The sequence below is a fragment of the Choloepus didactylus genome, chromosome 7 (assembly GCF_015220235.1).
Source record: "Choloepus didactylus isolate mChoDid1 chromosome 7, mChoDid1.pri, whole genome shotgun sequence".
Taxonomy (NCBI): domain Eukaryota; kingdom Metazoa; phylum Chordata; class Mammalia; order Pilosa; family Megalonychidae; genus Choloepus; species Choloepus didactylus.
The window spans coordinates 26587125-26659213 of NC_051313.1; the positions used below are offsets into that span (position 1 = coordinate 26587125).

Below are 72089 nucleotides of genomic sequence, written 5' to 3' on the forward strand. Positions count from 1 at the left end.
TTTTTCTTTTGTTTGTGCTTTGGGTGTCAAGTCTAAGAAACCATTGCCTAACACAAGGTCCTGAAGATGCTTCCCTAGGTGTTTTCCTAGGAGTTTGATAGTTCTGGCTCTTATATATAGGTCTTTGATCCATTTTGAGTTGATGTTTGTATTAGGTGTGAGGTAGAGGTCCTTCTTGTTTTTGCAAATGCAATCTATTCAAGCTTACTTTTTTCCCAGATTGAAAATTTCGATATTGGCAACTTTGGCCCATGGGTCTCATCGGTTTTTCTTTTTCTTCTGTTCAATCAAATCCTTTGAATTTCCATTTTCCCTTTGAGTCTTGTACTTCTGGCACCCCAGAGCTTGATGAGTGTAGTCTCTGTCTAGGTACACAGGCCTCCAGCATCTTATGAACAGGTATTTTCAACCCTGTACCTGTTCACTCCTTTTTTGATATGTATTGCTAAAGCCCAGAAACCTGCTATGGAGAATACCTTTCAAATGCCTTCTACTACTGTTGTTTCCTTTTTAGTAGCTTAATTGTCCTTTGATGAACAGATATTCTTATTTGAATGTAGTCCAATTTGGAACTATTTCTTCATTATTCATGCTTTTGTGTCTTGATTAAGAAGTCTTTGCCTACCTTAAAGTCATAAAGATATTTTCCAACATATGCTAATATATTGCATAATTAATTGCTTAGTTGCTTTAGTCTGTCACTTACAAATCTGTAAACTTCTGGAGGCAGTCATTGTATTATAGTTATACTTAAATCTCTAATAATTAGAATTTTGCGTGGCACAGAGCAGTTATTCAATAAATGAGTAATCAAATGGTCCCAGTTCTGTTGTTTATATGATGGCCTTGAGCAAGTGACTTAATTTTGCCTTAGCTCTTCCCTTTCATTAAAAATTTGACCACTTGTTTTTCAGTTCTAAAAATCTATAAAAAGGATTTTAACTAAATACTTCTAGTGCCACATTTCAGTTTTAACTACATTAGTCAGATAGGGATGATATATAAAAGTAATTGCTCATTGATTTTACATAGTTGAAAATATAGGCGCTGTTTTGCCTACTAAGGACATGATACTCTCTTTTAATTTTTTTCTTTCTTTCTTTCTTCTTTCTTTCTTTCTTCTTTCTTTCTTTCTTTCTTTCTTTCTTCTTTTAAACTTATCTTCCCACATTTCTGGAGAAGTAGCATGGTACAGGGAAAAGTGTCTTTGGAATCTGTCAGGTGATGAACAATTATTTAATAAATAACCACCATATACATGGCACTATTTTAGGAGGTGAGGGTACATTAGTGAATCAAACTAAGTTCTACCTTCATGGAGATAATATTCAAGTGAATATTTAAATCATTTGATCTCTGTACTCCAGTTTCCTCATCTCTAAAATGGGGATCTCCTAAAATAGGTTTATGTGCAAATTAAGTAAGGTAATAAAACCACGTTCCTAGCATATAATATATACCAATTTTTATTACTATTTTATTTTTGGCCTATAATTAAGTTTTTCTACTTATGAAATTTACTAAGTTCCAGCTAGTTTGGATAGAAGTCTGAGGTTCCTTGGTGACACACAGTTGCAATGCTGCACATTAGTAGCTCTCTTGAGCTACCCAGGCAGGTAACTCAAAATTACCTCTTGAAAATTGGCAATTAGTCTTCTTTACAAGTTTTTTGAAGACTACACTTTTTTTCTAAATGTTTGAGAACCACCTTCATCTTTCTTTATCTCACAGTACACATGGACTTATTTTATTCAGTGTTACTGAGATATAGTCACAGAGATACAATCATCTGTGGTGTACGATCAGCTGCTCACAGCACCATCATATGGTAGTGTATTCATAACCCCAATATATTTTGAACATTTTTACTACATCATTTTGAACATATTCCCTACACCATAAGAAAGAACAAAAATAAGAATAAAATATAAGAGTAAAAAAGAACACCCAAATCATCCCCCTAATCCTACCCCAATTTTTCGTTCAGTTTTTTTTCCCATTTTTCTACTCATCCATCCATACACTGGATAAAGAGAGTGCAATCCACAAGGTTTTCACAATCATACTGTCACCCCTTGTAAGCTACATTGTTACACAATTGTCGTCAAGAGTCAAGGCTACTGGGTTGCAGTCTGATAGTTTCAGGTATTTATTTCTAGCTATTCTAATACATTAAAACCTAAAATGGGTTGTTTATATAATAGTGCATAAGAATGCCCAACAGAGTGACCTCTCCACTCCATTTGAAATCTCTCAGCCACTGAAACTGTATTCTGTTTCTTTTCGCTTCCCTCTTTTGGTCAAAAAGATGTTCTCAATCCCACGATGCCAGGTTCAGATACATCCTCGGGAGTCATATCCTGCATTGCCAGGGAGATTTACACCCCTGGGAGTCAGATCCCATGTTGGGGAGAGGGCAGTGAGTTCACCTGCCGAGTTGGCTTAGTTAGAGAGAGAGGGGCACATCTGAGCAACAAAGAGGTACTCAGGGGGAGACTCTTAGGCAAATTATAAGCAGGTTTAGCCTCTCCTTTGCAGTAATAAGCTTCATAACGGCAAGCCCCAAGATAGAGTGCTCAGCACACCAAATTGTCAGTCCTCAATGATTGTGAGAACATCAGCAACAAACCAGGTGAAGAAGTCCAACACTTTCCCCCAGCTCCTCAGGGGAGCCTTGCATATATATTTTTATTCTCTGCCCAAATTACTTTAGGATTTGTCACTATTACACCCTAACCTATGCAAACCTACTGGGTCTCACTTCCTATTCAAAGTTCCATGTAATTATGGTGTTTGAACAAACTGCCTGTACGAGTTAAATTGTCTAGAAAATATAGATCACATGGACTTTTTTGTCTCACTTGTCACACTGGTGACTTGGGCAATGTTTCTGGTGGCCATAGATAATTTTCTTGGTAGAGTAGCCAGACACCAGGTAGAAGCTAGAGAACTTCTTTTATAAACTATAAAATTTTATGCATAGTTTCTATCCCTGTTAAGTTTCAACCAAGGGCTGTTTGTGAACATGAGAAGAAGATACAGCGAAAGCCTAGCATGGAGCAGATTTTTATTAGCCTATTTTAATTCCATTTCACAATAGCAACATGAAAGCCAAGGAAAATGATTTCTAGCTGATTTATGCATTTCTTGTGAATCATTTTGCTTTTGGCCTGGAGCCTTACAATAGCCACCTGAGGTATGGTTTATGATAACCACTCAAATATGTGCTGCCTAGCAGGCTTCTGTGATTAAATAATCTAGTTTTGTTATTTCTCTCAGCAGTAATGTAGTTTTGAGGGAGATGAACCCAATGCCAAACACTCTTTTCTAAAGCAGAGCAAAGATGAGAGCTCTAAAGGAGTGGATATCTCATTTTAAGAAGCTTCTGATCGTTTAATGTTGTATAGGTGACTACATCTCAGTATGAGATAAAGGAATGAACAATATTTTCATTCTCTTACTACAAATAGAAAGTGGTTCTGAATTGAAGGTAGATTTGGAGGATTTTTCCAACATTTTTATGTTTCTAGCCTGAGGTTTTAGTAACTGAATATATAGCTATATTTGGAACTAATAATATAGCTAACTGGGGTTTTCAGAGGGGCCATCAAGAGTTCAAGGATCATTTGAGCCAGATGGTTGTTCACTTTGTGACAGATTGATTTCAGTGAGGCTGGCATGACTCAACTCATTCTGTGTACTAGTCAGTGTCATGCAAGCACAGGCTGCAGGCTGCATTCATGTCTCTGGTTAGCCATTCCTTATATACTTGTTGAAAATTGAATTTTGAGCAAACACATCTATTAATAGAAAATCAACTTCAGGTTGCATCTTGTAAGCTTGTGTAAAATTTCATCAGTGAAATCATCTTATGACTGACAGTTCCCATTTGCTAATGCTGCTGTTGTGAAAAATACCAGACATGGATTGGCTTTTAGAAAGGGGGTTTATTTGGTTACAAAGTTACAGTCTTAAGGCCATAAAGTGTCCAAGGTAAGGCATCAACAATAGGGTCCTTCACTGAACCATGGCTGATGGAATCCGGAAAACCTCTGTTAGCTGGGAAGGCATGTTGTGGCTGGTGTCTGTTTGCCCCCAGTTTGCATTTCAAAGTGGCATTCTCCAATGTGTCAGTGTCAGCTTTCAACAGCCATCTTCAAAATGTCTCTCTAAGCTGCAGCACTCTGAGCTCCTTCCGTCTGAGCTCTTACAGGGCTCCGGTAAACTAATCAAGGCCCATGCTGAATGGGCGGGGCCGCACCACCATGTAAATAGTCTAATCAAAGGCATTACCCACAGTAGGGTGGGTCACATCTCCATGGAAACAACCTAATCCAAAGATTCCAACCTGATCAACACTAATACATCTGCCCCCACAAGATTTCACTAAAGAACATGGCGTTTTGGGGACATAATACATCTAAACTGGCACATTGTCCCTTCTAAGAGGGAAATATGGGCATGGGGGTGGGGATGAACTAGTGATTAAATAAATATTCAGGAATATGAAAGACTGAAAAGTTTAGGAGCTTTTCTAAATTACTTAGAAGCATTTACTGGTTGTATGTGCATCCATGATATTTTAATTAAAAAATAATCACAGTGCTTTTATGGGATAACCTGTTAAAGTAATTATACAAATATTTCCTCTCTATTCAATTAAATGAGCTTATAAAGTCTTTTTTTAATAAATGCAATAATTCATTGTCTAATTCACATATTTGGTTGATTATCTGCAGTTTACTCAAGGCAGCATAGTGCTGTGGAGATAGAATGGGTTTTGGAGTCAGAAAACCTAGGTTTGAATTCTTGTTCTCACGTTTGCTCACTGTCTGATCCTTAGGAGCCTTCTTAGTAAAAGAAGGTCAATCATAAATACTTCCTAAGATTGCTGCAAATATTGTATTCAAAGAACTTAGTGTCAAAACAGGGACATAGTAGTTGTTCAATGAATTTTGTTCCTTTTCTCCCTGAGATTTTCAGAAGCATAGTAAGAGACATTAATGTTTTTTTTTTCCATTACCATAATATTTTAGAGAATAAAACAGCAGGAAAAAAGGCCATAAAGACCATTATTATTTACTCATGGTGAAAAATTTATGAGACACAGCAATTCCTAATGTTGGGCATAAATGTGAAATATCTTCTTCTCTTACTAGCTCAGAAGACTACACCAGTCTCCTCAAAGCAAAAAAGTCAATGAAGTTTCTGATTGAAGTTCATTTTCTTAATCTCCTAGAGGCATTTTATAAGAAAGCTTGCTATTTATATCCCTATTAATTTTATTTAAAGATGCATGCACAAAAGGGTTTTAAGCAAAAAGGTTACCACTCAATTGAGAAACCAAACAGGCCCCAGTTACCTTTTCTTTCTATTGTTGTACTTCTTTATTGATGACTTGGGAGGTCAGATTCAAATTTGTATTCTTCCACTTTCACTCCTTACTCTTATTCTCCCCTTTCTGGGACCTGCTATTGAACACAGGAAAGGGAGAGGGAAGGAATACACTGACCTGGACTCTGATTCCTCACTCTTTCATGCAGAAAATTTTTTCCACCATCTCTTGATTTATCACCATGTGAAGCATCCAACAAGTGCATTGCATAAAAACCATGCTAGCTTTGAAGCACTTAAATTAGTGTTTTGGTTTTCAGTGGGGAAGGACAAAATTCATGTGGGCTACTGCTGGAACAAGATGTACATTTAACACCCTGGAATTTTACTGTGATTTTTATCCTTTTTTTTCTACCTTTTTGTAGCAACTGACAGGATGAAATATTGCAGGGTGTTGTTTTTTGTTATTACTGTTTGTTTAATTTATCTTTCAGAAGAATTGAATTCTGTGGGGAAAATTGGTTTTCATCTTGTTAGGACATCAATGTTAGCGATTTAGAAGGTAGAATTATTATTATGAAATAGTACTGAATCTGTATACAATCTAATTAGTTTGCTGCTCTTGGGGAACCTTAAAGTTCTAACTTGTAAAAAACATTTGAAGCTTCTCCTTAATGGTACTAGTTCTCCAAGAACATTGCTAAGATGCAATGTATTCAACTTTTTTATTTTGGTAGCTACTCAGCATCATTTAGATTCTCCATATCCTTTCAAACTGGTAATATTAATCTGTTGCTTGAATTTATTGTTTTAATGACTTGCTTCAGTAGCTATTATATTTAGGAGTATCCCTGTTTTACAGGTGGTAATGAAATCGCTATATCTCAAAAATGAAACTTAGTAAGACAAAATCGCTCAGATGATGCATATGGTAATGGTAAAATTGCAGATATTGTTAATTTTAGTCTCAGCACTGGGACCATGATTAGGGAATAAAGAACCTCTGATGGTAAACATAGTCTTGAATCAGAAGATCTGACATTTGGCTTATAGTCTTAGATCCGCTATACATTTGCTGTGTGATTCTGACCAGTTAATATATATGGACTCAGTTCCTTCATCTATACAATTTTTGCATGCTTCACAATATTTTTTTCCTACTCCAACACTCTGATTTGGCTTGGATAGTAAGATCATCAAATTACCTGGTGCCCAGAAACATCCTTGAATACAAAGGTTTTGTTGGAAATAATATTAGAGACAAGGATGGAAAATAAGAGTCAGGGTGTATTTGAATATAGAAGTCAGGTACCCAGGTAGGATCCAAGAGGGAAGATAAGCTCAAACATGAGGTTGTCCAGAGGTTCAAAGTCTGGGAAGACAGTCTGGTCTTACAAGACTGACCAGAGCCATAAGTGTGGGGCAAGTGAAGAAAAGGATAAACTTAAGTCACAAGCAACTAGAAAACTTTAATAGTTTTAGTAAACCTGCCTTACCAAATCCATTATATACTTCCTGGGTAGGCAAGAACGAATTGGACAGGAGAATGCCATGCAAGTTGAGAATTAGTGGATTGGGATCAAACTAGCAGTTGGGAGAGGTGGTGACAGCAGAATTCTGAATCTTATCTGTATAGCTCTGGCAACTTGTTATAGTGGTCTACAGACCTGCAGCACTGGCCTCATTAAAAACGCAAACCCTCAGGCTCTGCTCCAGATCTGTTGATCCAGAATCTGAAGTTTTACAAGGTCCCTAGGAGATTTGTTTGAGAAGCATTGGCCCAGAACCTCTGCTTACCTTTGCATAAAGAGTTTTTGGTCTAGCTGGGCCTGTGCATGAGTGGATCTCTCTGAGTTAAATATTCAGGGATAACACTGAGGATATCCAGCACATTAACTGCAATAAAGATAGGTTGACTAAACATTGCTTTGTTGAATGCTATTGTCTGATGATGAGTTGAGCTTGCCCCTGAACCTGAATTAGAGAATACATGCTGTTATGTGGGGAGTGGCTGCCCTGGAAATAGCCTTAGGGCTTATGGGAGAATCTAGTTTCATTTCCCTGCAGTGCTCAAGAGAAAGTATAGGTCTTGTATAGACTTTCATAAAGGTGGGATGGAGGAGATTTGAGCTCAATTGTGTGTTAGAATAATAATATTTCTCAGATAACAAGCTTGATTTAATAAGGATTGGGTGGAGATTAACTGAACTAATCTAATTATGGATGAACCAGAGAGTATTAAAGTATCTCTTCATGTCACTAGGATCTATAAATTTTGACCTCAAATATACTCTTGCCAGTTTTCAGTGTTTCAGGACAGGAAAAACAGTTGGCCATCTGGTTTCACTAAACACTTTCTCACGTACAAGTACAAAATGTATTACTTGGAGCAGCTAGGAAGTGCACTGTTGGAAGAATTTGGGACACTTCACTATACAAACTATTCTCCTGTTCTCAAGCTGTTCTCAGGAAGTTTGAGCTGTATCAAAAATTGAAGAAATTCCTGTTGGAAGTACTCCTGTTTCTTTCTTCATAAATTCAGCTCACTGTAGATAGCGTACAATACACAATTTACTTAACTAGAGAAATTATCTTACAGTTAGAACTATACATAATAATACACCCACCTTCCCCTAATGGAATAGAAAGCTTTGCTATCCAAATATTTGTTCATTGAATCCTGTTTTGTTTTTGATGCTATTTGCATTATTAAATAAGATATGGCATTTTACTAGATAAAATTCGTTACCTGGCTATGAAACAATCAAGAAGAAAAAAATAAGTCGCACATTTTAAAAGACCAATAGTAAATTTATGATAAAACATTAACCTTATTGTTATGTAAAAACAACAAAAAAAGACAACTTAATAATAGAAAGTAAAACAAAGTCCAGTGTATTGTGCTAAACACATTGTTTTCACTATAGAGGCAACACACTCAGGAGCACCAGCATCTTTAAAGTTTACTAGCTCTGTGATTAATGTGTCTTCCCCCTCCCCATTCTTCTATCTAACTAGTCCCTGCAAACATTATTTTTCCTAATGACCCCTGTACAATTTATCATGGTATTCTTTGATCACATTTAACATCAGCACAACAAAATAAGGTCAAAACTACCAATTTTGTATCTAGAAGGATAGATTCAGCCAGATGTTAGCTGACATTTATATTTGTCCAGCCACAGGCCAGATTGCTCAGCAAATACTTAGTTGATTGTATTTCTTGATTTTTGTATTTAATCCAATTGTTTGTTTAAATAATTTGCTCTTGAAGCAACATCACAAATGCATTTGTCAAAATATTGACCATTGTAAGATAATGGCCAATTGCCAGATTTTAAATATAAGTAACTGGGATTGGAACAGGATGTTTAAACTGAAAATCAAGAGAGCTGGGGAAAGACGGTGGCATAATGAATGCCCTCATATTTGCTAAGATTGGAGTAGATGTCTTTATAGTGAATTTGTGACTTCAAGGGCTCCTTACACTTGTAACTCTCTTCAAATAATCTCATATTGCAAAGCAAAAAACTTACTTTGCCCATAGTGCAGCCCTATGGCCCTTCAACTAATGCAGAGGCAGGGTGGCAGGCATACTGGTGGCCTTCTTACACCCACTGCTGGCACCCAGGATGGCCACCCCACCCCATCTGCAGGCCCCATATCATGTGTCAGGCAGTCCTCAGGGATACTGAGCCCCCTGGTGTGCAACACTAGTGGGCCCTTCAAATGCTCCCCTGGATTGGTCTTAAGCCATGTGGGATAAGGGATACACATTCTCTGTGTACATGGGGCCATTCTTCCTGCTTTGCCATCTCAGTGTGTGGATAGTAGGAATGTGGTCACCAATGAGTGAATTCATGTCCTTAGAATGCAATGATGATGGCTTAAAGAGTTTAAAGGAAGACATGGTAAGAAGGTGTGTTTTATATTTATGTTGTAAAATTCTGAATGGTAAACTTAACATGGCCAGTAAATGAGTAATTGTTCACATTTTTCTGCTTACTCTGGGTAGGACTGCACTTATAGTCATCATCAATCTTTGAGAAGAAAACATTTGAGAGAGTCACTTGAAGCCAGTATTCATGGGCAACATGAGGGATAATTTAGCAACATGAGGGATAATTTAGCATCATGAGTAATGATCTAACCAGAATTAAATAAACAATAGTAGGGAACTGCAGAGTCAAGAAGATATGTGCTGTTTCAATATAAGCAAGTTCTAAAGAACTATGACATTGTGAGTATAACACACTCTCACAGTGGGAGATATGTAATATGCACATTTGACAATGAAGAACACAAAGAGATAGTTCCTAGACCTGAACAGGATGAGATGGTGCCTGGGCATTAAGAAGAAATCTTCACATGAACTGATTGGACAATGAACAAATACATTAATGTTTCTTTGAATCCATTATTCTACATCTTCATCAATAAATCACTATTCTTACATGGACCTATGAATATTGTAATGCATTTGAAAATCAAATTGTTTATAAGGATAGAGGTCTTGTTGCACAGCACTTTCAATTGCAATTTCAGATTTTGAGGCTGAAGTTTTGATGTAGCTTATTTTTTTTAATTCCATTTTATTGAGATATGTTCACATACCATGAAGTCATACAAAGCATACAATCAGTTGTTCACAGTACCATTATACAGTTGTGCATTCATCATCAGAATTAATTTTTGAACATTTTTATTACCACGCACACAAAAATAATAGGAATAAAAAGTGAAAAAGAACAATTGAAGTAAAAAAAACCACTGGGTGCCTTTTTTTTTTGCCCGCATTTTTCTACTCATACATCCATACACTGGACAAGGGTGTGTGTGGTCCATATGGCTTTCCCAATCATATTGTCACCCCTCATAAGCTACATATTTATATAATCATCTTCAAGATTCAAGGGTTCTGGGTTGTAGTTTGATAGTTTCAGGTATTTACTGCTAGCTATTCCAATTCATTTGAACCTAAAAAGGGTTATCTGTATTGTACATAAGAGTGCCCACTAGAATGATCTCTTGGCTCCTTTTGGAATCTCTCTGCCACTGAAACTTACTTCATTTCCTTTCACATCCCCTTTTTGATCAAGAAGATGTTCTCCATCCCACGATGCTGGGTCTACATTCCACATTTCCAGGGAGATTTATACCCCTGGGTGTCTGATCCCACACAGGGGGAAAGGCAGTGATTTCACCTGCCAAGTTGGCCTAGCTAGAGAGAGGGCCATGATGTAGCTTATTTTAACATGGAGGAAGAAAGTGTAAAAATAAAAAAGGGAAATTAAAAAAAAAAGTGGGAAGGTAGATTTTGTCATAGTAAAAGATGGACTCATACTTCATACCATATACAAAAATCAACTCAAAATAGATTATAGGCCTAAATATAGGAGACAGAACTTTCACATCCCTAGAAGATGTTGGGAAGCATCTTTAGGACCTTTTGTTAGGCAATGGTTTCTTAGACTTTACACCCAAAGCACAAGCAAAAAAAAAAAAAAAAAAAAGAAAAAGAAAAAAAGTAGGTAAATTGGACCTCATCAAAATTAAAAACTTTAAAAACTTTACCATGAAAGTAAAACAAAAACCTACACAATAGTAGAAAATATTTGGAAACCACATATTTGATAAGGGTTAGATTTCCATAATATATAAAGAAATCCTTCAACTCTACAACAAAAAGACAAAAAACCCAATTAAAAAATGAGCAAAAGACATGAATAGACATTTCACCAAAAAGGATATGCAAATGGCAATAAGCACATGAAACGATGCCCATCATTAGCCATTAGGGAAATGCAAATCAAAACCAAAATGAGTTACCATTTCACACCCACTAGAACAGCTACTACTGAAAAAGCAGAAAATTACAAGTGTTGGAGAGGATGTGGTGAAATAGGAATGCTCATTCATTGCTGACAATGTAAAATGGTGCAACTGCTGTGGGAGACAATTTGGCAGATCCTCAGAGAGTGAAGTATAGAATTACCATATGATCTTAAAATCCCACTTCTAGTATATATTCCAATGAATTGAAAGCAGGGACTTGAAAAGGTGTTTGCACACCAATGTTCGTAGTGACATTATTTACAATTGCCAAAAGATGGAAGCAACCTAAGTGCCCAGCAACTGAAGAATGGATAAACAAAATATGGTATCTACATACAATGGAATATTATACAGCCATAAAAAGGAATGAAATTCTGATACGTGCCACAATATGGCTGAACCTTGAAGATAACAAGTTGTGTCAAGTAAGCCCGACACAAAAGTACAAATATTGTATGATCTCACTTATTTGAAATAATTAGAATAAACAAACTCATAGAGTCAGAATTTAGGATATAGGTTACCAGGGGATAAGGTGGGGATAGGGAATAGGGAATTAATGCTTAAAATGTACAGTTTCTATTTGGGGTGATGGGAAAAGATGGGAAAGATATGCTTTGCTGAATTTCCTCTACAGCATTTTTAAATCAGATTCTTTGGAATTAGATAGTTGGAACTTGAACTGAAGATAAAATTGTGGTGGTTGTTTTTGTAACCCTAGGCAAGTTTCATTCTGCAGCAAGTCTCAGTTTCCTCATCTCTAAAATGGAATAATTGAAGGCTTTGCCTCATAAGGTTGCATATAAGGATAGAATAAAATAATTTTGTGAATAATTAGCACAGTGCTTGGCATATTGCAAGAGCTCAATTTTTGTTAGATATTTTTATTTATTAATAGAGAGTGCCAACACACCCAGATGAAGTGTTTAAGATAATGTTATAATTAATTAAAGTTTTTTTCATTCTTGCCAGAGAAATAAATATTTTATATAATTTTATTTCAGGCCCTTAAAATATTAAATGCACACAGTCAGTACTATTCTTCTGAGTCCACAGTTACTAATATGTTTTATTTGACCTTTTACCCAGAATCATCCCTGGGATATGACACACTGGTATAATTTCCTATGGTACCAACTGATGGTAGTCATTGAGAAAGTAGAAGGAAGTGTTCCTTCTACTGCTCAGAAAGATTTGAAGCTTATTTGAATGAAATCAACACTGAATTCAAATGCCTTTCATTAAATTCAGGTTGTTTTTTTAAAAAATAACTTTTTATTGTGGTAACATATATACAACTCAAAATTTTCCACTGTAACCACTTTCAAGTGTACAATTCAGTTGTATCAGTTGCATTCACGATATTGTGCTGCTATCACCATCATCCATTATCGAAATGTTTAATCACCCCAAACAGAAATGCTGGGCCTCTTTAGCAATAGCTCCCTATCCCCCACCCCCATCCCATCCCTGGTAATCTGTAATCTTCTCTCTGTCTGTATGAATTGGCATATTCTAGGTATTTCATGTTAAGTGGAATATTTAACAGCAAATGGATATTTGCCTACTAGAAGTGTTGGGGGAGTGGTGTACACACTGATCAGCACCTGAAGCTCCTTATTGTCCTGGAATTCCCCATCTAACTACATTGGTCAGACACAGGGCCAGTCTTACATAATAGATGCTTGCTTTCCTAGGATTTCTTTCACCTAGGATGTGGGCACGTGACCGAGGTTTCATCAAACACCCCCAACTTTGAGGAAGAAGCTATTGATGCAAAAGAGCAAGCACTGGAGAAAAGTACTTTGGAGATGGGTGGTGTTGGCAGCAGTGGCCGTGATACCAAGTTTCTAGGGGCAGTTGTGGTTTTCAATGTAAAGTGCTAGAAGTAGTGGCAAAGCAACAGGTGGTGTACAACATTCAGAAGTGTATGCGGCGTCATCTCTGAATTGGTTTTGTGGAATAGCCTGACCGTGGCTCTGTGCCACCTGTTCTCCAATCCAGAGAGTTGTGAGCAATTTTGTAATTTTTCAGTAAATTTTCTTTTTCCTAAAGCCAGGCTTCATTTCTGTTGCTTGCGATTATGATGGCTGAGTACCCCAAACATCTCTGTCTACTTAATTTTATTTCTATCCTAGAATCCTTCCCTGCTTTCTTTTCCATTTAAGCCCTCCCTAGATGCCTTCTTAGAAGCCCAGTCTTCCCTGTATTATTGTATTGGGAGACGGTAACAGATAGTGTTATTATGGGAACCATTACTGATGCCATCTAAAAGTGACACTTTCTCGCACACAGGTCATTGAATGACACACAGAGCAGAGCCACTATATCTGAATGGATAAAACTCACCCACATATTTTGGTTATTAAGATTCACTTACATTCCCTGGCACGTTGATTTCTTGATATGTGAAAACTTTGGTATGCAAATGGTGTGCATTTATTTTTAGGTTATTTCCTTTGTTGCACTGTTGTATGGTGCAGCTTCAATTGTTTAGAGATACGCAATCCTAAAATGCTTTAATTTTATTGTTATTTCCCCCCAAACTAATGGGAGATTAAAAATTCTTCATGTAAGATGCCTGATTTATTCCTGATGTTTTCCATTTCAGAATTTGTACTGGTTCCTTTCAACTGAAATTCTAATTAATTTAGAATTATGGAAACTTTATTATGCTGACATTTAAACTTTTTTGGTGGTAAAAATGGCAAAGCTTTCTTTAAATACTATGAGGAAGAAAGATACTAGCAAAATCATTTTATGGGTTTTCAATTTTTTTTTAAAGCTGTATTGGTGACACATTTTGAACACTAAAAAGAAAAACAAAATGCCACACTTAAATTCACCCTCTAGGCAATTAGTTTGAGTAGTAAATCTTGTTCTAAAACCAGCAACACACTTTTGGGTGTTTTTTTTTTTTTTTTTTTTTTTTAATCAGGCTTCTGAATTAGAGCAACAAAGTTTCAATGTACTGTCATATACATGAAGGACTGACTTCAATTTTATCGGCTTCAATTATCGGGCTAGCACTAAGTTTCCACTGAAGAAATTGTATGAGATCTGAAAGAAATTTGGAAACCACTGTTGTACAGGATGCAGAGTCATCCTATTCTTAGCTATTTCTGCTCTTACTGCAGACCCATGTGTTTATTGGGCATTTTTGAGCCCCTGCTTCCAAAAGAATTAGAATTTTATTTTTGGGGGAGGGAGAGCAGGGGATGAAAAGTGACAGAAAACTGCTGAGAGTCAATTATTAGTCTTTTCAAAAAAATGGAAAGAAGGGTCTTGTGAACACAAAAATAACTCAATCCCTGGCAAAATTATAAAATGGAATAGTAAAAGAAATTGTGGCACTTAAGGGAATTTTGGAGAATTGTGACATCACAAGGCTTTAGAATGAATTCACTGAGAGCAAGTCCTGATAAACCTTACATCTTTTTGTAGTAGAGTGGCTAATATGGCAAATCAGGAAAATAAGCACAGTGTATCTTAATTTCAGTAAAGCATTTGATATGCTTGGTGCAATTTTCAATTGTGAATCAACTGATAAAATATAAGATAAATGACAGAGAGAAGTGATAAAGTCTAACCTGGTTAAAAAAACTATAACAAGGTGTGTTGTGTGATGATTCACAGATAGCTTGCTACATGTCTGCCATTGGCTCTTTGCCACTCATTTTTATGAAGTGCTTTTAAGAAGATGAAAGAGGGATTCTTTTTCTAATCCACAGAGAAGTTTACAGACAAATAGAATATACAGTATGATGAACCAGAATTAAAAATTGCCACGCTTACAGGAGCGCTGTGATTAAAGGCCCAGCCCAAAGCCTAGCATTTAGTAGATACTTGGTAAATGTTTGCTGAATAAATAATTCTTGAACTACATAAAAGCTAGCATTATGTCTGGTTGCAGTAATAGAAATTTAGAGTCTATAGCATTAGATGGTTCACACCCAAAATTCTAAACCTGCTTCCTGGTACCATCTTTTAAGCATTACATTGACCAAAATGCTGTACAGGAGAAAAAGCTGAAAACTATGTTGGAGAAAAACTCAAAACTGTGTCCTATAGGGAATGTTTTAGTGGAACAAAGAAGAAAAAGGGGACGTATTTTAAATAATCATTATTTAAAAACCCTTATGTAAACATGGGAACAGCCTTGTTATTCTAGTAGGCTGATCTAGAACAAATGTTGAAAAGCTACAAAGAGGTAAATGATAATTTAACATTAGAATTTTCCAACCAACAGGGCCATCCGATGATGGAACAGGCCTCCCTTGGTAGTGATACATTCCTCTCACTGGAGGCTAAATGACTACTGGTCAGGGATGCTGGGGAAAGGAGTTTTTATGGCACGCAGGATTCCTTAGAGACCCTTCTGTTTCTCAAGCACATTATGGCTGTGGATTTTAGGAATAGAAAAATTATAAGATATATCCCTGTGGTAGTTTGAAGCTGTATGGACCTCAGAAAAACATGTGCTTAAGTTTAATCCATTCCTGTGAGTGTGAACCCATTGTAAGTAGGAACTTTTGATGAGGTTACTTCAGTTAAGGCATGGCCCAGAATGGGTCTTAATTCTACAACTGGAGTCCTTTTAAGAGAATGAAATTCAGACACAGAGATAGAAAGCCACAGGAAGCAAGAAGCTGAAATGGAACCCAGAGTAGAAGGAAGAGACCAGGAGAGGTCACCATGTGCATTGCCATGTGCCAGAGGAACCAAGGATCACTGGCAGCCAGCCCCAGAACACCACTGTCTTTGGGGAGAAAACATTACCTTGATGATGCCTTAATTTGGACATTTTCCCAGCCTCAAAACCATGAGCGAATAAATTCCCATTGTTTAAGCTGAACCATTGCATGCTGTTGGCTTGAGCAGCCTCAAAAACTAAAACAATCCCCAGGAACATGCAGTGACAAAAGCTTACACTTGTAATAGAAAAGTAGATGTTTTAAATTCATAGATATAAAGAACATTACCTTTAGAGATGTTGCACTAGTTTTCAAGGACAGTTTCTCTTTTGATGTGATGTGATAGTACAATCATTACCTCCCAAATACAAGGATTTATTAAGAGAGATGTATGGATTCAGAAAGAGAGCCTGGCAAGAATGGAGGTTACTGTGCTAGAACAAGGAGAGGGGAATAGTATGATAGCATAGCCACAAAATCTCTTTTGTAAGGAAAATGGAAATAAGACGTTCAAGATTTTCTAGGCACATTGCAGTTTCTGGTGACCTTTAAATTGAATCAAAGAGTAAAGGTTTTGTACTGCAATCATTGGAAACATAAAGCTGTGGAAACAAAATCACTGCAAAAATACAGAGAAAAAGTGAACAAAAACCCTTGAGTTGATGTTTCTCATAACTTCCCCCCACTCCCTCCCACTTGTCCCTGATAAATTTGAGGACAAAGCCAGTTTTTTGGTTACACAAAGAGATTATTCTGGGCATGACAATGTGAATTAAAAGATTTTCTGTCTGATTCTTCCCATATGTTGGATAAACTAAGTTTATTGTTCAGCGCACTTTGATGGAGCAAAAATGTTAATGAAGTAAAAACAAGTAATGAATCCAGTAAGTTCATTATACTTTGGAATCTCCCTATGTCTTTTGCTGTTATTAGCATTGACATTTCTCTATGGTAAGACCTATAGGTTGTGTTCTTATATATATCCAGATTTATTTTTTCTAAAACCAAAATTTACAGGCATCATTTTTTGAACAGTTTTTTCTTTATTATAATTTTACAAAGACATTGTTTGTTACATTACAAAAATATCTGTAACATATATGTAAATTCAAAACTGTAATTATATAATGTACACTAGGGAGCCTGCTATTCAATTTAAAAATGTTACCCATATTTTACATCTAACTGGGTGTTTCTTTCCACTCTTCTCCTCTTGACTCCCCCTAACACCCTCAGAATTAACACAGAGATTTATGTTTCTCTTGCTTTAACTTTTAAAAAATTGCATCTATATGTATACTTAAACAATATAGTATTATTTTTGCATGTTTTTGAAATATAAAAATTGTGTCATACTATATTTAGCCTTCTGAAACTTGCTTTTTTCACTTAATATTATGTTTGTAAGAGGCATTTATGCTATTGCAAGTTATAGTTTAGTCATTTATTCTGTTTTATAATATTCTGTTGTGTGAACACATCATGGTTTATCTATTCTATTGTGTGAACACATCATGATTTATCTATTCTATTGTGTGAACACATCATGGTTTATCATGGTTTAGATGAGGCAATGGGTTATTTATATTCTATTTATTATTATTAACGTTGTTGTGAGTCTTTTTGTGCACATGCGCAAAAGTTTCTCTGGTGTATACACAAGAATTTTTCTAGAAGTGGAAGGTCTTGGCTAGGTGATATACACATGTTCACTTTGCAAAGTAATGCCAAATTATTTCCAAAACGGTTGTTCCAATTTGCCTTTTTCCTCACAATATATAAGTGGTGCAGTTGATTCTTATCCTCTCCAATAAAGAGAGAATTTCTCACCTTTTGACATTTTAGTCATCATAAATAGAATATTTTGTTATTAATGTGAAAATTCATAAACATTTTTAAACAAAAGGAGGTATTAAAATAATGATCAAGGAAAATGTGGTGCTCATTGTGCTGGTTTGAAACTGTTGTGGACCTCAGAAAAGCCATGAGCTTTTAATCCAATCTTGTGGGGTGGAATCTATTCATTGAGTGTTTCCATGGAGATGTGACCCACCCAACTCTCCTGGGGGCAAACTCTGGGTTAGAACTTTGATTAAATTATTTCCACAGAGGTGTGAACCCACCCAGTCAGGGTGGGTCCTGATTAGTTTACTGGAGTCCTTTAAGAGAGCTCATGGAGAGAAGGCGCTCAGAGAAGCTGAGAAAGACATTTGGAGAGAAGCTAACATATGTAACCCAGAGTTTGCCCCAGGAGAAGCTAAGAGCCACTTGGAGATGCAGACAGAAAGACCCAGATGCTTGAAGATGCAGACAGAAAGACATTTGGAGATGCTAAGCTAAGAGATGAAGCACAGAGTTTGCCCTGGAGAAGCTAATAGAGGACCTTCAGACACTTACAACAAGCAAGGATGCACAGGAGCTGATAGAGAGAAGCCAAGAGAGACAGAAGCCCAGAGACATTTTGGAGAAAGCCGTTTTGAAACCAGAACCTAGTAGCAAAGGACCAGCAGATGCCAGCCACATGCCTTCCCAGCTGACAGAGGTGTTCAGATGCCATCAGCCTTTCTTCAGTGAAGGTACCCTTTTGTTGATGCCTTAGTTTGGACACCTTTATGGCCTTAGAACTTTAAATTTGTAACCTAATAAATCCCCTTTGTAAAAGCCAATACATTTCTGGTATTTTGCATAATGGCAGATTTAGCAAACCACAACACTCATTCATTCACTGTCTATCATGTCAATCACTATGAAAGACACATGATAAATAAAGAAAAAAAATATAAAAATGTTTCTGCTCTAAGATTACCATCTATATAAAATTATATATTACACAAATACTTTCAAATAATGGAGTAAGACAGTATTATCACCATTTTTCAGTTCTCCCTCTCCTCTCCCTTCATATTCTTTGCCACTCTGTATTAGGATGTCCCAACAAGGAAACCTAAGTAGTTTCTACCTCAAAGTGACCTTTGAGTCTGCCCGTTCTGCTCTTTTTCTGCCATTTATTCTGTCAGCTCCCACTGGGACTACATCATTTCTACTGAAGGATGACCAAGGTGTGAATGTGAGTAGGAAAAGGGTTTAATGAGCAAGACTCTTTTGCCTGAGTGAAAAGATATGTAGGGAAAGAGAAAAAAGGGAAAGTTTGATTTGGACCATCTAGTAGAGGGTCTTAAATGTCTCAGGTTGAAGAGTTTGGACTCTATCCTATGGCAACAGGGGGAGCTAAAGAATTTTATGAAAATATTTTCTTAGTTCGTGAATTACTCAGAAGGGATTAGACTAGGAAGGGATTTTCTGAAACTAAAGCACAAGGTAAAAAAGAGACATATATGTTAATCCCAGGAATATATATTTTTTAATGGAGAAAATAAAAGTAACTTAGCATGTGGTACCCAAAAATATTAAGACAATCTCTAAAGTAGTATTTTCAATAAATCTGGATAATTTATCAGACCACACTGTCCTCAAAAAAAAAAAAAAAAGAATAAAATTAACATTCTTTACCTCTTATCTGGCATAAATTACTGAAGATAAATTATTCTGGATAAATTGGATACCTACCCTAAAGCAGTATTGTGTTTCCAAATAGTTTATTGCTTTATTTTAAAACTTTTCTTTGGTATTGTTTTAATGTCAAACAAGATTAGCTCCTTTCCTATTTTGTATATAATACAAATTCCTACCAAACCCTCTAGTTCAATATTCACTGATTTGGACTTTAAGTTTACATAGTCAAACATGTTTTTGGAAATACCGTGGAGAACAGCATGAAGACCCAGGGTTCAAATGAAGTGTGGAATGAATGAGAATCAGATGATGGACTGAATGTCATGCAAAATGTCTGTTTCTCTTAGCACTTCTTTTTAGCATTGCTTTAAAAATACTAAAATAAATTTTTTAAACAGTTTTATTTGCACACCATATATAGCATGGTTTTTATGAGACTTTACTCATAAGAATCTTTTCTAGTGAGTTGTGATGGCTTGGGGAGAAAAAGTGTTATTAATAAAGGTAAAAGAGAATTGTAAGTCCTGGAACACACACACACACACATATGCACATACACACATACAGATATATATTTTAGTCAGATGAATTTTAAATGATTTCCAAGGGTGTTTAGTGATCAAACATTTAATCTACCATCAAATGTGTAACTCTAAATTTGTGATTGACAAACAAAAGTTTCCAAAAGGGCCTTTTGTTACTTACAAGATGGACATTATTGGTTCTTCTGCAAGTAGGGGCTATTTGTGAGGTACTTACACCTAGAAAGAGGAGGACAGAGAGATAACCGTTCCTCACAAAATGTAATGATGCTTACTTGTTCTTCATTATTGTTTATACTCTATCCATAAAGACCAAATTAATATTCTGAAATAATTCCCATTGATGGATACGTTCTTCACGTTTAACTGGAATGACCACGATATGCAAATTTCATGTTGAAAAAACTTAAAAATTCTGTGAGAAATCTATATGAAAATTAGTGACACAATATTTTAGACCAGGCCAGTATTTTAGACTTGGATGTTCTCTTAAGGTGCCTAGTAGACGGGGTTCCACAAGCAGATCCTTTGCTGTTCAAGGTTAACAATGGGAGCAAGGAAAGAAGAAAATATTGTAGCATAAACCAGTCTGGAAATTTGTGCTGTAATACTTGGCATTGTCTTTTGCTTCATTATGTAAAGTTTACAGGCTTAACTTTAAAAAGTGGATCTTAACCTCATAAAATATAAGCAATAAAACCCAAACACACACAGTTTTACAATTACAAATTAAAGTTGCCTGCAGCAAACTTGCGAATAATTGAAGGAAGCTGTTTTATGCCTTTATTAAAAGTTTATTTGTATGTTTAATTTATTCATTCATTTATTCCCTTTTATCTCCATTTCCCGCTCCCATCCCCACATAGTTAACAACTCTAATGCGTTTGATATTTATCTTTTACATTGTGTGTGAAATATTTTATACAGCTTTCATTATTAAAGCAAATTTCTAAAACCAGACTGTTATTTATCTTCTAAAAATAGCATATTTGCTTTATTTGGTGTGTGGTTATGTTTGAGCTTTTCAACTTTTTTTTTGCAGAAAAATGTAGAAAATGCTAATCAGCATAAAGAATCAGAAAAAATAAATCACACCTAATTCCATTGCCCAGAGGGAACCAGTTAACATATTGGCTTACTTTCTTTTAACCCTTAAAAATCGTTATTTAAAAATAGACTTAAGATATTATTTTACAAGTAATTCTGCAATTTTTCTTCAGGTAACGTAACATAAGCATTTCCCTTAAATTCCTTTATACATAATTATATTGGCTATTTAATATTCCATTATATAGATGTGCCGTAATTTATTCATTCCTCTTAATGTTAGATTTTTGAGTCATTTCCAGTTTTCATTCTTATAAAAAACATTTCATTGAGCTTTTTTTTGTACATAAATATTGGTCTTTTATATATTCTTTATTGTTCATAGAAGTGGAAATACTGGCTTTTGATATACAGTGCTTAAGTTATTGTCAGAAAGACTACTAATTGTCATTCTCACCAGCAGGGTATGAGGGTACCCATATTAATGAGCTCTTGCCAATATTGAGTATTATATTCCTTGCTTATTTGGTAGGTCAGAGTAAAGCAGTATCACGTTTAATTTTAATTTGCATTTTTCTTTATTAATAATTAAATTTTTTATATGTTCATTATTCATTTGTAATTCTTCTTTAAGCATTGTCTACTCATTACCATTGCTCATTATGGATGGGAGTTAGTGTTTTTTGAGCTGTTTGTTATATTTGCAAAGTTTAAAAAATTTTAGGCTCAAATTTTGCTAAATTTTTGCATTGTTATTTGCATTTCTAATGTTGCAAAGTTTTAAATTTTGTGTTTTCTAAATTTTAAGACTATCCTTTATGTTTTTTTTTCCTTTTTGCCACAGATGATTTTACCAGAAAATGACTGCTACATGGAAAGAACCAGATTAAATATATTCTACAATTTCATTTAATGAGATGAAAAAGATATTGGGTACTATACGACAATACTTACACTGTCATTTTTTCATCACATTATTTACTGTTTATAGATTTGATGCAAACATACATGTTTCAGAACTTAACCAAGATTTATTAAAAACAGAAATTTATGAAGAAATCAGTAGTATCCAACTCTAGCTCAAGGAAAATTAAGCATTGAGAGTCTAATTCTTGAAACAACATTTTTCTTCATTAAAACAATTGCATCGTGGTTAAAATGCAAATGTTTCTCAGTTTAAGGGACCTTAGGAATCCTCTAGGAAACTCCTCAATTTAACCCTTATCTATGACAATCTTATTTCATTCTTCTGAAAAAGCACATTCACCTCTCAATTTTTAAAAATATATTGTAACAACTGGCATAACAGGGGAAAACACAGAATCAGGAGAAACGAGTTCTAGTCAAAGTTATCACTGTTCTGTGTATATGTTATATTGCATAATAAAAAATGTGAAAAAAGAAATACACAGTGTGACTCTGCAGGTCACTTAATCTTGGGGGCTGAGTCTTCTGGTCTGCAAAAAGAGGTAATTTGCCTAGATTTTATTCAATGTGTCCTTCAGTTCTAATATACAAAGATTCTAGGTATTATGCTTCTAAAATTATTTTCTGAAAAAAGTTAAAAAAATAAAGCAGCAGAATGAAGCTAACTATTGAAAGAAAAAAATTGTTAAGGCAAACTTTACAAAGCAGCATTTAAAAAGAAATCATGTCAAAACTCAAAAGAATTTCTGGTAATGTTGTCCTGGCATTGGCCAGCAAATATTTTTTATGTCTGCCACATGCCAAGCACATATATACAGTTTTTCCTCTCCTTTCCTGTGAAGAAACCCTCAGCGCTTCTTCCAGGTAAACTTTCTGCAGGCTCCCTCTTGGCCTGTCTTCTGTTCTCTGATACGTGGATTAGTAGTAAGTAGTCCAGCTTGTCTCATCCACTTGAACTCTTCCTTGGTGACGAAACTGCATAAGGTTTTTACAGTCACCAAGCGAAGGGCTCCAGCCTGTACCGATCTCCTGCCCCTCAAGACTGAGCGACTTACATCATGTTTCCGAGCCCGTCAAGGAAGTGAAAAGGGAACATCAACTGTTCTCTGTCCTGTGTCACTGGAAAGTAAAGCAAATAATTCTATTTACTTTTATTTTTTCATTGCCACGTTCATCAACAACTACTTCTGCCTTTGCACTCTTTCCTCCACCTTCGCTTGTTTTGAAGGCTATTCCTTGCTCGTCAAACTGCAAAGGTTCAATCACATGTTTTTTTGATTGATTAGTTGCTCTTCTGTGAAACTTCTGCATGAATACTTCTTCAGCAACACCACATTGCAATGTCCATAACCTTTCCAGCAGCTGAATGAACTTCATATAATCTTGATCGGACAGTTTTTCCACTAACATTTCTTCTAGTTTCTCCTTAATCAGCCATCTGCTGCCAATCAGGTCTTTAGTTATATTTTTTTTCTGAAAATAGTCCTTTGGCTGCAAATGATTTCGGTTTTTCTATATTTAGGAGCTTTCCATATGCTTCATGCATTAATGAATATGATTGTTTGCCAGTATGAAAGAGAAAATGAAATGGACGGGCGTCTTCTCCCCGCTGGATTGCTTTGTTTTGGAGAAATGTGTTCAGGATGCTTCATTATTGTTCTGGCTCGCTTCTCAAACAAACCACTTGGAAAAAGGTAAGCAATAGCTCTATCAACATCCTCTTGGGTAAAAGTTTCTGGAATTTCTCCCACTATGTTGGCTAAATGTCTCTTTTCTATGTTGAACTCTTCAACCTGCTTTTAAATAAAATCCGCTGTGTAAGTTTCACGTCTTAAGGCTGCAACATTTTTCTTTATTGTTACAACCAAGGTGTATTTTAGCCTTAATATCTGGGATCCGGGAGCTATCTGCAATTCAGCAATCGCTGCTTTCCTTTGCAGGCAAGGCTAACGCTGCACCCCCATGCCCCCAACCCCGCCCCCACCCGCGCCCACACAAATTGCTGGTAAGAATCCGGCGGAGCTAGATGATGGACCCGGAGCCCTTATGTTGGCTGTTCATGATTTTTTTATGTTACTCTTGTTTTAGAACACTTTCTCGTCTAGAGATTAGTAAGTATTCAATTTTTTAAAAATACATGTAACTCTTTAATCCATGTGAAGTGTATTTTGGTACATACTGAGGTTCTAAACTGTATGTTTTCCAAAATTCAAGTATCTCAACCATATTTTTTAATCTATGATTTATGCTGCCTCCTCTACTGTAGCTGAATCTGTTTGGAGATTTTCCTGTTCTTTTGCCCACTGTATTCATTCATGTCCCAGCAGTACACCATTTTAACTGAATTTTTATAGCATGTATCAGCTAGATCACTTATGTCTGATTTGCCTTGCCTTGAAAACTTGCATTTGAGACAGACTTTGCCGAATGACAGGCCCTCAGTCTTGGAATTGTTTGCTTGGAGCACTTCTTCACCACTTCCCCCTCAGTGTGTAGATGCATCTTTATTCAGTTTCATCCAAGGGAATAAACTAATAACCCTCTGGACAAGTCACCTTAGTAGCTCTTAGTGACAGAGGATTATTGGCTATTAAAAATGAAAACAAGGAAAGGAATCAGCAGAGCAGCTGCCAGTGGCTATTGCACAGGAAAGGGAAACCATCACCTGCCCAGGGAAGTAGGAGAGAGAGATACCTGCAGACTTAGCCCTCTGTGAGGAAGTAATGGCAGAAAAGAGCTCACAGAACCATGTATGGCTCGTGACCCAGCTAGGAAGGGAGGGACAATGGGAAAAATCCATACAGATCTTGAGAGAGTTCTGTGCGTTTGAGACTATAATGAAAATTTAAGAGAATGTAACAGTCTTCACTGATTAAGAGGGTTTCAGATAGGCACCAAGATAAGCTAAACCTTTAGTGCAGTATAAACTCAGAGTAGTTTAGTAAGTTACACGATTATTGTAGTCAATCAGAGGTGAGATGAAAAGTAAGATGATTTCGATTCCAAGCAGAACTGAATTTTGGAATGAAACTGGTATAAATGATTATTGTATTGTACTCTCTTACACATTATGCTTGTGAAATAGAAGTAATGAGAAAGAGGGCTCAATGTTTTGCTGTTCCTGCATGCACAAGCAAGGAGGAGTGGAAGTTCAACTGGCAGGAAAACACCTAAAGGCTGAAATTCTTTTGTAGGGTGGGACCACTTAATGTAGGGTAGGGTCTTAACTTGAGGACCAGAAACTCCAAGTTGTTACCGAGTAATTCCTGTATATGCCCAGGCCGCTTCCTACCCAGAAGTCATCATCCTGAATATACAGCCTCCTTTATCTCTCTCTATTTCCTGCCTTTGTCCTGAACCTAGAGCAAGGCAGTAGAATGACTATATACGTTAATTTCCCATCCCTTGCAAAACCTAGCTGGCAAGATACTGAAGGTATAAACAAAGCTGAAATTTTGAGTGCTCATTAGGTTGGATTCTTCTAGCATTCCTAATTATTAAAAAGGATTTTTCCATTATCTTGGCAATTGCCTTAGTACTTCTATTTCCCATAAGACGAAAGGTTACAGAGAATCAGCTGCATAGCTCTCTTGGTGCCACAGAAATAAATTCCCTCATGTTCTTCCTCCCAATAAGAAAGAAGTATTATTTTAATTTTTCCTTTTATAGCCATCAGTTCCCCATTAGTTTAAGACAAAGGCTGTTGTGGCTAACTGTGATTTTATTTATGCACGTAATTGATTATGTCTCTAGTAGATGGTTGCTTCCAATAATGACTCACAGTAAACCTTCTTAACAATCATATTATTAGATTTCAGAAGAGGTGGTCACTACTTCCACAAGATGCTGGAAGTTAGTTTTAAGCAATCATTATTAACTAGAGCAGGAAAAGTTGGACAAGAGGTTTTATTAGAAAATCTACATTCTGAACTGAGGCTTACATCATTTTTTTAATCACAAACAGTCTCAAGACATTCCAATATTAACCTTCCAGACAACTACAAGTCTCTTCCAGTAACAGAGGCCATTGTGCAATGGCCTTAGGGTGGTTTGTGTCAAATGAGGGTGGCTCTGACCAAGTTGGCACAATGCCAGGCTTAGGAGTACCCCTCAATGTAAAATACCAGTGTCTCCTAGTATTTTTTTTTTTAATCTTCATTTTATTGAGATATATTCATATACCACGCAGTCATACAAAACAAATCGTACTTTCGATTGTTCACAGTACCATTACATAGTTGTACATTCAACACCCAAATCAATCCCTGACACCTTCATTAGCACACACACAAGAATAACAAGAATAATAATTAGAGTGAAAAAGAGCAATTGAAGTAAAAAAGAACACTGGGTACCTTTGTCTGTTTGTTTCCTTCCCCTATTTTTCTACTCATACATCCATAAACTAGACAAAGTGGAGTGTGGTCCTTATGGCTTTCCCAATCCCCTTGTCACCCCTCATAAGCTACATTATTATACAACTGTCTTCGAGATTCATGGGTTCTGGGTTGTAGTTTGATAGTTTCAGGTATCCACCACCAGCTACCCCAATTCTTTAGAACCTAAAAAGGGTTGTCTAAAGTGTGCGTAAGAGTACCCACCAGAGTGACCTCTCGGCTCCTTTTGGATTCTCTCTGCCACTGAAGCTTATTTAATTTCCTTTCACATCCCCATTTTGGTCAAGAAGATGTTCTCCGTCCCACGATGCCAGGTCTACATTCCTCCCCGGGAGTCATATTCCACGTTGCCTGGGAGATTCACTCCCCTGGGTGTCTGATCCCACGTAGTGGGGAGGGCAGTGATTTCACCTTTCAAGTTGGCTTAGCTAGAGAGACAGGGCCACATCTGAGCAACAAAGAGGCATTCGGGAGGAGGCTCTTAGGCACAACCATAGGGAGGCCTAGTCTCTCCTTTGCAGCAACCGTCTTCCCAAGGGTAAAACCTGTGGTAGAGGGCTCAACCCATCAAACCACCAGTCCCCTATGTCTGTGGTCATGTTAGCAGCCATGGAGGTGGGGTAGGCGAATACCCCTGCATTCTCCACAGGCTCCTCAAGGGGGCACTGCATCTTTTTTTTTCCTTGTTTTTTTTTTTTTTTTTTTTTAACTTTCCCTTCTTTTTTAAATCAACTGTATGAAAAAAAAGTTAAAAAGAAAACAAACATACAATAAAAGAACATTTTAAAGAGACCATAACAAGGGAGTAAGAAAAAGACAACTAACCTAAGATAACTGCTTAACTTCCAACATGTTCCTACTTTACCCCAAGAAAGTTACCTAATATAGCAACATTTCTGTGAACTTGCTCCTACTATATCCATCAGAAATTAACAGACCATAGTCATTCCTGGGCATCCCCAGAACGTTAAATGGCTTATCTGTTCTTCTTGGATTATTGTTCCCCCTTCCTTAATTGCTCTCTATTGCTAGTTCCCCTACATTCTACATTATAAGCCATTTGTTTTATATTTTTCAAAGTTCACATTAGTGGTAGCATATAATATTTCTCTTTTTGTGCCTGGCTTATTTTGCTTAGCATTATGTCTTCAAGGTTCATCCATGTTGTCATATGTTTCACGAGATCGTTCCTTCTTACTGCCGCGTAGTATTCCATCGTGTGTATATACCACATTTTATTTATCCACTCATCTGTTGAAGGACATTTGGGTTGTTTCCATCTTTTGGCAATTGTGAATAATGCTGCTATGAACATTGGCGTGCAGATATCTGTTCGTGTCATTGCTTTCCGATCTTCCGGGTATATACCGAGAAGTGCAATCGCTGGGTCGAATGGTAACTCTATATCTAGTTTTCTAAGGAACTGCCAGACTGACTTCCAGAGTGGCTGAACCATTATACAGTCCCACCAACAGTGAATAAGAGTTCCAATTTCTCCACATCCCCTCCAGCATTTGTAGTTTCCTGTTTGTTTAATGGCAGCCATTCTAACCGGTGTTAGATGGTATCTCATTGTGGTCTTAATTTGCATCTTTCTAATAGCTAGTGAAGCTGAACATTTTTTCATGTGTTTCTTGGCCATTTGTATTTCCTCTTCAGAGAACTGTCTTTTCATATCTTTTGCCCATTTTATAATTGGGCCAACTGTACCATTGTCATTGAGTTGTAGGATTTCTTTATATATGCAAGATATCAGTCTTTTGTCAGATACATGGTTTCCAAAAATTTTTTCCCATTGAGTTGGCTGCCTCTTTACCTTTTTGAGAAATTCCTTTGAGGTGCAGAAACTTCTAAGCTTGAGGAGTTCCCATTTATCTATTTTCTCTTTTGTTGCTTGTGCTTTGGGTGTAAAGTCTAGGAAGTGGCCGCCTAATACAAGGTCTTGAAGATGTTTTCCTACATTATCTTCTAGGAGTTTTATGGTACTTTCTTTTATATTGAGATCTTTGGTCCATTTTGAGTTAATTTTTGTGTAGGGGGTGAGGTAGGGGTCCTCTTTCATTCTTTTGGATATGGATTGCCGAGGTCCTGCCTCAGCAAACATGACAGGGTCCTAAAGTGGGGGTCGGCGTCGGCGCAGCAAGGAAGGAGACAGACACGCAAAGTGTCTGGGACGAAGCTCAGGGCTCCGACAATTTTAATGAAAAAGTGATTTTCTTTTATAGCTCAAAGTTACATAAGCTCTGCACCTGGATCACGCGGGTGAGAGCTGGCAAGCACAGCATATAAATCACAAAACCATTGTTACTCAATTCCAGGGGACATTGGGGTCCGAACAGGGCGGGGGGACCGAGCAGTGTGTGTTTTCATCCCTATGTTAAGACAACTCTATTCCGGTGCAGACCTTCCAAGTTCCTCATAATATTCTTCCTTGTTCTCAGTAATGATCTCTGTTTTGGCTATTTTAATTATTTAGAAGGGCTTGTTTTTGTACCTAAAGTAAATTAGCTGTGGGCTCATACGAGGAACTACTCTCGTACCATAAGCCCGTGGGGTGGGTGCCCAAAGAATTTCTTGTATGCTCTGGCTGCCCGAGATCAGCCATTAGGCACTAGTGGAGCATGTTGACCCTGATTCAGTTCTAACCTCGGCAAACAACGGGGCCTGTCAAGGAACCGGGTGATGAATTACGTGGTTTACATTGCTTCTGCTTTGGCCTTCTAATCGCTTTCTCAGTGAAATATTTTTGGATGTAAAAGGGGGAACTTGTGTAAAGGAGGATGTCTGGAAAGGGGCAAGGGGGCTTCAGGTGGCTAAACGGGGTGGCTGCTTTCTCATAGGTGGAGGAGGGGGTTCATCGAAAGGTAAAATCATCGGAAGGTGCCCAACACTTTGTCATATCTTTGATTATTATCCAGAGTATATCCCAAATTATTACATTAGTAAAGAAAAAGAGAAAGCAGAAGCACAAAGATTAAAAGAATCAGCATTGCAATAGTCCATCGGTGGTAGGCTTTGCCAGGATCCGTCGAGGGGCCACGCCCGCCGCTGTGCGGCACATCCACAGTAATGTTTTCTGTTGAACCTGAGGCTTTGCCATCAGGTTTAGGATGTGGCGATTTGGCTCCCGACAATGGATATCCAACTCTCCCAGCCCCATTTGTTGAAAAGACCATTATGACTCAGTTCAGTGACTTTGGGGGCCTTATCAAAGATCAGTCGGCCATAGATCTGAGGGTCTATCTCCGAATTCTCAATTCGATTCCATTGATCTATATGTTTATCTTTGTGCCAGTACCATGCTGTTTTGGCAACTGTGGCTTTATAATAAGCTTCAAAGTCAGGGAGTGTAAGTCCTCCCACTTCGTTTTTCTTTTTTAGAGTGTCTTTAGCAATTCGAGGCATCTTCCCTTTCCAAATAAATTTGATAACTAGCTTTTCCAAGTCTGCAAAGTAGGTTGTTGGAATTTTGATTGGGATTGCATTGAATCTGTAGAGGAGTTTGGGTAGAATTGACATCTTAATGACATTTAGTCTTCCTATCCATGAACATGGAATATTTTTCCATCTTTTAAGGTCCCCTTCTATTACTTTTAGTAGAGTTATGTAGTTTTCTTTGTATAGGTCTTTTACATCTTTGGTTAAGTTTATTCCTAGGTACTTGAGTTTTTTAGTTGCTATTGAAAATGGTATCTTTTTCTTGAGTGTCTCTTCAGTTTGTTCATTTCTAGCATATAGAAACATTACTGACTTATGTGCATTAACCTTGTATCCTGCTACTTTGCTAAATTTGTTTATTAGCTCTAGTAGCTATATCGTCGATTTCTCAGGGTTTTCTAGATATGAGATCATATCATCTGCAAACAATGACAGTTTTACTTCTTCTTTTCCAATTTGGATGCCTTTTATTTCTTTGTCTTGCCAGATTGCCCTGGCTAGCACTTCCAGCACAATGTTGAATAACAGTGGTGATAGCGGGCATCCTTGTCTTGTTCCTGATCTTAGAGGGAAGGCTTTCAGTCTCTCTCCATTGAGTACTATGCTGGCTGTGGGTTTTTCATATATGCTCTTTATGATGTTGAGGAAGTTTCCTTCAATTCCTACCTTTTGAAGTGTTTTTATCAAAAAGGGATGTTGGATTTTGTCAAATGCTTTTTCAGCATCTATTGAGATGATCAATTGATTTTTCCCTTTTGACTTGTTAATGTGTTGTAGTACATTGATTTTCTTATGTTGAACCATCCTTGCATGCCTGGAATAAACCCCACTTGGTCATGGTGTATGATTTTTTTAATGTGTCTTTGGATTCGATTTGCAAGTATTTTGTTGAGGATTTTTGCATCTATATTCATTAGGGAGATTGGCCGGTAGTTTTCCTTTTTTGTAACATCTTTGCCTGGTTTTGGTATTAGATTGATGTTAGCTTCATAAAATGAGTTAGGTAGTATTCCATTTTCTTCAATGTTTTGAAAGAGTTTGAGTAAGATTGGTGTCAGTTCTTTCTGGAAAGTTTGGTAGAATTCCCCTGTGAAGCCATCTGGCCCTGGGCATTTATTTGTGGGAAGATTTTTGATGACTGATTGGATCTCTTTGCTTGTGATGGGTCGGTTGAGGTCTTCTGTTTCTTCTCTGGTCAGTCTAGGTTGTTCATATGTTTCCAGGAAATTGTCCATTTCCTCTACATTATCCAGTTTGTTGCCATACAGTTGTTCATAGTATCCTCTTATAATTTTTTTAATTTCTTCAGGATCTGCAGTTATGTCACCTTTTTCATTCATTATTTTGTTTATATGGGTCTTCTCTCTTTTTGATTTTGTCAGTCTAGCTAGGGGCTTGTCAATCTTGTTGATCTTCTCAAAGAACCAACTTTTGGTGATATTTATCCTCTCTATTGTTTTTTTGTTCTCTATGTCATTTATTTCTGCTTTAATCCTTGTTATTTCTTTTCTTGTACTTGGTTTAGGATTGGTTTGCTGTTCATTTTCTAGCTTCTTCAGTTGATCCATTAGTTCTTTGATTTTGGCTCTTTCTTCCTTTTTAATATATGCGTTTAGTGCTATAAATTTCCCCCTTAGCACTGCTTTTGCTGCATCCCATAGGTTTTGGTATGTTGTGTTCTCATTTTCATTCGTCTCTATATATTTAGCAATTTCTCTTGCTATTTCTTCTTTAACCCACTGATTGTTTAGGAGTGTGTTGTTTAACCTCCAGGTATTTGTGAATTTTCTAAGTCTCTGATGGTTATTGACTTCTAATTGTATTCCATTGTGGTCAGAGAATGTGCTTTGAATAATTTCAATCTTTTTAAATTTATTGAGGCTTGTTTTATGTCCCAGCATATGATCTATTCTGGAGAAAGTTCCATGAGCACTAGAAAAGTATGTGTATCCTGGTGATTTGGGATGTAATGTCCTGTATATGTCTGTTAAATCTAATTCATTTATCAGATTGTTTAGGTTTTCAGTTTCCTTATTGGTCTTCTGTCTGGTTGATCTATCTATAGGAGAGAGTGATGTGTTGAAGTCTCCCACAATTATTGTGGAAACATCAATTGCTTCCTTTAGTTTTGCCAGTGTTTCTCTCATGTATGTTGTGGCACCTTGATTGGGTGCATAGACATTTACGATTGTTATTTCTTCTTGTTGAATTGCCCCTTTTATTAGTACATAGTGGCCTTCTTTGTCTCTCAAAACATCCCTGCATTTGAAGTCTATTTTATCTGAGATTAATATTGCTACACCTGCTTTCTTTTGGCTGTAGCTTGCATGAAATATTTTTTTCCATCCTTTCACTTTGAGTTTCTTTGTGTCCCTGTGTCTAAGATGAGTCTCTTGTATGCAACATATTGATGGTTCATTTTTTTTGATCCATTCTGCGAATCTATATCTTTTAATTGGGGAGTTTAATCCATTTACATTCAACGTTATAACCGTGAAGGCATTTCTTGAATCAGCCATCTTATCCTTTGGTTTTTGTTTGTCATATTTTTCCCCTCTGTCTATTAATATCCTTTATTGTACCCATACCGAATCTCTTTAGTACTGAACCTTTCTCCAAGTCTCTCTGTCCTTTCTTTGTTTCTCTGTCTGTAGGGCTCTCTTGAGTATCTCCAGTAGGGCAGGTCTCTTGTTAGCAAATTCTCTCAGCATTTGTTTGTCTGTGAAAAATTTAAGCTCTCCCTCAAATTTGAAGGAGAGCTTTGCTGGATAAAGTATTCTTGGCTGGAAATTTTTCTCTCTCAGAATTTTAAATATATCGTGCCACTGCCTTCTCGCCTCCATGGTGGCTGCTGAGTAGTCACTACTTAGTCTTATGCTGTTTCCTTTGTATGTGGTGAATTGCTTTTCTCTTGCTGCTTTCAGAACTTGCTCCTTCTCTTCTGTGTTTGATAGTGTGATCAGTATATGTCTCGGAGTGGGTTTATTTGGATTTATTCTATTTGGAGTTCGCTGAGCATTTATGATTTGTGTATTTATGTTGTTTAGAAGATTTGGGAAGTTTTCCCCAACAATTTCTTTGAATACTCTTCCTAGACCTTTACCCTTTTCTTCCCCTTCTGGGACACCAATGAGTCTTATATTTGGATGTTTCATATTATCTATCATATCCCTGAGGTCCATTTCGATTTTTTCAATTTTTTTCCCCATTCTTTCTTCTATGCTTTCATTTTCCATTCTGTCATCTTCGAGGTCACTGATTCGTTGTTCAACTTCCTCTAGTCTTGTACTATGAGTGTCCAGAATCTTTTTAATATGGTCAACAGTTTCTTTAATTTCCATAAGATCATCCATTTTTTTATTTAGTCTTGCAATGTCTTCTTTATGCTTTTCTAGGGTCTTCTTGATTTCCTTTATCTCCCGTACTATGGTCTCATTGTTCATCTTTAGTTCTTTGAGTAGCTGCTCTAGGTGCTGTGTCTCTTCTGGTCTTTTGATTTGGGTGCTTGGGCTTGGGTTATCCATATCGTCTAGTTTTTTCATATGCTTTATAATTTTCTGTTGTTTTTGGCCTCGTGGCATTTGCTGAACTTGATAGGGTTCTTTTAGGATTTGTAGACCAATTGAAGTCCTTATCTCTAATTTATCAGATCTACAGCTTCGTGGAGTACACTTTCTCTAACTAACCAGCAGGTGGCGTCCACGAGCCACCTGTTCTCCACAAGCCAGTTCTCCCCTGCTTAGCGTTTTTGGTGAGTGGGGGAGTGAGTCCTGTGGGGTCCAATTGGTGTACCAAGCTTGCGTGTGTAGTTGGTGTTGCCTGCCCTGTATATGGGGCGTGTTTCTGGGCAGTCAGGAAGGGGGGGTTGGCTCTAACAATCAAATCTCCCTGGTGATCCTAGAGTTTTAAAGCTGCTGCAATAGTCTAATCCTTCAGTTCAGTCCTGCCACAGTTTGTCTCTGCCACTGACCCACAAGTCCTTGGTATTGGCGTATGGCTCCTGAGACTTGCAAGTGGGCCCCTCTTCCAGGCCATGCACCCCGGGTCCTCTGTTGAGGGATGACTGTGCTATGTCACAGGTGAGTGCCGTCCCCCCAGGGCAGTTCTGGGCTGCTGGGCTGTGTAGGGAGGCTCCCAGTCTGCTGAAATGATGGCTGAATGGGGCTTTGTTAATTCACACTGCTCTACCTTCCCAACTCTGGGACAATCAGCTGAGGTTGCAGGGAAGGCTAATGTCCACGCCCAGTTTTGTGGTGTGTGCCTGTTATTTGAAGCACTTCCGTCACACTGGGTTGTCTGGGGCAGTTCTGGGCTATGGGGCTGGCGATGGGCAGGAGTGTTTCCTGTCCACCAGGATGATGGCTGTGAGCGGACACCCCCCTTTTCTTGGGAAGTTGTGGTGTTTAGTGAATTTTCTCAGCCACTGGATTATTGTGTTTTGTCTCAGAGCTCTCCTGTTTCTGCTCTTGACTTGACCTGCCCAAATAGCAAGTCTTTGAAGCTTTCTGTATTGGGCTTCTTAGAGTAATTGTTTTAGAAAAAGAAAAAAGGATTAAAAAACAAAACAAAACAAAACAAAACAAAACAAAAAAAAATGGGCCCTCCTCAGAGATCTAATGGGTTATTGAAATGCTAAGAGACAAAGCAACCAGGGCCATTAAGGAAAGGTCCAGAGGGCAGAGAGATCAGCTTTTCTTCGGGATTTGCATATGCGCCTCAGGGCCCTTCCCCTTTCTATGTTCACCAGAACTCCAAAAATCCTCCGCTTTTATTTTGGAGTTTTTTGTGCTGTTTTTTTTCTATGCCTGTCTCCTCTCTGCTGGGCTGGCTGCTCTCAGATTCTCTGGTGTCTGGTCTCAGTCTATCTATGGTTGGAGTTTGAATCAGTAGAATGAGTTTCCGATAAGAGCTGCCACTGCAGTTCTCCCTTCTCCTTCCCGGAGCTGACAGCCCCTCCTCCCCCGGGACTGAGCCTGGCAGGGAGGGGCGCGGGTCCCCTGGCCACAAAAATTTACAGATTTCGCTGATCTCAGCAGTTCCACGTTTTCATGAGTGTTGTATGAAGTATGCCGAAAGTCAGATTGGTCTGTGGTGTCCAGTCCACGCAGTTCCTGGCTTTCTACCTACTTTCCTGGAGGAGTAACTAAAACATACAGCTCACCAGTCTGCCATCTTGCCCCGCCTCCCCTCCTAGTATTTTTATAGAATGTTTTTTCCTAGAGAGTGGAAGGCACTTTAGCAGTAGCAACACACTTTTATTATGGTAGACTTAGTTCATTTTGATTATTAAGCATTTATCATCAATTACCTTCTATCTACCAGGTACTGTGCTTGGTGATGGAGACACAGAGAGTAATATTTAAAAAAGTGTGGGCCCTGCAGTTCAGTGATTCTCAAACTTTAATGTACCTAAGTATCTTTTGGAGGGGCTTATTAAAAATGTATGTTTCTGGTCCTTTTCCTTGGAGATACTAATTCAGAAGATCAGGGCTGGACTCAGGAGTCTGTACCAGGTGATTCTGGTGCAAACGGTCCTCAGGGGTCACTTAGTGTTTAAGGAAGGAAAGAGACTTTGGAGTTAGATTGACCAGTACTGGCTCCCCAGTTACTAATTGTGGGATTAATGTAAGTTCCTACACTCACTGAATTTTAGTGTCCTTTTCAGTAAAATGGGGATGAAAAAGTCCTACTTCATAGAGTTATTGGGAGGATTGGATGAGTAGATATATGGAAAGTACTTAGCAAAGGGCCTTGTCTGGGGTAGAAACTCACTCACTAAGCGGGTGTCTTTGTTAAAATTAACAAGCAAATCTGGAGCAACTTTATTACTTTTGTGCAATCCAACTGGGAAATAAGTAGGAGTCTGGGTATAATTGAGGAGTCTAGGAGGAATAGATTTATTATGAGAGACAGGAACAATTTAGCATTTACAGCTGCATAAAGTTAAAAGGTTTAGAATGGTAGTGGGAAGAGACGTAGCTGAAGGGCAGAAGGAAGAAGGCATGGCTGACAAAGATGCAGAATGAGATAATTAGAGCATTTGATGCAACTAGACAAAGGAAAGAAAAATTGCCACGGTTTTCCTAGTAAAGTGCAGGGAGGATTACTGGTCACCCCAAAGTTGGAAGTTATATCAATTAGAAAAAAATTACTGGAAGATCATTTCAACAAGAGCAGATTAAAAAAAAAATTTCTCTTGTCCTTTGTTGACATACAAAAAAGAGAAAAGAAAATACCCAGGGACTTTGTCTTCAAGGAGTAAAAGGAACAAAAAATTAAGGACTTGCTGTGGCAGGTTGACTTATATACCCTGCCAAGACATGTTCAAATCCTAACACCCAATACTGTGGATGTGAGCTGATTCATCAAAGGATCTTGGAAGATCCTGTTAATATGAGGCCACACTGAATCAGGATGGCCTCAATGTGGTATGTCTGTAGTCCTTAAAAGGAAAGGAAATTTGGACACAGAAGGGCAAGTCACAAAAGGAAACAGAAAGAGATCACCATGTGATGGAGCAGAGACTGATTGCTAGCAGGCAGCTATTAGAACACTGCAGACTTCAGAGAAGACATGGCTTGTAAATACCTTGATTTTGGACATCTGGCCTCCAAACTGTGAGCCAATAAATTCCTGTCGTTTAAGCCAACCAGTTTGTGGTATTTTGTTATAGCGGCTCTGGCAATCTAAAACACTTGTTAATGAATGGAGGCTATCAGATCAATGTCTAAAGAGGGAACTAGAGTATAGGATTAATATTATTATTAATTATTTTTATTTATTATTTTCAAATTCCATTCATTTGGACTGAAAATGATGACATGTCTATTTTTTCATAACATTTTTTTAGTGGCCTTATGACTTCACAAAATAATTAAGTCAACAGCTATTATTTTATTGCACTTTTATTAATGTCACTGCATATACAAAATGTCTTCAAAGTGCTCCAATAATGAGTTCCTAAACAATGGGGAAAACCAATATTTTTGTGAAAGCATATGTAAGATGGAGTGTATGTTAAGGCAATAAAGGGGAATGAAAATCCTTAAAGATAAATGTACTGGAAAAATAATTTATTTTGATGAATTGCTTATTCAGATCTTGGATTCAAAGGCCAAGGATGAGAAATTCTTTTAGCTGAAATACAAAAACCCATATAAGAGCTTGGAAAGTTCACTATTTCCTGGTACATATCTTAAATTAAAGACAACCAGATGCCAATCAGAAAGCCCCTTCTACATTCCTTTTGAAAAATCCCACCCTAATAGAACTTTTTTAAGACTAAATTCAGTTTTATTGAGATATATTCACACACCTTACAGTCATCTGTGGTGTACGATCAACTGTTCATAGTACCATCATATATAAAAGTAAAAAAGAACATCCAAATCGTCCTCCCCATCCCACCCGATTTTTCATTTAGTTTTTGTCCCCGTTTTTATACTCATCCATCCATACACTGGATAAAGAGAGTGTGATCCACAAGGTTTTCACAATCACACTGTCACCCTTGTAAGCTGCATTCTTATACAATCGCCTTCGAGAGTCAAGGCTGCTGGGTTGGAGTTTGATAGTTTCAGGTATTTACTTCTAGCTATTCCAATACATTAAAGCCTAAGAGGTGTTCTCTATATAGTGCATAAGAATGTCCATCAGAGTGACCTCTCGACTCCATTTGAAACCTCTCAGCCACTGAAACTATTTCCTTTCATTTCACATCCCCCTTTTGGTCTCAGTGTTCTCAATCCCATGATTCTGGGTCCAGATTCATACCCAGGAGTCATATTCTGTGTTGCCAGGCAGCTTTATACCCCTGGGAGTCAGGTCCCACGTAGGGGGGAGGGCAGTGAGTTCACCTGCCAAGTTAGCTTAGCTAGAGAGAGGGCCACATCTGAGCAACAAAGAGGTACTCAGGGAGACTCTTAGGCACACTTATAAGCAGGTTTAGCGTCTCCTTTGCAGTAACGAGCTTCATAAGGGCAAGCCCCAAAACAGAGGGCTCGTCACACCAAGCCATCAGTCCTCAGTGTCTGTGAGAACATCAGCAACAATCCAGGTGAGGAAGCCCAACACTTCTGCATTTTCCCCCAGCTCCTCAGGGGGGCCCAGCATATATGTTTTTATTCTCTGCCCAAATTACTTTGGGATGTGTTGCTATTTCACACTAACCTGTGCAAACCAGGTCTCACTTCCTCTTCAAATTTCCATGTAATTATCCACCCTAATAGAACTTTGATGGAACATTTGCCAATTGGACTCTCTTAAGACTTCCTCCTTTCACTCTATAAAACTCTCTCTCCTTTCAAACCCCTTCCAGTCACTACCAGAATTAAACTGGTGATAGCTGACTCCCTTACTAGAGTAAACTATGAATAAACAGCCTTTTATTAATTTTATATGTGGCTTTTATCCTTTTGTCAATTTGAATAAGACAATTTTCAGTCTTAACTTATTCATGGCCATATTTTGATGGTGTTATGCTTGAGATTACAGAACCTGTGTCACAGAATCATCCCTATAGACACATCACAAAAACAGGTACATAGATTCTTTCAGTGAGCGGCCTCTCTCATTAGAAGGAGAATGTAAAATCCTCCAGTATTTTAGCAAGAAGAGCTCCAGAAAGAGTATCTCTATGATGGGAGGTTTGGTTCATTCAGGATGGCTGTATCATGACTTCACTGAATCCTAGATTGTTTCCCAGACCACTATTATCAGCCTAGCTTTTGCCAGCCCCTTCCCTCATGAGATAGACCCTATCCTCCTATCTTGATTGGTGTGTTTTATGAGGAGAAGGAATGATTAAGAGAAGGGACAAGAGCAAGTCTTAGTTGTGAGAATGGGGAAAGGTAATGTTAAATACTGTTAAGCAGAAATCATTGAAGATTTGTAACTAAATGGGATAGTATTTGCCTGAAACATTGTAGATATTAAATAAATGAATTAGTCATTCATAAGAAGAGCATCCTTTATGCTAAAATTAAGCCATTTTCCCCAATGATCATAAAACAAACAGGTAGTGAGTGGAATGGAGGATACTTGTTGAGCCAACCTTACTTGTAAGTGAGTCAGATACTTGATTCCTAGAAGTTTGCTCTCCCAGAATTTCTCCTACACTGAGTGTCCATAGTGACTAATGTTTTGACATTAGAGGAATGGAATTTTAGAGAAGCTGTGTAAATGAATTGTATCTGTATTTAGGCGGGCATTTTAAAATGTCAGTGTTAACTGGAGAGTATGATACATTGTTAGGTTAGTTACCCATTAATTCTTCATATTGATTTGTTTATAGGATTAAGAATTTCAAAGGGCATGATTCTCAAGGAATGGAAATAGCTATACTCAAAGAGGGAAAGGAGATCATAAAAGAGCTCTAGGTGAGGGTTGAAGGCTAAATTTACTTATGTTGAAATTTTTGATAAGGCTGTCAAAGCATTTCGGTAGGATGTTAATTATGTGCAGTTCTTCCTCCTTTGAAAAATCTTTGGAATCTGTTCTTTCAACTTTTCCCCCTCCCTCCCTTCTTTCTGCCTCCTTTTCTTACATTTTTCTTCCGTTTGACGTTTATTTAGAGTAGAACCTTAGAATTAAAATCCTGTAAAGGGTAAAACTGAAATGCCTATTGGCATGATTTAGCATTTGTTGATAGGACAGATCAAAACCCTTTTAAGAACTTTGGAAGACCTCTCTGGAGACAGCGTAGGATGGGATGATTGCCCAGCTCACCTGTGGAGAGAAGGGTTAGGATAAACATGACCTAAAAAGATGAACAAGTCCTACCCAGATCCCAGCAGGACTGGCTGCGGAGTTGCTGCATGGCAAACAGAATTGTCTGGACCTAGGGAACAGTCCATTAAATTGGGTCAGCAGTGTGGAGAGAAGAAAACCTGCAAAGGAAAAAGACCTCAAGTTTTGAATTTGGTGCAATAGGTACTAGGAATCAAAATAATGTAAGGGATTATTGTAAAATAATGTAAGGGTTAGAAATAGGGATTTACTAACAACACCTAACATTTGTTAAAATTTGCACTGTTTTAAGGTACTGTTCTAAGGGTTTACATGTCCTAACTCCTTTTTTCCTTAAAACAACCTTGTGAGATGACTATTAATCTTATCCCCTTGTTATAGATGAGGACACACATGGATAGGAACAATGCCACAGTGACCCCTCTTTTGCATGTCTCATGGTGGTCTGTGTGGTTTCTTGGGTACATACTTAGGAGAGGCATTGCTGGGTCACAGGAAATGCACATCTTCACTACCTTACCAGATACGATCCAGTTGTTCTACAGAGTGATTGCACCATCTTATCTTCCCAACCATATATGAAAGCTCTCATTGCTGTGTATTCTCATCAATACTTGGTATTTTAAAGCTTTCAAACTTTTGCCCATTTGAGAGATGTGAAATTGTATTTTATTTGACTTTGTATTTCACTGCTTATGTTTTTTCATAGTTTCAGATGCTAATTGGCCATTCTGTTCCCCTTTTCTTGGAATTTACTCTTTCTATTCTCATTTTTTATTGGGCTGGAGTACTTTTTCTTATTGATTATATATGATTATGTACTTTGGGTATGAATTTTCTGATGGTTCGATGCAGTGCAAACATCCTTTTCCAGTCTGTGGCCTGCCTCTTTCCCTCCCTCCCTCCTTCTCTCTCTCCCTTCTCTCTCTCTCTCCCAATCTCTCTCTATATATTTTGTAAAGTATTTTGATGTACATTAGTTTTAAATTTTAATGTAACAATTTTACCAATATTTTCCTTTATTTATTCTTTATAGCCTGAAGATCTAAAGATATTTTCCTATAAATAGCAACCTCATCTTCATCATGCCCCAAGTCCTCGTATGTGGATAAGTCTGTTCTGGGCTTTATTTCCTTATCTATTTTGCTTTTTTCCCCCTTAAGTCCCCATGCCAATACTACAGTATCTTAACTGTTTTTACTGTATAGTGAGCCAAGATATCAGTAGGGCAAGTCTCCATACATTATTATTTTTCATCAGTATTATATTTACTTTTCTTGACTCATTGTTTTTCTTCAATATTATATTTATTATTCTTGGGTCTTTGTTCATTCTTACACATTTGAGAATCATTTCTGCTAACTTCAATGAATGGATCTTTTGCAATTTTGAATGTAATTGAATGAGTTAGTAGATTAAGTTGGGGGTGTAGTTTTCTGTTTTTTAGATCTTCAGTCTTTTTCAATATTTTATTTTCTCTTTATGACCTCTTTTGTTAGATTTATACTACCCTATTATTGCTATTGTAAATAGAAGCTTTTGAAAAAATTAGGTTTTCTAACTATTGTTGGTGTTTGAGAATACAATTGATTTCCTACATTGATTTTTCTTTTTTAATTAAATTCAGTTTTATTGAAATACATTCACACACCATACAATCATCCATGGTATACAATCCACTGTCCACAGTATGATAACATAGTTATGCGTTCATCACCACAATCCATCTCTGAACATTTTCCTTACATCAGAAAGAACCAGAACAAGAATAAAAAATAAAAGTGAAAAAAGAACACCCAAATCATCCCCCATCCCACCCCATTTGTCCTTTAGTTTTTATCCCCATTTTTCTACTCATCCATACACTAGATAAAGGGGGTGTGATCCACAAGGTCTTCACAATCACACTGTCACCCCTTGTAATCTACATTATTATATAATTGTCTTCAGGAGTCCAGACTGCTGGGTTGGAGTTTGGTAGTTTCAGGTGTTTACTTCTAGCTATTCCAATACATTAAAACGTAAGATGTGTTATCTATATAGTGCATAAGAATGTCCACCAGAGTGACCTCTCGACTCCATTTGAAATCTCTCAGCCACTGAAACTATTTCGTCTCATTTTGCATCCCCCTTTTGGTCAAGAAGATACTCTCAGTCCCACGATGCCGGGTCCACATTCATCCCCGGGAGTCATACTCTGCATTGCCAGGGAGATTTACATCCCTGGGAGTCGGGTCCCACGTAGGGGGGGAGGGCAGCGAGTTCATCTGTCGAGATGGCTCAGTTAGAGAGAGAGAGGGCCACATCTGAGCAACAAAGAGGTACTCAGGGGGAGACTCTTAGGCACCATTACCTGCAAGTTTAGACTCTCCTTTGTGGTAATGAGCTTCATAAGGGCAAGTCCCATGCTCGAGGGCTCAGCACATCAAACCACCAGTCCCAATGTTTGTGACAACATCAACGCCAGTCCAGGTGAGGATGTCCAACACATCCGCACCTTCCCCCAGATCCTCGGGGCTGGGGAGGCGGAGGCTGTAAATAGATTTTTTATTATCTGCCCAAATTACTCTGGGATGTGTCACTATTTCACTCCAGCCTATACTAACCTACTGTATCTCACTTCCTATTCAAAGTTCCATGCAATTGTGGTGTTTGAACAAATCGACTGTCCTACATTGATTTTTATGTTGACCAGGCATTTAGCAATTTTGCTCAAGTCTCCTATTAATTGTAATTGTGTGACTGACAGTTCTCTAGGGACAATGGCAGTTTTGTTTAATTCTCTCTTATATATATATCATACATATATATGAATAGATATCTATCTATCTATCTATCTATCTTTCTATCTATCTATCATCATCATCATCAACTATTATCTGTCTATCTTCTTATTCTCTTATGCAGTTAGCTAGGACCTCCAATACAATATTATATAGCACAGTTGATAGTGGGCATCCTTAGCTTTAACCCAGGGAGTGTATTTTTAATGTTTCATTATTTAGTATTATTTTTGCTTTAGTTAATCAGTTGACTGTCTCCTATATTAAGATAGCTTAATTTAGGCTTTGGTAACAAATTTAACATTTCAGTGGCTTTCAAACACAGGTTTATGTCTTGCTCACACATTGCATCCCTTCTTTTCCCATCACCAGGCAAGAGGTTGATGGAGCTGCATCTGTGTGTAACATTCCAGAGGGAAATGTTTGTTGGGGAATAGTGGGATGGCTGAGAGAAATGGTTCATGGGAGACAGTGTGATGGCTCCTAAATATTCTGCTTTGAAAGGGGGACATAGTTCTTCTGCCTATATTTCATTGGCCAAAAGAGGTCCACTGGTCATACCTGATTCAAATATGATGGGAACATACAACCCTCCCTTAGGTAGGGATGCTATAAAGAGGGGCTACAAATATTTTGAACATTAATACAATTGCACACAATGAGTGGAATCAATTTCCTTAATAGTTGTATCTATTTAAGTATTAAAAAGCATGTTGACCACAAATTTGTTGGCATTGAGTTATTTCATTGTCCTTCTTTCTCTTTTCCTAAATCTAAGAATCATCTGAATGAAGAAGTAAATTTCCTCCAAGCCTAAAAGTCTTGTTTAAATAAGCAATATCTTTTTTTCACTTAGTTAAAAAGCTTTTGTGGGTGAGAATCCTTAATCTTATGAAGATAACTTGTTGGCATTCCCCTCTGCCTTGGGTCTGGGACTGAAATTGTTATAGGGGAAGGTACTAGGGAGTCTGGAATGGTTCAAGGCTATTTTTGATTGCCAATGTTTTAGGAAATGAAATGCTTAAAAAATTGTATGAAAATCAAAAGGAAAAGTTGGAAGACACATTTGTTGAAGACTATAGATTATCACTATGAGGTGTGGATTAGTATGATGGGAAGGCATGTATGTGTCTGTGTGTGGGTGTGAAGAGAAAGAAATCAGAGACAAGATCATAATAATTGTCAGAGACTCATATCTAAAAATTGGTATGCAAGTTTTCTGCTCTGTATCAGGCTTAAGAAGAGTCCATCTGCTTCTGTGGTGTTCCTAGGTATGATGTTCCTGTTGTGAGGTGAATTTAATTTCTAAGATTGTGTGAGGAAGATGCATGTCTGTCTTTGCACAGCCTCAGGATGCTAAGACCCTCTGGCTGAGTAGAGGACCTGTGTATGGTTAGGGTGTTTCCAACCAAACAGCTTGGATTCCAAACACTGAGATCAGCACTGTTTGTAGATGTCTTTCTCATCTGTTTTACTTCTTCTTCCTATGCTTCTTTTTTTTTTTTTTTTTTTGAGTGAATGAGGGCTGATTCATTTAGTTATATACATTGCATTAGATATATAAAATAGCACAACTAATTCTAAACACTTTTCTTAAAAGATTCACCCTTTAAAAATAATATTCCAAATCTTTTAAAGACAACCCCCCACCCTTTTTTGTTTTCTTGTTTTCAAAGCATCATTGCGTGAAATCTACAAAAATAATTTGGGTTTGGTGGAAAGATCCCTGACTTGAGCCCTGACCCTCAATTGGCATCTTTCTAGTTATGGGACCTTGAGTAAATAATGAGCACTCTGCATCCCATTATCCCAGTGGGGAAAATAGGTGGATGGGATCAGATAAAATTGATGAAGCAGTTTTAAGTGTGGTTTTTAAAATAACTTATTTTCTTATTGTTAACAGTTCTTTCCAAGGTAGGTCATTCTCTTTGAATGCAAGAACTAGAAGTAGGTAGCAAAGGGAAAAGGATCTATTCTTACAGTTAAATAAACCTTGCAATTTTCATCTCTAAAGACTTAGTACACATTATTTTGCCTGCCTCCAATGCTCAACTTTACCTTATCTGTCTTGTGAGCAATTAGTCACTGTTTAATTGAACAGCTCAAGCCTTCCCAGTCTCCCTAATGAGCCATGATTGCTAGTTTCTTTTGTGCTTTCAGTGTTGCCTAATATATTTTTCTATCAAGTCTTATCATGGACTTATCTATTTAAATTATTAAATAGGATAATACAGATAAAAATCTTAGCACAATTCCGGGCACATAGTTATACCCAATAAATGCTGGCTGTTAACATTAGGAATATTGTTCATTGGTCTTTTGAGGTTCTGGAGGACAGCCACTAAGTTGGGTCTGTGTTTACAGTACCTGGTAGGTGCTCAATAAACATGTGTTAAATTGATTAATTATTTGAAAGTTCTAAAAGCCAAAGTCCCTCCTTTACTTCACTGACTCTGTTCATTCCTTTTGAATTCTTAGTTTTATATTTAAATTTTTGATTTGAAAAGTAAGTCATTATTATTCATTTTCACTTCTAGCTTCTCTAACAAATGATTTCCACAGACTGATATCAAAGGAAATGTATCTGTTACTCAGTTAATATGGTCAGCATTCCCATACAAGATGATTTCTGATGTCACTTTAAAAGAGGACAATCTTTGCAAAAGCTATTTACTTTTCTCAACATAGTATTTGTTTTCTATTGCTGCATAACAATTCACCACAAAGGTAGTGACATAAAGCAACACTTATTTATTATTTCACAGTTATGTAAATGTGATGGTTAGGTTCATGTGTCAACTTGGCCAGGTGATGGTGTACAGGTGTCTGGTCAAGCAAGTACTGGTCTAACCATTACTGCAAGGACATTTGTGGCTGGTTAATAAACCAGAAGGCAGATTTATTAAGTCATCAGTCTTATTGCATCTGTGGCTGATTACATAAAGGAAGGGCATGTCTTCCACAATGAGAAAATTCAATCAGTTGGATTTAATCCAATCAGTTGAAGACTTTTAAGAGAGAATAGAGAGAACTTTCACTTCTTCTGCAGCCAACCGGCCTCTCCTGGGAGTTCATTGAAGACCTTCATCAGAGTTGCCACCTTGCTGCCTGCCTTACAGAATTTGGACTTGTGCATTCTGCTCTACTTACGAAATTTGGACTCATGCATCCTGTCCTATGGAATTTGGACTTATGCATCCCCATAGTTGCATGAAACACTTTTATAAAATCTCATATTTATGGATATCTCCTGTTGGCTCTGTTTCCCTAGAAAACCCTGACTAATACAGTAAATAAAAAGTCCAGGTGGCTCATCTGACTTGGAGCAGTGCCTAGAGAAGATGATTACAGCAGCAAAGCAGGAGGGTGCATGGTCCTTGATTAGTTCACTGGAGTCCTATAAAAAGAGCTCCCAAATAGAGAGAGCTCAGAGCTGCAACTTAGAGAGACATTTTGAAGATGGCCATTGAAAGCAGACTTTGCTCCGAAGAAGCTAGGAGAGGACAAAATGTCCCAAGAGGGGCACTTTGAAGAATGCACAGGAGCTGAGGGAGGAGCTGGAAGACAACCTGGGATCAGCAGATGCCAGCCACTTGCCTTCGCATCTAACAGATGTTTTCTGGACGCCATTGGCCTTCCTTTGGTGAAGGTATACTTGTTGATGCCATAAAGTGGACACTTTTATGGCCTTAAGACTGTAAATTTGTAACCAAATAAGCCACCTTTATAAAAGCCAATCCGTTTTTGGTGTTTTGCAAAACAGCAGCATTAGCAAACTGGAACATATGCCTTGTATCAGTTTGCCAGAGCTACTAAGACAAATAACAGACTATGAGTTGGCTTAAACAACAAGGATTTATTGGCTCACAGTTTGGAGGGTAGGCATACAACATGAAGGTTTTAACTGGCCATGCTTTTCCCTGAAGTCTGTTGTGTCTTGGCACTGGCTTGCTGAAATCCTTGAGGCTTCTTGGCTTACATCGCTGCCTTTTTCACACGGTTTCCTCCTGTGGCTTTCTCTGACTTCTGGCTTCCATCTCTCCCAGCTTCTTTCAGCTTCTACTGATGGACTGCTTCAGAATTTCCCTTCTTTATACAGTCCCCAGTAATACCATAAAACCCAAATTTAGACCCACTTTGATCAATATGGCCATACCTTAACTAATAACATCTTTAAAATATCCCATTTACAAATGGATTCACAATAGTGGGAAGGCAGATTAAGAACAAGAACATGTTTTTTTGGGGGGAGGGTGGGGGGTGGGGGGCAGGTACATGATTTGATCTACCACACCATGTAAAGAATATTTTTATTATAAGAGGGGAATAAGGAATAGCAAATGCCCCCTGATGAAGAGGAACTGGGAAAAGCTCCTAAGAAACCCAAGTGTGACTACAAGGACCGCTCTAGAAAACCAGGAACAACCTCCACTGTCACACCATCATAAAGACATGTATTCAGATAGGAGGAGCCATACTCAGGAAAATATAAAAGACTAGCATGGAATTGTTTGGGATATGTCAAGAACCTTAAGAAAATATTCATGACAAGTGAAGTGGAGAGTCTTTCAAAGTTACATTCAGGGTAAGAACTGCTTGATGTGTTGCAATGTGATTTTCACAGGTGAATGTGAGAAGGGTGAATTCTTCTTTGTACTTGTCCTTTGTGCTTGTAGCATGATTTTCAAATGGGAAAAATGCAGCAGTATATTTTTATTTGTGGGTGTTTGATTTCCACTTATTAACATTGGTAAGAGGGGCCTACAATTAAAAATTAGTGGACTTATGAGACAATTCCTAACTACTATAAATTGATATGTCTTAATTGGGAGAAAGTTTCATAGATAAAAGACATGCTTGGTCATTACTCATTATTAGTTAATTATTTGGTTATTGCAGCAAATTTATAGAGCCCCTATCATGTGCCAAGCACTGTGCTAGGCATTTGGAATATAGCAACAAATAATCAGATCTATGTTTTCACTCCCTGAAATTAATGTCTTCCAGGGAAGATCAGCACTGTGTGAACAGTACAATGAAGTGTGATGTGATCTTCTTAGGATGTGGAGATATAGAGAGGACAGAAACTTGTAACAAGGGGAAACCTATCACAGTCCAGATATTAGGAAATTCTGGGTAGGTAGAAAAAGGATCAGAGAATGGTTGGTCTAATTCTGGGGAAATGATGCACTGTACCCCCAAAGGAAGTCTTTTTTTTTTGCATTTAAAAACTGTTATCAAGGTTCTGGAATTTTCCTCTTCAGTAGATGTTTATAGTCCACTTTCTAAGCTAAAATACCAACTTTTAAAATTTAAAATACTTACATCTAATATTCATTTCTTATGAAATAATTAGGATTAATACTCTGAAAAAAATTTGATGATAATTATAGAAAATATATTTCTATGCTTCCTTAATTTCTCTTTCCTTTTTAAGCTATTCATTTTATAAAAACAGACAAAACAACAATAAGAAAAAGCCAAACAAAACTAACCCACTTTCTTGTAAAATAATTTATTATGATTTTTTTCCATGCTATGAAAATTGTAAACATGAGTACTTTTAAATTTTGGAAGGGTTTGTTCCTTTATTCTGTAAAAATTCTCAATGTAGGTGCTGGTTCAGTAGGACAGGTGTGGGGCCTGAAATTGTCTATTTCTAACAAATGCCCACAAATTTCTGGTCTATGCTGTTGGTTCCACACATTGGGTCATAAAGAAACACCTGGGAAAATTCTAAATATCCTGATGTTTAGGCCACACCTCTGAACAATTAGGTTAGAATCTCTGGTGCCAGGACAAAAGCTTTAGTGTTTTTTACATTTCCCCTGGATATGCCAGTGTACAGCTAGGATTGAGAAACCACGAGGCAGAAGATCATTGACCCTCATCATTGACAGGCACTGAAGGATTCACTCCAGTGGTACTTTGGAATCATAAAATGAAAGTCAGATTACTCCATTACAATAGACTGCAGATGAGAAAATAAAACATGCACCACATTATTTGAATAAAAACCCATAGGATATGTTTGACTTCGTAGAGCCTCAGAAATGTTATTGTTTCTGTCCCTGCATAATTTTGTTATTCAGTTCCTGTGTATAAGTACATCTTGGGGAGTGGTTGAAATAAGAAAAATAAGCCATTAAGTTTCTCCCTGCATGAGCCCAAAGTGATTGGAAGGCTTGATTTTTTCATGTGGACTTGTCTGATCTCAGGGATGGCAAGAGTTCAGGGTCTAGAGCTTGGGCTTTGGTCCTATCCTGTCCTGAAATGCAACTTTCCTCCTAGTATAGTTTTTCCTATAGCCAGGATTACCCCTATTTCCCATACCTACAGGAAAGTATCAGTCTTAGTTTTATTGTACTAGTAACAGTTAGAATTGCTCTCCTTTGCTCACCCTAACTGCGTGAAGACCAATGTTCTTAACTGCGAGCAACTGAAAAGGAGTCTGGGTGAGTTAATCAGAAAAGGAGTTTATTTAAAAGGGTAATGGGGAGCTCACAGCATCATTGGAGATCCAAAGAACCAGACCCGAGACTAAATGTACAGGAATCATGTCCAAATCACACTGTAGTATTGTCTGAAGGGAACCTGCTGCTGCTGCTAGCTGTTGGAATTTTCCCTGCTGCTGTTTTGCACCAGGAACCCAATATTGCAGCTCATTCTGTGGCTGAAAGCTGGGTTCACCCCACCTTTACTCTCACCCAGAAAATGGATTCCCTTTGCTTCCTCACCTTGCTCAAAAAAGATATCTCCAATGACAATGATTGGTTTCATGATTTCTCCTAGCTGTGGGGGAATTTTCTACCTTGTCAAGGCAAGACTTAAACAGTGGGAAATTCCTCAAACATAGAAAGGGTGCTCAAAAGGTGCTGGGGCAAAAGGGAAATCTGGCAAATATCTACTATAATTCCTAGGGTCCTCCTTTTGTAATTCAAGGTAGTTTAAGCAGGATCAATTTTATTTTACTTTAGTAAGCATTTATTCAGGGCCTACTCCATACTTAAGATGTTAAAAAAAAAGACAAACTGGTAGGAAAAAGTTTCACATGGATTACTTTATCATAGTGTTGCAAAACATCATGGAGTGAAATATGTACAATAGAGGAGTCCATATGGCAGAGTGCAAAGGGGGAGAAAATAATACACTATTTTAAACTCCTTTGCCTTGACTTCAGTCAGGTATAGTGAAATAGCTAACATGTATATTGAATTATATTTGTGTTTTTCTGTATCTTGCCCATCAATATAAAAGCTCTTCAAGGGCAAGTATCTTTCATTTTTATAATTTTGATATTATCCATAGTATCTAGCACATAACCAGGCATACAGTAAGGGTCTTAGCATATTTGTATAATTTTGTAGAATTTTAAGGAATTGAGTTATTTTGGGAAATGTGTAGCCAGAACACCAAAAAATACAACCAGTCACACTATGTAACTAATATTATAGACAAAAACATTATTTTAAATCAAATTGCTGCTTGGCCATCACATCCATAGTCATAACTAACAGTTGTTGGGAAGTTATTGAAGGATTTAAGATTGGTATATTTTTCAGGAAATTAAACCTTTTTAGCTCAAATACAGTTGGGACAAGATTCATGTGAAAATACATTTTAAAAATTGGCATTGAGGTGGGGCAAGATGGTGGAGTGCTGAGGTGTATGTTTTAATTATGCCTCCAGGGCAGTAGGTAGAAAGCCAGGAACTGCGTGGACCAGACACTGCAGAGCAATTTGACTTTGGGCATACTTCATATGACACTCATGAACACGTGGAACAGCTGAGATCAGCGAAATCTGTAAGTTTTTGCAGCCAGGGGACCTGTGCCCCTCCCTGCCAGGCTCAGTCCTGTGGGAGGAGGGGCCGTCAGTGCTGGGAATGAGGAGGGAGAGCTGCAGTGATGGCTCTTATCGGAAACTCATTCTACTGATCCAAACTCCAATCATAGATAGACTGAGACCAGACACCAGAGAATCCGGGAGCAGCCAGCCGGCTGAGAGGAGATAGGGATAGCAAAAGCAGCAAGGAAAACCCAAAAATAAAAGCGGAGACTTTTTGGAGTTCTGGTGAACATAGAACAGGGAAGGGCAGAGCTCAGGCAGAGTCAGGCTCATATACAAATCCAGAAGATGAGTTTCTTTGCCCAAAAATCTGGTTTCTCTGCTCCCTGGATCCTTCCTTAATGGCCCTAGTTGCCTTGTCTCTTAGCATTTCAATAACCCATTAGATCTGCAAGGAGGGCCCTTCCCTTTTTTTTTTTTCCTTTATCTTTTTCTCTTTTTCTAAAACAATTGCTCTAAGAAGCCCAATACAGAAAGCCTCAAAGACTTGCAATTTGGGCGAGTCAAGACAAGAGCAGAACTAAGAGAGCTCTGAGACACAAGGCAATAAGTCTAGTGGCCGAGAAAATTCACTAAACACCACAACTTCCCAAGAAAAGGGGGGCATCCACTCACAGCCATCTTCCCAGTGGGCAGGGAACACTCCTGCTGGTCACTGGCTCCACAGCCCAGAGCTGCCCCAGACAGCCCAGTGTGATGGGAAGTGTTTCCAACAACACACGCACACACACCACAAAATCAGGCATGAATATTAGCCTTCCCTGCACCCTCAGCTGGTTGTCCCAGAGTTGGAAAGGTGGAGCAGTGTGAATTAACATGCCCCACTCAGCCATCCTGTCAGCAGACTGGGAACGTCCCTACACAGCCCTGCAGCCCAGAACCACCCTGGGGGGATGGTGCTCACCTGTGACACAGCACAGTCATCCCTCAACAGAGGACTTGGGGTTGCACGGCCTGGAAGAGGGACCCACTCGCAAGTCTCATGGGCCATACACCAATACCAAGGAATTGTGGGTCAGCAGCACAAACTGTGGCAGGACTGAACTGAAGGATTAGACTATTGCAGCAGCCTTAAAACTCCAGGAACACCAGGGAGATTTGATTGTTAGAGCTGCACCCCCTCCCTGCCGGCCCAGACACATGCCCCGTATACAGGGTGGGCAACACCTACTACACATGCAAGCTTGGTACACCAATTGGACCCCACAAGACTCACACCCCCACTCACCACAAAGACGAAGTGGGGGAGAACTGGCTTGAGGGGAATAGGTGGCTTGTGGATGCCACCTGCTGGTTATTTAGAGAAAGTGTACTCCACAAAGCTGTAGATCTGACAAACTAGAGATAAGGGTTTTAATAAGTCTACAAATCCTAAAAGAACCCTATCAAGTTAAGCAAATGCCAAGAGGCCAAAAACAACAGAAAATTTTAAAGCATATGAAAAAGCCAGATGATATGGATAACCCAAGCCTAAGGACCCAAATCAAAAGATCAGAGGAGACACAGTACTTGGAGCAATTAATCAAATAACTGAAGATGGACAATAAGACCATGCCACAGGATATAAAAGACATGAAGAAGAGCATGGCACAGGATATAAAGGATATGAAGAAGACTCTAGGAGAGTGTAAAGAAGAAATTGCAAGAGTCAATTAAAAAATAAACAATCTTATGGAAATTAAAGAAACTGTTGACCAAATTAAAAAGATTCTGGATTCTCATAGTACAAGACTAGAGGAAGTTGAACAATGAATCAGTGACCTGGAAGATGACAGAATGGAAAATGAAAGAACAAAAGAAAGAATGGGGAAAAAATTGAAAAAATCGAAATGGACCTCAGGGATATGTTATATAATATAAAACGTCCAAATATAAGACTCATTGGTGTTCCAGAAGGGGAAGAGAGGGGTAAAGGTCTAGGAAGAGTATTCAAAGAAAATGTTGGGGAAAACTTCCCAAATCTTCTAAACACCATAAATGCACAGTGAACTCCAAATAGAATAAATCCAAATAAACCCACTCTGAGACATATTCTGATCACATTGTCAAATATGGAAGAGAGGGAGCAAGTTCTGAAAGCAGCAAGAGAAAAGCAATTCACCACATACAAAGGAAACAGCATAAGACTAAGTAGTGACAGCTCAGCAGCCACCATGGAGGCAAGAAGGCAGTGGCATGACATATTTAAAATTCTGAAAGAAAAATTGCCAGCCAAGAATTCTTTATCCAGCAAAGCTCTCCTTCAAATTTGAGGGAGAGCTTAAATTTTTCACAGGCAAATGAATGCTGAGAGAATTTGCTAACAAGAGACCTGCCCTACTGGAGATACTAAAGAGAGCCCTACCAACGGAGAAACCAAGAAAGGAGAGAGAGATATGGAAAAAGGTTCAGTACAAAAGAGATTCAGTATGGGTACATTAAAGGACATTAATTAAGAAAGGGAAAAAATATATATGGCAAACATAAACCAAAGGATAGGATAGCTGATTCAAAAAAATGCCTTCACAGTAATAATGTTGAATGTAAATGGATTAAACTCCGCAATTAAAAGATATAGATTTGCAGAATGGATCAAAAAAAAAATGAACCATCAATATGTTGCATAAAAGAGACTCATCTTAGACACAGGGACACAAAGAAATTGAAAATGAAAGGAGGAAAAAATATTTCATGCAAGCTACAGCCAAAAGAAAGCAGGAGTAGCAATATTAATCTCAGATAAAATAGACTTTAAATGCAAGGATGTTATGAGAGACAAAGAAGGCCACTACATACTAATAAAAGGGGCAATTCAACAAGAAGAAATAACAATCATAAATGTTTATGCACCCAATCAAGGTGCCACAAAATACATGAGACAAACACTGGCAAAACTGAAGGAAGAAATTGATGTTTCCACAATAATTGTGGGAGACTTCAGCACATCACTCTCTCTTATAGATAGATCAACCAGACAGAACACCAATAAGGAAATTGAAAACCTAAACAATCTGATAAATGAAATGGATTTAACACATATATAGAACATTACGTCCCAAATCACCAGGATACACATTCTTCTCTAGTGCTCACCAGACTTTCTCCAGAATAGATCATATGTTGGGACATAAAACAAGCCTCAATAAATTTAAAAAAATTGAAATTATTCAAAGCACATTCTCTGACCACAATGGAATACAATTAGAAATCAATAACCATCAGAGACTTAGAAAATCACAAATACCTGAAGGTTAAACAACAGGCTCCTAAACAATCAGTGGGTTAAAGAAGAAATAGCAAGAGAAATTGCTAAATATATAGAGATGAATGAAAATGAGAACACAACATACCAAACCCTATGGGATGCAGCAAAAGTGGTACTGAGGGGGAAATTTGTAGCACTAAATGCATATATTAAAAAGGAAGAAAGAGCCAAAATCAAAGAACTAATGGATCAACTGAAGAAGCTAGAAAATGAACAGCAAACCAATCCTAAACCAAGTAGAAGAAAAGAAATAACAAGGATTAAAGCAGAAATAAATGCCATAGAGAACAAAAAAACATCAGAGAGGATAAATAACACCAAAAATTGGTTCTTTGAAAAGATCAACAAGTTTGACAAGCCCCTAGCTAGACTGGCAGAATCAAAAGGAGAGAAGGCCCATATAAACAAAATATTGAATGAGAAAGGTGACATTACTGTGGATCCTGAAGAAATTTAAAAAATTATAAGAGCAAACTATGAACAGCTGTAAGCCGACAAACTGGATAATGTAGAGGAAATGGACAATTTCCTGGAAACATATGAACAACCTAGACTGACCAGAGAAGAAATAGAAGACCTCAATCAACCAATCACAAGCAAAGAGATCCAATCGGTCATCAAAAAGCTTCCCACAAATAAATGCCCAGGGCCAAATGGCTTCACAGGGGAATTCTACCAAACTTTCCAAAAAGAACTGACACCAATTTTACTTAAACTCTTTCAAAACGTTGAAGAAAATGGAATACTACCTAACTCATTTTATGAAGGTAACATCAATCTAATACCAAAACTAAGCAAAGATGCTACAAAAAAGGAAAACCATAGGCCTATCTCCTTAATGAATATAGATGCAAAAATTCTCAACAAAATACCTGCAAATCGAATCCAAAGACACATCAAAAAATCATACACCATGACCAAGTGGGGTTTATTTTAGGCATGCAAGGATGGTTCAACATAAGAAAATCAATCAATGTATTACAACACATTAACAAATCAAACAAGAAAAATCAAATGATCATCTCAATAGATGCTGAAAAAGCATTTGACAAAATCCAACATCCCTTTTTGATAAAAACACTTCAAAAGGTAGGAATTGAAGGAAACTTCCTCAACATGATAAAGAGCATATATGAAAAACCCACAGCCAGCATAGTACTCAATGGAGAGAGACTGAAAGCCTTCCCTCTAAGATCAGGAACAAGACAAGGATGCCCGCTATCACCACTGTTATTCAACATTGTGCTGGAAGTGCTAGCCAGGGCAATCTGGCAAGACAAAGAAATAAAAGGCATCCAGATTGGAAAAGAAGAAGTAAAACTGTCATTGTTTGCAGATGATATGATCTTATATCTAGAAAACCCTGAGAAATCGACGATACAGCTACTAGAGCTAATAAACAAATTTAGCAAAGTAGCGGGATACAAGATTAATGCACATAAGTCAGTAATGTTTCTATATGCTAGAAATGAACAAACTGAAGAGACACTCAAGAAAAAGATACCATTTTCAATAGCAACTAAAAAAATCAAGTACCTAGGAATAAACTTAACCAAAGATGTAAAAGACCTACACAAAGAAAACTACATAACTCTACTAAAAGAAATAGGAGGGGATCTTAAAAGATGGAAAAATATTCCATGCTCATGGATAGGAAGGCTAAATGTCATTAAGATGTCAATTCTACCCAAACTCCTCTACAGATTCAATGCAATCCCAATCAAAATTCTAACAACCTACTTTGCAGACTTGGAAAAGCTAGTTATCAAATTTATTTGGAAAGGGAAGATGCCTCGAATTGCTAAAGACACTCTAAAAAAGAAAAACGAAGTGGGAGGACTTACACTCCCTGACTTTGAAGCTTATTATAAAGCCACAGTTCTTAAAACAGCATGGTACTGGTACAAATATAGACATATTGATCAATGGAATTGAACTGAGAATTTGGAGATAGACCCCCAGATCTATGGCCAACTGATCTTTGATAAGACCCCCCAAAGCCACTGAACTGAGACATTACAGTCTTGTCAACAAATGGGGCTGGGAGAGTTGGCTATCCATATCCAAAGAATGAAAGAGGACCCCTACCTCACACCCTATACAAAAATTAACTCAAAGTGGATCAAAGATCTCAATATAAAAGACAGTACCATAAAACTCCTAGAAGATAATGTAGGGAAACATCTTCAAGACCTTGTATTAGGTGGCCACTTCCTAGACTTTATACCCAAAGCACAAGCAACAAAAGAAAAAATAGATAAATGGGAACTCCTCAAGCTTAGAAGTTTCTGTACCTCAAAGGAATTTGTCAAAAAGCTAAAGAGGCAGCCAACTCAATGGGAAAAAATTTTTGGAAACCATGTATCTGACAAAAGACTGATATCTTGCATATATAAAGAAACCCTACAACTCAATGACAATAGTACAGATAGCCCAATTATAAAATGGGCAAATTAAGACTACAATGACATACCATCTTACACCAATTAGAATGGCTGCCATTAAACAAACAAGAAACTTCAAATGCTGGAGAGGATGTGGAGAAATTGGAACTCTTATTCATTGTTGGTGGGACAGTATAATGGTTTAGCCACTCTGGAAGTCAGTCTGGCACTTCGTTAGAAAACTAGATATAGAGTTACCCTTCGATCCAGTGATTGCACTTCTCTGTGTATACCCGGAAGATCTGAAAGCAGTGACACAATCAGATATCTGCACACTAATGTTCATAGCAGCATTATTCACAATTGCCAAGAGATGGAAACAACCCGAAGGTCCTTCAACAGATAAGTGGATAAATAAAATATGGTATATACACACAATGGAATACTATGCAGCAGTAAGAAGGGACGATGTCGTGAAACATATGACAACATGGATGAACCTTGAAGACATAATGCTGAGCAAAATAAGCCAGGCACAAAAAGAGAAATGTTATATGCTACCACTAATTTGAACATTGAAAAATGTAAAACACATGGTTTATAATGTAGAATGTAGGGGAACTAGTGATAGAGAGCAATTAAGGAAGGGGGAACAATAATCCAAGAAGAACTGATAAGCTATTGTGGGTAAATTTAACGTTCTGGGAATGCCCAGGAATGACTATGGTCTGTTAATTTCTGATGGGTATAGTAGGAACAAGTTCACAGAAATGCTGCTATATTACTTTCTTGGGGTAGGGTAGGAATATGTTGGAAGTAAAGTAGTTATCTTAGGTTAGTTGTCTTTTTCTTACTCCCTTGTTATGGCTTGAAATGGTTTTTAAAATTTTTTTTGTATAGTTGACTAAAAAAAAAAAAGTTAATTAAAAAAAAAAGCAATTAAAAAAATATGCAGAGCCTCCTTGAAGAGCTGGTGGAGAATGCAGGGGTATTGGGCTGCCCCACCTTGATGGTTGCTGATGTGCTTACAAGCATAGGGGACTGGTGGTTTGATGGGCTGAGCCCTCCACCACAGGACTTGCCCTTGGGAAGACTGTTGCTGCAAAGGAGAGGCTACGCCTCCCTATAATTGTGCCTAAGAGCCTCCTCCTGAATACCTCTTTGTTGCTCAGATGTGGCCCTCTCTCTCTGGCTAAGCCAACTTGAAAGGTGAAATCACTCCCCTCTACGTGGGATTAGGCACCCAGGGTAGTGAATCTCCCTGGAAACATGGAATATGACTCCCGGGGAGGAATGTAGACCCAGCTTCGTGAGATGGAGAACATCTTCTTGACCAAAAACGGGATGTGAAAGGAAATGAAATAAGCTTCAGTGGCAGAGAGATTCCAAAAGGAGCCGAGAGGTCACTCTGGTGGGCACTCTTACGCACAATATAGACAACCCTTTTTAGCTTCTAGTGAGTTGGAGTAGCTAGCAGTAAATACCTGAAACTATCAAACTACAACCCAGAACCTATGAATCTTGAAGATGATTATATAAAAATGTAGCTTATGAGGGGTGACAATGGGATTGGGAAAGCCATATTGACCACACTTCCCTTTGTCTAGTTTATGGATGGATGAGTAGAAGAATGGGGGAAGGAAACAACAAACAAACAAAGAAACAAATGCATCCAGTGTTCTTTTTTACTTTAATTGCTCTTTTTCACTTTAATTATTATTCTTGCTATTTTTGTGTGTGTGGTAATGAAGGTGTCAGGGATTGATTTTGGTGATGAATGCACAACTATGTAATGCTACTGTAAACAACTGACTGTGCGCTTTGTTTTGTATGACTGCGTGGTATGTGAATATATCTCAATAAAATGAATTAAAAAAACAAAACAAAAAAAACAAAACAAAAAAAATTGGCGTTAATGTCTGTCATGATATCAACTGTTATGCTTGTTACTATTTTGTTCCCTATTTAAAGGACACTTTTCCAATGCTAGGTTTGAGTATGGGACCTATTAATGAATAGGAGAATGGGAGTGTCATAGGTTTTTTTGTACATTAACAGGGATGTCCATAGAAGGTAGGAAGATGCTTTTATATCAGAGTGGGCATATGTTTCAGTGCTCAAGGGAGTAAAAAGTTTGCAAAACAATACAGTTTGCAAGGAATAGAAACCCACTGGATCTAGCTTAAGCAAAAAGGAGAATTTGTTAAAGGGATGCATTGTATTCTGTTTTATCCAAGGATGGAATCCTGGGACTCAAGAAGAAACTAGAATCTGGGACTGGAAATCTGTAGGGAAACCAGAGTCTGCTCTGTCGCTCATCTCTGCCTCTCTAAGTAAGTATCTGTACCTTTCCCTGGCAGTGTCACTCTTTAATGATTTCAATGTTCATCTTTTGCTGGCTCATTCTGAAAGTAACTCTTTTCCTTCAGAATACCTCACCTCCTTCTTTGCTTTTAACAGCATAGCTTGGCCAGGGATTCAACAGTTAAGATGTGATTTCCTACTGTTATATTTTGAAGGTGAGCCTCTCCTGTGCCTTGCCTGTACCTAATAGTATGGTTACGAAAGCAAGGAACTCTCTACCATTTCTCCCCCTTTTGTCAGCTTTGAATGCCTTTCTCTGTAACTTTGCACTGCATCTCTGCAGTGTAAAGACAGTATTATCTTCCAATAAATCTGTAATGGGATGATTTAGTTCCTTTGCTAATAATAGGATATTTAGCTCTTCACTTCCCAAATTGGTTAAAAAAAATTTTTTTAGAGTTAATTTTTCTGAAAAGAATACACCCTTTCCTTTCTGTTGTTGGAACATTTAATTTTGAAAATTGACTTTTATTCCTTTTTTATCACAAAGGTAATGCATGCCTCTTAAAAAATTGAAACACCTAAACACATAAAAGGAAAATGTGCATCATTATTCCTACCAAATCACCCCCATCCATTCCCACCCTGTTGAGGTAATTAATGTTAATAGCAGGGTATATCCTTTAATATTTTCTTAATGCTCATAAAAACATGTATGTACATATACATTTTACCTTTTTATTTACTTTTTTAAATACTTCTTTTAACTTGACAGTATATCAAGTAAATACACATAGCCTCTATGTTTTTTGAAAAATTGTGAAATATTCCACTGAAAGTTATACTAAAATATAACCAACTATTCCTCTATTATGAATATTCAAGTGATTTCTAATGTGTTTTTACAATTAAAAACAATGTTTCAACTTCCATGGACACATATCCATATATTATATTTTTAGCAGAAGTGGAATTACTGGATGTTGCAGGTTATATTATTGTTCACAACTTCTCAACATCCTCCATCTCTATCACTATTTGAGAGTAATCAAAATCATAGGCATGTTTTTTGTAATAGTCCTTTTAATGTCCTCAGGATCTTTATTGTTGCCCCTTATTTCATTTCTGATATTGGTAATTCACATTTTTCCCTCTGGTCTGTTGACTTTTATCTCTTGATATTTTTTTTCCTTCTTGCATTTACTAAAAAGCAAGCATTTCTACAGGCATTATGTGTAGAAAAACAAAGGACTGAGATTAATAATATTTGTGCTTTGTAATGTGCATGCATTTTTTCTCTGTCCACTATTGTGGAGGTTGAGTCAATCTAATCAGAAGTCAAGCTGGGTTTAGGTTTTGTTGTTGTTTCCTTACCTTTAGTGCACTATGGCCTTCAAATTACTCCATTGGTGGTCTCCCGTTACTTTGTGCTTATTGCGTGGGCTGGGGTACCAGAAGGTTTATTTCAGTGTTCTTCCTCAACTCTGAGCTTTGTGAAGTCCTTGTATTTGGCCTTCTGGTCCAACCTCAGACTTAGGAAGAAATTGTGCACCTGAACCTTGGGGGTGGGGCCTTCTCAGCACTCCTGGCCCTCCATCCAGTGGCAGCCAAGCTTTGTCTCGTATCTTTCAGGGCTTGTGGGCAGGATTGAGCATTCTTCCACTTTCCCAGTGGTAGCAGACCTTTGCTTTGTGGCAGGTGGAGGACCCTGGGCCCAGGAGATTTTCCTGCCCCTCCCAGAGGATGCTTTTTGCTTCTTTCCTTCTTCCAGAAGCAGTTGATCTTTGTCTAGTTGTTTGGGGTGGGAGATAAGGCTTCCTACATTTTCCCGAAGTAGTGGATCTATGCCATGGCTGTGATGCGAAGAGTGTTTGTTGTGTCTCCTCCAGCATCATAAGGTTTTTGCCTCGTGGAGGAGAAGGGCAGTGTCAGTATTTTGTGCCTGTGCCCAAGTGGCAGCTAATAACATCCTGCCTGATTGCCCAGTGAGGATCTCTCCTAGGTCTCCTGTCCCTCCCAGAATCTTTCTCCTGAGTACCTAGTAGATGCCCATAGGAAAGAGTTTGTGAGTGTGAACTCCCCCTCTGTCTGAGGCTCAGTTATTCATGCTAGCCCACACTTGACCTTTAGGAATTTGTTAGTTTTAGCTGATTTAATCTTACTCATTACCTCTTCTTTCTGACCTCTGTCAAAGAGGAAAGTGTTCATGTGTCCAGTCTCTCTCTCTTCCAAGAGGGTTGACACTATTTGACATTCAGTTCAGTTGGTGGCTCTGTTACCTTAGATCTCTGATGCATTCAAGAAAAGTTATGATTTTGTAGATGATCTGGATTTTCTTATTGTTAGGACGTGTGATGTTCTCATACAGCTTTCTACACCCTAAGCAGAAGTAAAACCCATCATCTTTATTTTTTATTTAAATAGTCTATTATTGCTTAAAGAAATGGAGGAAAGGAAAAAATAGACTTTAACATTTAACCACATGGTTACCATTTTCAGTGCTTGTCATTTCTTCCTATTGGGATTTCCATCTGGTACCATTTCTGTTCTGCCTGAGAAACTTCTTTTGGCATTTCTTGTGATGCAAATATGCTGGCAACAAATTCCATCAGATTTCACACAATGAAAATAACTTTATTTTGCTTTTAATTTTTGAGGGATGTTTTCACCAGATATATAATTCTAGGTTACCAGTTTCTTTTTCTTTTTGGAATGTTAAAGATGTTGTGCTTTGTCTTCTGGTTTCAATTGTTATTTATTAGAGATCAGCTGGTATTCTCATTGATATTTCCCTGCATATAGTGTGTCTTTTTTCTTTGATTGCTTTTAATATTATTCTTTTTCTCTCTGGTTTTTAGACTTTGACTCTCATGTAAGTACTTGCTCCTTTTTTCCTCTTGTCATGTAAGGAATGATTTTCTTTTTCTTTACCCTGCTTAGGGTTTGCTGAGCTTATTGATTTTGTGGGTTATCTTTTTTTTTTTTTTTAATTTGGAAAAATTTGGCCATTATTTCTTCAATTATTTCTCTGCCCTATTTTTCCTCTTATCACCCTCTGGGACTTCAATTACACTTATGTTAAGCAGCTTAATTTTGTCTTACAGTTCATTGAGTCATTACCTATTTTGATTTTGATTTTTCTTCTCTGTGCTCCTGATCTGTCTTCATGTTCACTGTTCTTTTTTCTGCAGAGACCAATTGGCTATAAAGTTCATCCAAATAAATTTTTGAGTTTATATATTGTATTTTTTAGCTCTAGGATTTTCATTTTTTTGTTGAGATTCTCAAATCAATCTTGAAATTCCTCACCAATTTACCCACTGTATCCATCTTCTCTTATAAATTCTTTAACATATTAATATTTCATAGTCATTGTATACTGATTCTGACACCTGGGTTGCTTGTAGGTTGACCTATATTGATGTTTTGTCTTGATTATGGATCTATTTTACTGCTTCTTTGAATACCTAGTACTGAACATTATTGATGATGTGTTGTAGAGAATTGATTCTATGCTCTTGCTCTGAAGAATGTCAAAGTTTGTTCTAAAAGGCAGTTAAATTACTGGAAAATCACTTTGATCCTATGGAGGATATGTTTAGACTCTGTTAGGGTAGTTTATTTTCATTTTACCTTTAATCCAAGGGTGTGGCCCTTTGTCTTGGGATATTGTTAAGGCTGAAACGTATTGGGTTTTGATGTAAATCCAATTCCTTCTAACTTTTCTGGACTTGAACTCCAAACCCTTTCTTTTCAGAAATAGGCAACTGCTGAAATCACTGATCAGCAATTTTAGCCTTCCAGTGGGTTTCTTGGAATCTCACTCTGCACTCCAAAATTTAGCACTCAACCAAAGATTTAAGGGGCATTTGTTTGTAGAATGTATGATTGACCCTTCCATGCATCCCTCATTTCTGGGATTTCCTTCTTCAATCTTCATCTACTTGATCAACTCTATACTTTGACCTATGACTCCTAAATCAAGTAAGACTATCCCTTTTTATTTGAGCTCTATCATCCATGCACAGTTCAAGCTATGAAGTCTCCATAATGGAAAATCCAGTTAAATGTGGCTCTCTCTTATTTTGCTTCTCTTCTTTAAAGGGCCATGTTCTCTCCAGTTTTTTTTTTCTTGCTTTTGTAGGGTTGACATTTTTAAAGTAGATTTTTAGTAAAAGAGTAGTTTTTATGTAGTTGTAAAGCACAGCAACTTCTTCCCCAAATAAGTAAGATAAGAACACAATGTTGAGCAAAGTTTTTCTCTTGCACATGGTGTGCTTCAGAACAATTTTTTTTGTGCATTTTCCTCCATTTCTCACTTCTATGGGTAGGGAGTTTGGATATGCCTGAACTTTCAAGGCCTACAATGATCTTACCTTACTTGATTTTTGATACCACACCTAGTGTAAATAATAATACTCATAGCTAATCATTTTTGTGCTTACCCTGTTCCAGGTGCTATGATGAGTACTTAGGTTTATTATCTTCTTTCAACTTTATAACTACCTCTTGAATTAAGTACTATTATTCCCATTTTATGTACAAAGAACTGAGGCCTAACGAGATCTAGTGCATTGCCTAGGGTCATACCAAATGTGTTAGAACCAGGACCGCAAACCCAGGTCCACTGACTCCAAAGCACAAGGCTTTCATCATTCAGTATGTTCAGTAAATTAAGTTATGGGCTCATGATTTTATTGCAAAAGTTCTTGTAGTATGAAGAAACTTTTTTACCTCAGAAAATTACATTTTCCTGGGGATTTATAAAATTTCATAAAATAACTAGGATTAGACAAAATACCTCACATTATTTGTGGTTTAATTAAATTTTATTTAAAAACCTGTGTGTGTGTGTGTATTTGTTTCAGTGTTATAATTTTGGCAGGTAATACTATTGGAATTAAATGCATAGTAGCTCAAGAAGAGGAGTTTCGGTTGCCTACGTGTGTTCAGATGATAACTGCTCAGCTGGAAGCAATTCAAGCTACAAGTTGTCTTCATCTTTCAATAGTTACCATTGCCTCACTAAATAATGGTAAGGAGCCACATTATACTTACTTTACTAAATGATATGCTACTAGAAAATTATTCACAACAGGTAGCAAAACCCTTCATTTGAAGTGGAGGAAAGCACTTTAAGGTTTTAACATAGCTTCCAGAAGCAACATTTAAAAACTCCAGAGAACACTTTCAGGAGAAGATAACATGTGACATCACATTTCTCATTTGGTTTTCTAATGTTTCATGTCATGAACCTAAATTACTGCTCCCACAAGCTACATATTTTATTTACTGTTTCTTCATTGTTCACCAGAAGAAAAGAAAAGGTGTTTTTCCTTACTTAAGGTATTCTCTGTTGGTGTTTGCCAAGGGATCACTTGCAGTTCATTGCTAATTTTCTGTCTGTTCTGAATAGCCACAGTGTTGTTTCTTCACCAGAATGTCTATTGCTTCATTCTACCAGCAGGTAAGGTTATTGGGTTGAGAGTCAAAGTGTATTAGAATTGATCAAAAGTAAGTGTGCCTAAAAGATAAAATCAGTAGTTTTAGGCAGTTAACAAAATGTTTAAATTTTGCCTTCCTAGTTCAGCCACAAATCATTTATCACATAAGGCATGTGGATCATTAAAGATAAGGGAAAATAGAGATGGATTTAAACAGTAGCAGGAAGTTGGCTTTTAAAATTTAGTAGTAATGTCAGCTTTCAAAAGGGTCTGGATATATTGTTTCATTGGCAGTTTTACTAAAGAGAATAGACACAATCATTATATATATGTATGAAATGTCTATTTACTATCAGGTATTTTATCTATAATTTAATTTTAGTTAATAAGCATTGGCCAACACTTTTTTCATAATTTCATTAAATTTCTCTAAATTGTCTCTGTATCTTGAAAGCTTTCCAACCATATTGCCATTTGTAATTTGAGTAGGTATGCATATAAACATATTAGAATAACATTAAAGGATATTTTAACAATAAAATTCATCCACAGTCCCTACAACCTAACATGTTTTATCTTTGCTTTCCTCTTCTTGTTACATATATACACATAATTTCACATAATTATGTACAACCTTAGCATATATGGTTCCCAGTTTATAAACACAGATTATAACTTAATTTTCTGTGAAATGCCTTAATTTCTATTTTGAATTTTCATTTATCTCTGTCTTTGCAGTGAGTTGGGCTGAAATTTAGGTAATCTCCATCCCTCCTGGTTTCCTCTACTTCTTGGTTATGCCCGAGTTCCAGGGTGTTGCCCAGTGACACAGATGTGCCTGTGTGTGTGGCAGCAGTGACCATCTTGTCATTGTTCTGGCAAAGACATCCCAAATTACCCAAAACATGGCTTCTTCATCCTGGCAGCAATCTGCTACTTCTTTGCCAGACTTGAGGCATTGCTCATTTGCAAGGCTACTCATGCTATATTTACCATGAAGCCATTTCTTTCTTGGGTCTTGCTTCCTCTCTGGTGTGCTGTCATAAAGCAGGATACATTCTCTCTTTCTCTCTTCACTCTCAGTACCCCAAGCTTCTTTTTCTTGATTTCCTTCCCTTTGTTTATTGTTAGGTGGGAGGAAGGAGGAAGGATGAGTATTTCACTCTCAAAATCAGCATTGGGTTGGGAGATTTAGTGGTGGCAGTGGGCAACTGAGGGTAGAGTGGGGGTAATGATTTCCATATTAATCATCTTTTAAGTCGCCTGCATTTTAACTTGTTTTACTGTTGTAGACTATATCTTGGACCAGCCCTGTGGTTACATGATAATGGATAAGTTGGAGTGAGATACTGCTTCTAGGCAACAACTGATGGAAGGGGATAAAAAAGAGATAGAAGGATAGGGGGAGAGAGTCTCCAAATAACGGAATGGTGGTGGATGGTGAGAGCCCTCAGAAGGAGAACTTAAGTGTTCAGCCTACAAGGTATAGTTCAGTGTTTTCTAGCTATTCAAACATGCATGCATACATACTTAATAGGAACCTATTAAAACATGAATTCTGATGTTCTAAAGATAGTCTTTTTAATGTATTTATAAATAATAAAACCTGGTAAACAATGGCTAAGAGAGGAAGGGCTCATCAAATGTCCCTGTATTTCCCAACACTTCTCAGCCCCCTTTGCAGTTAGATGGAGCCCATGTGTCTAATTCTGGCCAGTGGACTGTGGGCATAAATGATATATGCCAATTATAGGTCTAACAATAACATTAGTCACACCTTCCAGCTGTATTTTCTGCTGCCATGGCAACCCTGAAAACCATGAGTCAAGATGGAGAGAGCTCACTAACTAATATCAGAAGGTGATAAACTTTGGTATGTTAAGCCAGATACTTGGATTTATTTGCTATTGTAGCATAGGTAAGATGAGCATTCTTTTGAACTGTCATTCTGTTACATGAGTCTTTGAGTCATAAAAATACTCACCACAGTCCTCTTTTTCTTTAAAAGTAACATATATTTCTTCTTTTGATTTAAAATTATAAATCATTTATTGTAGGGCAGGTTTTTGACAGAGAAGCTGAGAGCCGAACTGGTAGACATTTCTGCCAAGTGAAGAATGACCTAGGATGAAGATAAAGCATGTTGAAAATATAAGTTATTGGGGAAATATAATCCCATTAGAAAAAAAGAAAAGATTTATGAACAACTTATTGGTCACATGTCCATTCCGTAAAATGAATTTTCCTCAAGATCTGAAGGTCATTCAGATAGGGGGGCAGTGCCTTATCACTAAAAATCAATTCAGGTGTTTTCTTTTATTACAGTAAAGTTCAACATATAGTATAGAGAAGTTTTACTTGGAAGCTCTATAGTTTATTATTACTTTGTGTGTCTTTTTCCCAAAACCTGAAAGATACGAGTTTTGGAAGACTCAATGTTTTGGATATAGAACACTTTGGTTTCTCTAATCCCTTTATAAGTGACAAAAATTAGATTTAAGAAGGTACTAGTTTTTTCTGAATAAGAATTTAGGTTCTCTGTTTACTTTCTTCTTCCCTTCTTCCTTTCTTCCTTTTTACCTTTCTATTCTTCTGAATGTAGAAGAATTTATTCTTTATTTTCAGTCCCTTGAAATGAAGGTCCTAAAAAAATACTTTTAAAGTCTTTTGCAAAATCTTTGTAAATCCATTAAGGTTTTTCCATATCCCCTGAAATCTTTTCCATGTTCAAAATAACATAAGAAGTATATCATAGGTTTTCTTCCAGCTTTATTGTTATTGCTTGTTATTACACTCATGATTTTCATTTTATTTATTAAAGGAATTTCTTTAATTCTTTAGAACTTTCTCAGGCAATTGACTTGTGTTGCCCTTATATTACCAAAGTCATTATTTTCCAGCCCTTTATAAATAATAAAACCTTATCACAATATAGAGATATTTAGAACAAACTTCCCTTGAGAGTTATAATTGTATCGTTCTTAACAAATTCATTTTCTTTAACAGATATTGTAGATATATTTTCACAAATACAGTAACTAGGATTTTGGGAATAAAGGTAAATAGTGAGTGAGACTCTAAGGAAGGGAGGGGTTATTCCCCACAGTGATGGCTATGGGGAAGGGAATAGCTGATTGCTGGTAACAAATAATATCAGAATCCAAGACTCCCAAACTTCCCTTATAACCCGATCAGAATATTTTGCCTTCTCCCAGAAAACATTTGACGGTGGACGTGTTGATGGGAGGGGGTGGTGTTGGGTGAAAGTTAATGTTAAGTTCTAAAGTTAGCCCATAAAGTGAAAAATCAGATACAGTTACTAGAAATACCTTAAATAAAATCCCTTAAATATCCTGTAAATCATCAAGTCAATGTCTTTTTTTTTTTTTTTTTCTTTACATTTGGCATGATTTCCCTTTCCCTGGGACAGTGGAGGACAAGGCACTGTTTAGGTTGAGGAGACAAGTTCAAGAGAGGGATTGTTCTCTCCCTCCCTCACTCTCTTTCTCTTTCTCTGTCTCTCACATGGACACACACACACACACACACACACACACACACACACACACACATTTTTTGTTCAAATATTAATAGTCAAATTTGCCTAATGCATTATCCTGAGAAGCAACACTTCAAGGTCAGCACAAAGACCTGGTTCTTGATGTCAACATGTGGGCAGCACAAAGAGAAGTTGCACATAAGCATCACTTAGCAGTCACAACTTTTGTTAGTTTATTCCCTTTTATAAGCTAAGCTGCAACTGTAAGCAAGTAAGAGAAAAGGAGTGGATAGTTTGCTTTTCCGGTATAAGGAATGGTCAGTCTTTCCCTCTCTTGGCCAGTGTTCCCTACTGATCAGTACATGTAGTGACCTCTACTCATGATGGATTCACGATGGATTGGAGTCAAATGGTCAGTGTATGGTGGTCTAGAATTGCTCAGCACACTCTGGAAAGATGCAGAGGACTGATTCGTAGTTTTGGTTTGGTGGCCCAGGCTTCTATGCTAATTAAAAGGGTCCTTGGCACTGAAATTACATTTAACATTCAGCAGTCATCATCAGTCAACAGGTACATCAGCCATACACTATTGGTTACCCTTAATATTCTGTAATGACTCATTAGATAACTGGTTATATAACTTTTTATGTGTTACACAACTTCTTGTCAATGCATTCCAGAGCCTGTTAGTACATTCCAAAACATGTCTACAAACTTTGAGGTAACCACTTTTAAGAGAAAAAACATCCTTACCAATAAGGAACATTTAAGGAAGGAAAGCCAGTTTTAAGTACAACTGACACATTTATACTTTCACATTAAAATGTAGCCTCAGGCATCCTTTACAAGCTTCACTTCACATATAACATTACTAAGTAAAAGGCACGCGTTGTATCACTCAGCTTTACTGGGCATCATGATTTGTTACCATTCTCTCAACAGAATATTTGTATTGAAAGGGCATGTTTTGAAATCAATTTTAACCTATTTTCATTTTGAAAATATGATTTGCCTCAAATTTTGGAAATCTCAAGGGATGCTTCCCTGGTTTTAGAACATGTTCTATTAATTTGTTGCAAAGACTCTCCTGGCCATGTTTATTCACCCCTTTGGTTTTGGGACTACCTTTGCTGTCTAAATCTTGCCAACCAGATTTTCTCATTATGTTGAATACTGGAGACAACAGCAACAACAGAAGTGGTATCTGCTTTTCCTCGGCAAAACTCTTTACTTGCTCGCAGCTGGTTAGAATTTTGCCATCGGGAACTTGAATTCCTATTCTTCCAACAAACTGAGGACAATTAGAGGAAGGTCATCAGCTTCTTAGCTTCCCAGAAAAGGCCTTGGCTTTTTTGTTCTTGAGACTGATTCTACTTAAAATTTAATAGTATTGTAAATAAAATGAGGGGAAATATTGCAGTTTATCTTCATTTGGTTGTGGTTCCATTTCCTTGTCATTCTTTTTCTGTACATTTCAATGCTATGTTCCTTTGAATACTTAATTTTTAGCAAAACTCATAATGGTAGTTCCCACTTCTCTGACTTTGTTTGCCTACTTTTGCATGCCTCTCCTCCTCTGTCCATCCATTCAGAGAATTTTTCAAGGCTTAGTTTTGGTTCCTTGCCTTTTTCACTCTTTTATTCTGACTGGTCAGAGTTGTACATGCTTATGACTTCATATCCCAAGCTTTCTGCTTGAATATCTCAAATCATCGCATTTCAACATGTTCAGAACCAAATTTAGGATCTTCTCTTAGCATCCCCCAACAAACAAATAAACAAACAAACAAATTAAGTAACTGCCACAAACCCCTTGATCCTTTTTCAGGATTTACCATTTATCCAGTTGTGCAAGCCTGAAAGCCAAGGACCTTCTTAACGCTGCCCTTTCCTTCACTATTCATTTCCATTCCTGTGGAATTTGCCCCCTAAATATCTTTTGATTTCATCATCTTTGCTTTTCTCCTTCTTCATTACCATATACCTTGTTTCTTGCTTGGATATTTAAGTCAACCGCTTCTTGTGGCAGCCTTGGAAGGGCAGTGCTCAGATCTCACTTTAAGAGAGAACCAGCCATCAGGATTACAGTTAGTTGCAGCTACTTCAAGGATCAGCCTTGGCTTTCAAGCTGAAGCCATGCATTTCTTGTTCATCCCCAGGCAATCATTAGGCACAGCCAGGGCAGGATGGCCTGGTCACTTCTAGCTAGTGCAGAACACTTTAAGAGTAATTTTTACACTGGAGCCCTTCCACAGGCTGATTGAAACTTTCTCACAGCTGAATAGCTGACTCTTCCTACACAACATTCCCTTTTGATATCTCTCTTTCATAGGTGTCAGACCTGATTTGCAGTCTGAAGTCTTTCCTTGATTATCCCAGTTTCTTCTCTTCCTTATCATTAACAGTCATTATTCTCAATAAATCTCTTGCACTTCTAACTCCATATTGGCATCTACTTCTTAGAAGACCCAGACTGACACATTCTGAACTGTTCTCCTCTTACTCAATCTTGCTCCCTTCCAGTTTTCATTCAGAAACCAGAATACATTTATGTCTCTCAATCCTCAGTGAAAGTCTTTCAGTGGCTTCCCATTGTTCTTAAGACACTGGCCAAAATCATTAACATGATGTTTAAAGTCTTACCTACTCTGGCTCAGCCTCCATTCCAGCCTTATCTTGCCCCAAGTGTCACACTGACCTTTAGTTTCTTGAATGTCCCGTCCTTTTCTCATACAGTGCTAACTGCTGGCTTCTCCTCCCAATTAGTAGCTGCCCATTCATCCTTCACAACATAGCTTATATATTTCTTGCCCAGAGAAGTTTTATCTATATCTCCAGATTATGTCACATCATCCTGCTTTACACGATGGTACTGATCGTATCTTTCCATCATAAAACCTGTAACGGCTGTAATTTTATGTTTATTTATGATGTTTTAATAAAAAATCATCTCCCGCAAAGGACTGCAAGCTCCTTAGTGACAAAGTCTGTGCTAACAGCTTAAACAATTGGTAGGAGAAGCTTGTAGCACCCTTTGTGTCTACTTTCACCTTCCCTGGAGTGATGTGGAGCGGACCTGAGTTCCCACTGTGTGTCCCTGGTCCTGTTCTAGATAAAGCAGAGTAAACCTGTGTACACATGGGGATGCTTGTATGTCAATGCCAAGCCATTGGGTGGTAGCCTGACAGATTGAACTAGGACACTCAACTCAAGGTTGCCCCTCCCAGAACTTTCCCTGAAGGCAGAAACAGCCTGCAGAGAGCTAAAGCAGTGAAAGAAACAATTACATAAAAGTGGCCTGGGAGAAGGAGTACCGGCTTTAAGTCATAAAATAGAGGACCTAAAAAGGTGGAGAAATATACTTCATGGGGGTAGAGGGGGAATTCAGATTCCTGTAGATTGGGGAGTTCCTAAGGTTGTGAGGAGTGAGCACTAGCCCAGGGCCAGACACAGTCTCAGAAAAGATGAGAGGGCACTGCACTTTTGCCTCAGATTGATCTTCTTCATAAGAGGACTAAACTCTAAAGGAGAGCACCAGACAATACAGAGCCAATTTACAAAGACAGTGAAAGAATTTTTTTTTTTTTTTTTTTTTGGCTCCTGGCACTCAAGGGAACCTCTATCATATCACTAACTAAAGGACAGGTATCTCAGGGATTAAATCCCAGTGTTAACACATTAAATTATTAAACTGTACAGTGTGCAACAAAAGATTACAAAACAAACAAATTAACAGGAAATGATGATCTATCCAAAGGAACAAGATAAGAGTTCGGAAGTTCAGAAACCATCACAAAGAATACCAGACTTTGGATATACCAGGCAAAGGATTAAAAAAAAAGGAGGTGCTCCATCTGCTCAAGGAGATAAAGGAAAACACAGAGAAATAACTAAAGGATATCAGGAAAACAATGAAAGAACAATATGAGAATCTAAATAAAGAAAATTTAAAAAGGAACCAAACAGAAATACTGGCATTAAGGACTACAATAACTGAAATATAAAATTCCCCCGAGGGTTTCAACAGCAGATTGGAGCTGCCATAAGAAAGAATCAGTGAACTCAAATGCAAGGCAATTGAAATGATTTAGACTGAGGTGCAGAAAGAAGAAATGAAAAAGAAAGTGAACAGAGCCTAAAGGAACTGTGGACCACCAGTCTAAGAGTATAGACTTTGTAACCACAAAGAAAATACATGAAAAATATATACAGAAGGCAATCAGGAGAAACTGAAATTGCACACTAAAAAAGTAAAAGAAAAATGAAAATATTAATATAAGAATTGAAGGGCAAAATAGATAATTTGCAATAGACTCACTTTAAATTCAAAGACACAGGTAGCTTGAAAGTGGAAGTATGGAAAAAATATTCCATGCAAATAGTAAGCAAAAGAAAGCTGAGGTAGCTATGCTAATATTAGTAAAATAGGCATTAAGTAAAAAGCTGTTATAAAAGACAAAGAAGGACACTACATACTGATAAAAGGGTCAATTCAACAATAAGACATAACAATTATAAATATGTTTGCACCTTTCAGCAGAGCCCTAAAATATATGATGCAAATACTGACAGATTTGAAGAGAGAAATAAACAATTCTACATTGGTAGTAGGAGACTTCATTAAGCATTTCAGTAATTGATAGAGCATCTAAACAGAGGATCGGTAAGGAAATAGAGGACATGAATGATACTCTAAGCTGACTAGACCTAACAGACATATAGCTTAAACAACCAAAGGGTCAAAGAAGAGATCACAAGAGAATTTAGGAAATATCTTGGAATAGATGAAAATAAAAACATAATATACCCAAACTTACAGGATGTAGTGAAGTCAGTGCTGAGAGGGAAATTTATAACTCTAAGTGCTTATATTGAAAAAGAAGACCTTCAATCAGAGACCTACCCTTACAACTGGAGGAACTATAAAAAGAAGAGCAAACTAAATCCAAAACGAGAAGAAAGGAAACAAAAATGATTGGAGTGGAGATAAATGAAATAGAGAATTAAAAACAAAACAAAGCAAACAAAAAACAAAAACAAAAAGAATATCATTGAAACCAAAAGTTGGATCTCTGAAAAGTTCAATAAAATCAACAAACCTTTAGCTGG

General features: G+C 37.4%; 1 pseudogene; it reads right to left on the minus strand.

Moving 5' to 3' along the window:
• Positions 1-22740: 22740 nt before the first annotated feature.
• On the minus strand, positions 22741-29389 carry LOC119540504 (annotated as a pseudogene).
• Positions 29390-72089: the final 42700 nt, after the last annotated feature.